Source organism: Rana temporaria, chromosome 4, assembly GCF_905171775.1.
Source record: "Rana temporaria chromosome 4, aRanTem1.1, whole genome shotgun sequence".
Classification (NCBI taxonomy): domain Eukaryota; kingdom Metazoa; phylum Chordata; class Amphibia; order Anura; family Ranidae; genus Rana; species Rana temporaria.
This window is the reverse complement of record NC_053492.1, coordinates 142,754,533-142,826,621: the sequence shown is the minus strand read 5'-3', so window position 1 is coordinate 142,826,621 and position 72,089 is coordinate 142,754,533.

The following is a 72,089-nucleotide window of genomic DNA, read 5'->3' as shown; positions in this document are numbered from 1 at the left end:
GCCACATGCCCTCAACATGGGGAGGATGCGTTGAGGTCCAAAGCACCATGTCCCCATGTTGATGGGGACAAGGGCCTCATCCCCACAACCCTTGCCCGATGGTTGTGGGGGTCTGCAGGCGGGGGGGCTTATCGGAATTTGGAAGCCCCCTTTAACAAAGGGGACCCCCAGATCCCGGCCCCCCCCATGTGAATTGCTAACGGGGTACATTTTACCCCTACCATTTGACAAAAAAAGTGTAAAAAATTGTAAAAAACACAGGAGACAGCTTGGGACAAGTCCTTTATTAAAAAAATAAAATAAATTCCAGCAATGTATATCCATCTTGAGCACTGTTCCGAGGAAAAAAAAAACACTGTCACAATCCGATTTCGCCTCCATGGGAGGTGGCCGCCGAATGACGATACACCTGCCGTGACAGCTCTTAAATAGCGGAGGACGAAATTTAAAGGAATATTTCACTTTTTATTGTTTCACTTTTAGCATTATTAAAATCACCGCTCCTGAAAAAACGGCTGGTTTTAAAACATTTTTTTCCATTGATACATGTCCCCTGGGGCACCCAGGTTGCCAAACACTTTTTATGACAATACCTTGCATATAAGCCTTTAAAATGATCACTTTTGATTTCTCCCATAGACTTATAAAGGGTATTTTGCGGCTTTCGAATTTGCAGCAAACACCCCAAATTGTACGCTATTTGGCGAACAAGGAAAGAAAGTTACCGCTCCAGGTGGATTGTGTTAGGATGATCAGTATGGTCTCAGGAAATCAAGGGTGCTGGCAATGCACAAGGCAACATAGCTGTGATTAAGCACTAATTTATAGTGCGAAACGCGTCAGCTGTTTTACTCCCGTATAGTGTGCTGTGACTTGTAGTGCATTTTTCCTTTTTTAAATAAAGTAAACCATCAAGGTTTTTTGAAGTGCGGCTGTCCATATTTTCTTTTTCCATTTATTTGGCGAACAGATGAACACCCAATGTCCGAGTTGATTTACGTTTGACTCGAACATCGGGCTCATCCCTACTCTTTATTAGCACATTTTCTTTTTTTACTGATAGGTGTTTTTAACCACTTGCCCCCAGGCCAGTGCACATTTGTGGCCAGGCAGGTGCTCTCCAGTTCCAGTTCTCCTGCTCAGGTGCAACGGCGTGATCATGTAACTGCTGTGTCACACAAACACAGCAAATTACAGTGCGCGGTATTGGACCGCTTCGATCGGCCCAGGTATCCACATGATAACATGTAAGCGCACAACTGTCATGAATGGCTTTCATTCATGACAGCTTGCTTACTATTGTGATCTCTGCTATCCACTTACAATAGTAAGCAAGCTGTCATGAATGAAAGCCATTCAGGACCATTAAAACAATTGCTTGTACAGTGATCATCACTGTAAAACAATGATAAATATTTCATTCATGTACAGTGAAAACTTGAAAATGACCTGGGCACTAGGGGGTGAAAGTGTCCAGTATTGAGGTGGTTAAAGTGCATCCATTGCACAGAGGTGATTTTGGACTTTTTTTTAAAATATGTTTTCACATATAGACATTTAAAAAATAAGGACGATTACCATATTGGCGTATACCGCACACTTTTTTCCCCTTAAAATCAGGGGAAAATCGTGGGTGCGCGATATACGCCGATACCCTGCTGTCTCCGACATCTCCGAGCCGAGTGTACTGCGCACTCGGCTAGGCTCGGCCACGCCCGTCTCGCCCGCAGCCACGCGAGAGGAGCCGAGTGCACAGGAAATCCGGCTCTGCACAGCGCGCCAAATTCGAACACACAACGCTGCAACCCCTCGACGGACCCCGCCGCAGACGGACACCCACAAGGCTTGACAGACCCCACGTAAGGCCGCAGACAGACGCCGGACAAGGCCGCCGATGGATGCCGGGCAAGACATCCAAAATGTAAGTTTTTCCCTAAACTTTCCTCCTCAGCTCCTCAGCTTGGGGTGCGCGCTATACGCCGGCGCGTGGTATATGCCGATAAATACGGTATATATAGATTTTAATCTCCTGTTTATTTTATTTGTAAAAGCTACAACTAATAGTTATATTCTACACTTTGTTACATTTGTACAAGCACTTATAAAATAATTTATAGATTGCACTTCACTATTATACATTATAAATGTTTATTTGATGTGTGAAGCACATATCAGTGATAACAGCAATAACTAGGCATATAGCGTTTGTCAAATAGGGATTGTTATTGGTTTGGGCAGAGATTTTTCACATTTTTTGGCGCTTACCTTTAATTTTATGTTCTTAGTTTATATCGTACACTTAGAACATAGATGTGTATGATCATACACTTAGATCATACACTCCAATTCTTGTGGGACAAGGATTAACTCCATATGGGTAACAGGAGAAGCCGTCGGAAAGAAAGAAGTGCTGTGATCCACTTAGCAGCCAAGTACAAGCAGAGTGAAAGTTGGCTGCCCCTTTCTGAAATGTTTTAGCGAAGTAAGTTGAGCACATAAATATTCTTACCCAGTCATTTGATATAATGTTGACTTGGTCAGAATGTGTTATTGTCTAGTCAGCATATATTTGTGTGTTACTGCAGACACTTCTAATTAAAAAATCTGCTAACAGTAGACTAGAAGTATAGAACTAAGATTTATATGAGTGTTGAAGGGAACATTTAAACCATTGCCTAACAGCAGACACAAAAATATGCCTTTTTATTAGCAGGGATATTGCTAGGAGAGTAAAAGACCTGGTGCACACTTGAACACCCGAAAGAGAGCAATGATGTAGTGCAGTTATAGTGGAGTGACCAAATTGTTCTCACAGAGGGAGGGGCATAACGTGGCATGGTCAAATAAAACATAAGACTACTTGCTGTATACATGGCACACATATGCCACAGTCCCTGTGCCCACAACATATGCTTTAAATATTGTGCCACAAGGGAGAACCCCACAGATACTTTTTATTAAACTGAAATTCTTTAATCCCATAGGCTTTTCCACACACAGAAAATAGGGAGCAAACACTTCATCTGAGCCTACCTTAGACTAAAGAACTTCATTAATGTAGAATTATAGCCTCCCAATAAAAAATGTAATGCATAGAGTGCATGGGGCTGGGAGTGTGTAATGCACAGAGTGCAGGGGTCGGAGTATCCTAAGCACAGAATGTCGAAGTCAGGCATATGTGATGCACAGAGTGTAGGGGTAACAAGTATGTAACGCACAGAGTGAAAGGTTTGGGAACACATAATTCATGGAATACAAGGGTTAGAAAACCCACTTCTGATTTAGTTTTACTTTGTTACTAAGGCCTGACATTTTGGCCAAACCTTTCCAACTGACATGATACTATCCAGTGGACAGTAGACATGCCATGAAGACAGATCTCAGCAACAAAGTGAACATTTATTTAGAGAGGTCACAAAAGAAGACTTTCTTACATTCTAAAAGCCAGATTCACGTAGACTTACGACGGCGTAAGTCTACGTGAGTCTATCAGTAGATACGCCGTCTACAATAGTCGTACGGCCGTCGGGAAATGGTTAAGCTAGTGCTTGGTTCATTTACCTTTTCCTTCGATATCCCTTCTAAATGAACCAACAATGCACTAGCTTAAAGGAACCTATTTAGAAAATAAAAAACAAACCTTTACAACCCCTTTAACTGTGTCTTCCAGTTTGTAGACTGATTTATGGAGACCTGAAAAAGCTAAGGGACACAATGGCCAGCCACTTCTAATTTTGAGTGATAGTGTGTATTTAACTGCTGCATTTAGTATTTTCAGTGATGTGTAACTCTCTCAGAGGTGCAACTAGAAAATAACTATTGCAATACAGGTGACACGCCTATGAAATCCCTAGGTAACAATGAAAACAACGAAATAGATCCTATATTAGACAACATGTATTTATCTGTTCCACCGGATGCAGATAGAATAAATGCCAAGAATCTGATGTTCAGCAGTAATTCTCCTAATCTATGTTGCTGTCAAATACTTGCACTGGGGCAATGTTATAAACCGCAGTGTGAGTCCCAATGAATATTCATTTGTCTTAAATAGGGTTGAGCGAACCCGAACTGTAAAGTTCCGGACTTTTGGATTTTTGGTACCCGGACCCGAACCCGGACAATTTACTGTAAGTTCGGGTTCGGGTCTGGTGTTCGGCAATGTAATGGCGCGCTGCAGGGCAGCCAATCACCATTTGTTTTACTTGTGTGACCTAGAAGCCATCACAGCCATGCCTACTAATGGCATGGCTGTGATTGGCCAGCGCGGCTTGTGACCCAGCCTCTATATTAGCTATAGGCACATAGCACAGCTTGACACTCTGCTTTAGATAGGGTAGGGAAAGGCTGCTGCTGCTCTGAGGGAGAGATTTTGATAGGAGTCAGACTGACCTGCTTCATAAATCAAATTACTCAGCGATCTACATAGCACGGCAAGTCACTCTGCATTAGATACTTTAGGGAATAGTTCCTGATTTTTCTTGTAGGGAGAGAAATATATAGGAGTCAGTCCTGCTTCAGAAATCAAATTAAACCAGCACTGCATATGTTACTGTGAGGCCCCGTACACACGACCGAGTTTCTCGGCAGAATTCAGCCAGAAACTCGGTCGGAGCTGGATTCTGGCGAGAAACTCGGTCGTGTGTACACTTTTCAGCGAGGAACCCGTCGAGGAACTCGTCGGGCCGAAAAGAGAACATGTTCTCTATTTCCTCGTTGTTCAATGAGGAAAGTCGGCCCGCCGAGCTCCTCGGCGGCTTCCACACTGAACTCGACAAGGAACTCGGTCGTGTGTACGGGGCCTGAGATACTCTGCATTAGATACTTTAGGGAAAGGTTCATGCTTTTGCTTGTAGGGAGAGAAATATATAGGAGTCAGTCCTGCTTCAGAAATCAAATTACACCAGCACTGCATATGTTACTGTGAGATACACCCTTTAGATACTTTTATGGGAAAGTAGAACAGCAGCGGGACTATAACGGTGCATGCAGAGACCAATAAAGAAAAATAGAACCAATACTATAAATTTTAATGATTTATTAAAAAGACACAAAGTAGCGTCAGGTTGTAAGGCATTTCATAGGTTATACAAAAGCCTACTACACAGATCAACAACCTGATCACTAATACAAGATTAAAAAGTTCCCGTAACAGACATTGGTACTCTAACAGAGATCGCAACCTGGTTGGTAAACCCTATATATTTCGCCCGGTTAGGCTTCTTCAGGGGTGGTTGGGATCAGAGTTTAGGATTCTGATAATGACATATGGAAAAAGAAAATTAGTAATTTATACATACATACATTAAATATACATAGACAATAAATGAAGTCGCTCAGCCAGTGTATAACACATAGTGCCCACCTGCTAGTCCGTAGTGGGAATAGAAAAATTACAGGGTGCGTATATACCCTGATTCCATCACATGCCTGGCAGATCAGGCCGGATGAGCACAAGTTGACAGCCACAAGGATACCCTAGGCAGGAGAAAGTGAGAGGCCGCCGCGGATGGAATTCACAGCGTCCCAAACCATCGGAGGGGTAAGGGGGGCACCCAAATAGCAGGGTGACCAACTGTGGAGAAGAATAACAACATCAGTGTCTAATACAATAAAAATGTTTAATAAGAATATTTATAGAAAATAATCAGAAAAAGTGTACACTCACAGTGCTTAAATGAACGGGTATAGCATCTGTGGAGGCATGCGCCCAGCTTGAGACCGAATGCTTGTCAAATCTGTAACAAGCTAAGTCAAATAATGTGTCACAAACTAAGCAGAAAAATAGTTGTTGGAAATCAGACAGAAAAAAGGGGGAATGAAAGAACAGTAAGAAAATGAAGCAAGAAAAAAGGATAGAATGAAGTAAACAATAGTTTACTTCTGTATTCCAAATATCAATATAATAATTATAATGGTCTTCAGCAAAAAGCTATTCCATAATAGGATCAAAGAATAAAAGTATAAAGAAGTATATTGAAGTAAAAAATCCGCTCATAAGAAAAAGTTTAATTAGAAAAGTAAGCCAGGAAGGGCTTGGTAGGAACACAGTTGGTGAGAGACATAATAGTTAGTTTAAGCAGGGAATGCGTTTTGTATAAACAGCAGCTATTAGGCATGATAGAGAAAATACCTGGTCAATCGCGCTGCAGCAGCACGAGTTGTCTCCACAGGAGTGTACAACACACTGACGCTCCAGCACAGGACATAGTCCTGATATACCCCTAGGCCCCTCCCACACGTCCGTGCGTCAGAGGAGGCGCGGTCGGGCGTGAGTGGACACATAGTGTCAGTGCGCAGACGCCCCACACTGATGCTTAGCGTGAGGCCTACAATCCCCAGCAGCCCCTGGGTTGGAAGGCGTGGACGGCCGAATGATCGGCCAATCACAATGCGCCGGGGGAGGGGCACCGTCAGAGAGCGGCGCGGCCAATAGGCAGGGAAAAGAACCCCATGTCTAAGAGCCGGGAGTGGCCAGAACGCCGGTGGATGGGGCGGGGGAGCCAGCAATCAGGGGGGTGAAGGAAAACCACTGACAGAAACGGGCTCACAAAGTGAAGCCCTTGGGTGTCCAAATGGAGGGAGACATACAGTGAAAAAGCAAACGCGGCAGCAACACAAATCCAGCAGTGTAAACAAAGGGGGGATGATCCAACGGGCAAAGAAAAAGCAACTTGGTATGATAAAAGGATATGTCATGGCCCAGAACTTAAAAAGGGCAGGGCCATTGAAAAGCCCAGTATGGAAATAGGCAGGGTGACACAAGCATATATAAAATGGCAGAGCGATTGACAACAGAGTTCATATATATCAATAGTGATTGTAAAACAAAATAGTAATTGAAATCAAACAGCATCTATAGCATTTGTATACACAAATAATATTTCATACATGTACATCAATTAGCAAAATGCCAGAATAGCCAAGAGAAGAAAAACAGACAAAGGAAGAGAAAAGGAAAAAGAAAAACAGGCAGAAAGATCAGGGGAGAAAGTGAGGCATATAGAGGGAGAGAAGGACAAGAAGGGGTGGAAAAAGAGGAAGGGGAATCAAAAGATAAAGGGAAGGGAAGTGGGAGAAAGTGGGACGGGGGAGGGGGAAAAAAAAAGAGGAAAGGAAAATAGAAAACAAGACAAAACAAACAAATGATGCAGAGTGACAGGCATCATATATTTCATGCTGGAACAACCCAGACGGTCGCCCGATGAGAGCATGGCAAGTCAAACAGTAGGGCGCAGGGGCAGCAGGATTAAGACACCTCAAATAGATAGCCCTTACAGGAAAGATTTAAAGCTGATATATTCATTCAGTCCTGGATAATGGGTGGCGTTTAAAGTTTGTATCCATTTGGTTTCGAGTTGCAGAAGACTGCGATCAATACCCCCACCCCTAACATGTGTAGGCACATGTTCCAGGGCAGTGAATTTCACCATAGTCGGCTCGAAATTATGTTCATGTCCAACATGCCGACTGATGGCAGTGGTGGACAATTTTTTCCGAATGGGTCCAATGTGGTCTGATATACGTTTGTGGAAAGGTCTTTTCGTCTTGCCTACGTAGAAGCACCCACATAGGCATTTGGCCAGGTACACCACGCCAACAGTCTGGCATGTGACCCGATGCCGGATAGTGTGGGTACGTCCACCAGGCAGGACGACTGTCGATCCACTTAAAATAAAAGGACACATATGGCATCCTTTACATGAAAAGGTGCCGTTGATTGTATGTGAGGAATGTTCTAGGGGATTATGATGACTCTGAACGAGTTTGTCCCGTAGAGATGGTGCTCTTCGGTAAGTAACTTCTGGTCGATCCTTAATAAATTTATTGACAGTATTGTCAGCCAGTAATAATGGCCAATACCTATCCAAAATTTCCCTAAACTGTGCATGGCAAGCAGAATACTGAGTAAGCAGACGTATTGGTTGCAGGGAGTTAACCCTTTTGGGGGGAAAAATCAGGTCTCTGCGGTCAATACTCGCAGCTCGATTGTAGGCCTTCTTCAGGATATTGTGACTATACCCTCTATCTTTCAAACGAAAATATAGACTTTTGGCAGCTATTTCATAATCTTTCTTAAGGACACAATTCCTTTTTAATCTAATGTATTGGCTGTAGGGTATGCTTTTTACAAGCGACTGCGGATGGCCGCTAGAGGCATGTAGAATGGTGTTACCTGCAGAAGGCTTACGAAAGAGAGAAGAGTAGACAGTTCCATCCGATCCAATGAAAATGGTAAGATCTAGAAAATTAATCGATTTTTGACTGCATTCCATGGTAAACTTAAGATTAAAGGTATTTTTGGCCAATCTGTTCATGAATAACTCAAGTTCCGTTCTGCCACCAGACCACAGTAGCAGAACGTCATCGATGTATCTGTACCACGAAATAACGTGGCACAGATACATCGAGGATTCATCATCGGAAAAGAGCTCCTTCTCCCACCCCCCCAGGTACAGGTTGGCATACGATGGGGCACATTTAGTCCCCATCGCAACCCCCTGCACCTGGAGGAAGTGGGAGAGTCCAAACATGAACACATTTCTGGTGAGGATGAACTTAAGTAGACCCAGGATAAACATATTATAGGGTTCTGCCTGGTCGCCTCTATCCTTTAGAATTTTGCCCACAACTTCAATACCCCTATCATGGGGGATTGCGTTATAGAGACTTTCAATATCGATAGCAACCAGCCAGGTATTGGGTGGGACTGATATGCCGTCGATAGTTTGCAAAAGATCAATCGTGTCCTTGATGTACGAGGACAGGGCGGTAACATGCGGGCGAAGATAATTATCAACCAGAGAGCTGGCATTTTCTGTTAATCCCGCACAGCCCGATACTATGGGTCTACCTGGTGGGCATTTAAGAGATTTATGAATCTTAGGTAGGGCGTACATTGTAGGAACCCTGGGTTCCTGAGTATTCAAAAAGTTCCACGTATCCTTGTCAATCAGGCCCTGTCGATAGGCCTGAGTGATAAGGGCGTAGTATTCATTATTAAAGTTTAGAATTACTGACTGAGATATGGGGCGGTACCAATCCTTATTTTCAAGGATCTTGTAACACATATGTTCGTAGTCTTTTACGTTCATGACTACTACATTGCCCCCTTTGTCTGAGGGTTTGATTACTATGGAGCGATTATCCTGAAGACTTTTAAGAGCTTGTCGTTGGTTGAAAGTAAGGTTTGGGGAATTGTTAGAAAGGTCAATGTTCTCCACTTCTTTTATGGTCTGCTGAACAAATGACCATATACTGGCATTTTTGTTCAGGAGTGGAAAATTTAACGATTTAGGTTTAAAGGACATAGGTGGGGGAAAGGTGACCTGTGGGGCACATAATCCCAAAGTGGGTGGTACCAGGGGGGAGTCATCATCCACATGACCCTCCTCCCATAGTTCCATCAAAGTCTCGATGGCCTGTATCTCATCGGCATCATTTTTAAGTTGCTCAAAATTGCTATTGTCTGACTCGATAGATGGTTTATTGTAGATGACCTTGAACATTAATTTCCGGGCAAAGAGATGAATGTCTTTAATCATTTGAAATTTATCGCCTCCCATGGATGGACAAAATGTCAGTCCAAGCTTGAGGACATCAATCTCATGTCCACTTAATAAAGTGGATGATAGATTGATGACCTCAAGATCCAGAGAGGGCGTACTCACTTCATCGTGGGTATCGGGGTGGATGACAATTCCATCTGTTTGCCTAAAAAAATTGGTGCAATCTTAGGATCTATACTTGCCGAACTCTGGGGAAAGAGTGAAGATACATGTGAGGATACATTGGGTTCGCTTACCCGTCTCGTCGGGGTGGTGTTGGGTGTCATTAACAGAGGCGACGTAAGTGCCGGAGCTCGCGGAGGGTGCGCTAATAGGGCATTCGTCACCTGTGGGGTATCAGGATGCAAAATTCGTGATAAGGAAGATGGACGAAAGTTGTCTAAAATAGAAGAGTTAGTAGGTAGACGCTTAGTGATATTGAGACCGGTTTGTGATAGAGATTCTGAGGACGTGGATTTTCGGTCATTTTTACGTTTCCGTGGGAAACGATCGTGAGACATCTCTCGGTATACAGTTGACTGACTTGATGCTGTGGAGGAAACAGAGGTAACATTTGGTATATTAGTCAAGTTAGCAGGCATGTTACGTGTAGGCGGGTGAGCTGTAGCTTTATTGAAAGTTGGTTGGTTCAATTTATAAGCATACTTATTGTCATAGGCAGCCTTGTCTCTAAGATATTTGCCCTCCTTAAAATTGATTAGGTCAGTGGTATACTCTTCCAGATGTTCTTTTAGGGATTTCTCCCTCTCAATGAACAGCGGATTGGATACTGATAATACAAGTTCAATGTACCAGGCGTTAACCTGAACATCCAGATCTTCGATTTCTGCCTCGTATTGGTTGCATAAGATGTTCATCATTTCAAATGAACAGGACTGTAAGTTCTGTTCCCATCTAAGTTTGAGGGCGTCATCTACCTTTTTGAGATTGGGGAATATTTGTATCCTTAGACCCCATGGGGTGATCTGATTTTCAACGTATTTAATAAAATATTGTTTATGCCAAAATATTCTGACCTTCTTTTCCAAAAGTCGTTGTAATCTAGAAAATGCTCGATCAAGCTCGGGAATAGTTATGTCAGCATTATTTGTATTAGACTGAATTTTAAACATAAAACCTTCCCATGCAGCACCACGAAAGTCTGCCATGCTGACAGCAAAAGACAACCTGAGAGGAAAGTCAGCAGAAAGACCGAACAGGTAATAACAGGCCAAAACAATAACAAAAACAAAAACACATATACCGGGTGCCCTGTAACTGGTGAAGTGGGAAACTGCACCGGCCAAGGCAACCAAGTAGGGGTGACAATGATGCACACTCAAAGTGCTAGAAACACTGTCGGTAGAAGAGAGCTAGGGGAAGGGAACAGAAGAGGATCCAAAAGGAGGATCAGAGAGAGCGTGGACTAAATGGCAAAGTGATGAAGACTAAGTCTTATGAAAATATTTACAATTTAACAATAAATGTATCACAATCCCAATATCATGGGTTCATAAATACAGCCCAACGAGCATTGCATTTAATCATACGTTGCTAGGTCAGTCAGGTCCAAATATGATGTACTAAAACATCCAAGAGAATATTTGGAGAAAAAGGGATAGGATCTGACTGGTCTAGACTCAGTAATAATGTTTTTAACAATAGCACCTCATCCCAAAATTATATATGGGAAAGTAGAACAGCAGCGGGACTATAACGGTGCATGCAGAGACCAATAAAGAAAAATAGAACCAATACTATAAATTTTAATGATTTATTAAAAAGACACAAAGTAGCGTCAGGTTGTAAGGCATTTCATAGGTTATACAAAAGCCTACTACACAGATCAACAACCTGATCACTAATACAAGATTAAAAAGTTCCCGTAACAGACATTGGTACTCTAACAGAGATCGCAACCTGGTTGGTAAACCCTATATATTTCGCCCGGTTAGGCTTCTTCAGGGGTGGTTGGGATCAGAGTTTAGGATTCTGATAATGACATATGGAAAAAGAAAATTAGTAATTTATACATACATACATTAAATATACATAGACAATAAATGAAGTCGCTCAGCCAGTGTATAACACATAGTGCCCACCTGCTAGTCCGTAGTGGGAATAGAAAAATTACAGGGTGCGTATATACCCTGATTCCATCACATGCCTGGCAGATCAGGCCGGATGAGCACAAGTTGACAGCCACAAGGATACCCTAGGCAGGAGAAAGTGAGAGGCCGCCGCGGATGGAATTCACAGCGTCCCAAACCATCGGAGGGGTAAGGGGGGCACCCAAATAGCAGGGTGACCAACTGTGGAGAAGAATAACAACATCAGTGTCTAATACAATAAAAATGTTTAATAAGAATATTTATAGAAAATAATCAGAAAAAGTGTACACTCACAGTGCTTAAATGAACGGGTATAGCATCTGTGGAGGCATGCGCCCAGCTTGAGACCGAATGCTTGTCAAATCTGTAACAAGCTAAGTCAAATAATGTGTCACAAACTAAGCAGAAAAATAGTTGTTGGAAATCAGACAGAAAAAAGGGGGAATGAAAGAACAGTAAGAAAATGAAGCAAGAAAAAAGGATAGAATGAAGTAAACAATAGTTTACTTCTGTATTCCAAATATCAATATAATAATTATAATGGTCTTCAGCAAAAAGCTATTCCATAATAGGATCAAAGAATAAAAGTATAAAGAAGTATATTGAAGTAAAAAATCCGCTCATAAGAAAAAGTTTAATTAGAAAAGTAAGCCAGGAAGGGCTTGGTAGGAACACAGTTGGTGAGAGACATAATAGTTAGTTTAAGCAGGGAATGCGTTTTGTATAAACAGCAGCTATTAGGCATGATAGAGAAAATACCTGGTCAATCGCGCTGCAGCAGCACGAGTTGTCTCCACAGGAGTGTACAACACACTGACGCTCCAGCACAGGACATAGTCCTGATATACCCCTAGGCCCCTCCCACACGTCCGTGCGTCAGAGGAGGCGCGGTCGGGCGTGAGTGGACACATAGTGTCAGTGCGCAGACGCCCCACACTGATGCTTAGCGTGAGGCCTACAATCCCCAGCAGCCCCTGGGTTGGAAGGCGTGGACGGCCGAATGATCGGCCAATCACAATGCGCCGGGGGAGGGGCACCGTCAAAGAGCGGCGCGGCCAATAGGCAGGGAAAAGAACCCCATGTCTAAGAGCCGGGAGTGGCCAGAACGCCGGTGGATGGGGCGGGGGAGCCAGCAATCAGGGGGGTGAAGGAAAACCACTGACAGAAACGGGCTCACAAAGTGAAGCCCTTGGGTGTCCAAATGGAGGGAGACATACAGTGAAAAAGCAAACGCGGCAGCAACACAAATCCAGCAGTGTAAACAAAGGGGGGATGATCCAACGGGCAAAGAAAAAGCAACTTGGTATGATAAAAGGATATGTCATGGCCCAGAACTTAAAAAGGGCAGGGCCATTGAAAAGCCCAGTATGGAAATAGGCAGGGTGACACAAGCATATATAAAATGGCAGAGCGATTGACAACAGAGTTCATATATATCAATAGTGATTGTAAAACAAAATAGTAATTGAAATCAAACAGCATCTATAGCATTTGTATACACAAATAATATTTCATACATGTACATCAATTAGCAAAATGCCAGAATAGCCAAGAGAAGAAAAACAGACAAAGGAAGAGAAAAGGAAAAAGAAAAACAGGCAGAAAGATCAGGGGAGAAAGTGAGGCATATAGAGGGAGAGAAGGACAAGAAGGGGTGGAAAAAGAGGAAGGGGAATCAAAAGATAAAGGGAAGGGAAGTGGGAGAAAGTGGGACGGGGGAGGGGGAAAAAAAAAAAGAGGAAAGGAAAATAGAAAACAAGACAAAACAAACAAATGATGCAGAGTGACAGGCATCATATATTTCATGCTGGAACAACCCAGACGGTCGCCCGATGAGAGCATGGCAAGTCAAACAGTAGGGCGCAGGGGCAGCAGGATTAAGACACCTCAAATAGATAGCCCTTACAGGAAAGATTTAAAGCTGATATATTCATTCAGTCCTGGATAATGGGTGGCGTTTAAAGTTTGTATCCATTTGGTTTCGAGTTGCAGAAGACTGCGATCAATACCCCCACCCCTAACATGTGTAGGCACATGTTCCAGGGCAGTGAATTTCACCATAGTCGGCTCGAAATTATGTTCATGTCCAACATGCCGACTGATGGCAGTGGTGGACAATTTTTTCCGAATGGGTCCAATGTGGTCTGATATACGTTTGTGGAAAGGTCTTTTCGTCTTGCCTACGTAGAAGCACCCACATAGGCATTTGGCCAGGTACACCACGCCAACAGTCTGGCATGTGACCCGATGCCGGATAGTGTGGGTACGTCCACCAGGCAGGACGACTGTCGATCCACTTAAAATAAAAGGACACATATGGCATCCTTTACATGAAAAGGTGCCGTTGATTGTATGTGAGGAATGTTCTAGGGGATTATGATGACTCTGAACGAGTTTGTCCCGTAGAGATGGTGCTCTTCGGTAAGTAACTTCTGGTCGATCCTTAATAAATTTATTGACAGTATTGTCAGCCAGTAATAATGGCCAATACCTATCCAAAATTTCCCTAAACTGTGCATGGCAAGCAGAATACTGAGTAAGCAGACGTATTGGTTGCAGGGAGTTAACCCTTTTGGGGGGAAAAATCAGGTCTCTGCGGTCAATACTCGCAGCTCGATTGTAGGCCTTCTTCAGGATATTGTGACTATACCCTCTATCTTTCAAACGAAAATATAGACTTTTGGCAGCTATTTCATAATCTTTCTTAAGGACACAATTCCTTTTTAATCTAATGTATTGGCTGTAGGGTATGCTTTTTACAAGCGACTGCGGATGGCCGCTAGAGGCATGTAGAATGGTGTTACCTGCAGAAGGCTTACGAAAGAGAGAAGAGTAGACAGTTCCATCCGATCCAATGAAAATGGTAAGATCTAGAAAATTAATCGATTTTTGACTGCATTCCATGGTAAACTTAAGATTAAAGGTATTTTTGGCCAATCTGTTCATGAATAACTCAAGTTCCGTTCTGCCACCAGACCACAGTAGCAGAACGTCATCGATGTATCTGTACCACGAAATAACGTGGCACAGATACATCGAGGATTCATCATCGGAAAAGAGCTCCTTCTCCCACCCCCCCAGGTACAGGTTGGCATACGATGGGGCACATTTAGTCCCCATCGCAACCCCCTGCACCTGGAGGAAGTGGGAGAGTCCAAACATGAACACATTTCTGGTGAGGATGAACTTAAGTAGACCCAGGATAAACATATTATAGGGTTCTGCCTGGTCGCCTCTATCCTTTAGAATTTTGCCCACAACTTCAATACCCCTATCATGGGGGATTGCGTTATAGAGACTTTCAATATCGATAGCAACCAGCCAGGTATTGGGTGGGACTGATATGCCGTCGATAGTTTGCAAAAGATCAATCGTGTCCTTGATGTACGAGGACAGGGCGGTAACATGCGGGCGAAGATAATTATCAACCAGAGAGCTGGCATTTTCTGTTAATCCCGCACAGCCCGATACTATGGGTCTACCTGGTGGGCATTTAAGAGATTTATGAATCTTAGGTAGGGCGTACATTGTAGGAACCCTGGGTTCCTGAGTATTCAAAAAGTTCCACGTATCCTTGTCAATCAGGCCCTGTCGATAGGCCTGAGTGATAAGGGCGTAGTATTCATTATTAAAGTTTAGAATTACTGACTGAGATATGGGGCGGTACCAATCCTTATTTTCAAGGATCTTGTAACACATATGTTCGTAGTCTTTTACGTTCATGACTACTACATTGCCCCCTTTGTCTGAGGGTTTGATTACTATGGAGCGATTATCCTGAAGACTTTTAAGAGCTTGTCGTTGGTTGAAAGTAAGGTTTGGGGAATTGTTAGAAAGGTCAATGTTCTCCACTTCTTTTATGGTCTGCTGAACAAATGACCATATACTGGCATTTTTGTTCAGGAGTGGAAAATTTAACGATTTAGGTTTAAAGGACATAGGTGGGGGAAAGGTGACCTGTGGGGCACATAATCCCAAAGTGGGTGGTACCAGGGGGGAGTCATCATCCACATGACCCTCCTCCCATAGTTCCATCAAAGTCTCGATGGCCTGTATCTCATCGGCATCATTTTTAAGTTGCTCAAAATTGCTATTGTCTGACTCGATAGATGGTTTATTGTAGATGACCTTGAACATTAATTTCCGGGCAAAGAGATGAATGTCTTTAATCATTTGAAATTTATCGCCTCCCATGGATGGACAAAATGTCAGTCCAAGCTTGAGGACATCAATCTCATGTCCACTTAATAAAGTGGATGATAGATTGATGACCTCAAGATCCAGAGAGGGCGTACTCACTTCATCGTGGGTATCGGGGTGGATGACAATTCCATCTGTTTGCCTAAAAAAATTGGTGCAATCTTAGGATCTATACTTGCCGAACTCTGGGGAAAGAGTGAAGATACATGTGAGGATACATTGGGTTCGCTTACCCGTCTCGTCGGGGTGGTGTTGGGTGTCATTAACAGAGGCGACGTAAGTGCCGGAGCTCGCGGAGGGTGCGCTAATAGGGCATTCGTCACCTGTGGGGTATCAGGATGCAAAATTCGTGATAAGGAAGATGGACGAAAGTTGTCTAAAATAGAAGAGTTAGTAGGTAGACGCTTAGTGATATTGAGACCGGTTTGTGATAGAGATTCTGAGGACGTGGATTTTCGGTCATTTTTACGTTTCCGTGGGAAACGATCGTGAGACATCTCTCGGTATACAGTTGACTGACTTGATGCTGTGGAGGAAACAGAGGTAACATTTGGTATATTAGTCAAGTTAGCAGGCATGTTACGTGTAGGCGGGTGAGCTGTAGCTTTATTGAAAGTTGGTTGGTTCCATTTATAAGCATACTTATTGTCATAGGCAGCCTTGTCTCTAAGATATTTGCCCTCCTTAAAATTGATTAGGTCAGTGGTATACTCTTCCAGATGTTCTTTTAGGGATTTCTCCCTCTCAATGAACAGCGGATTGGATACTGATAATACAAGTTCAATGTACCAGGCGTTAACCTGAAAAGGGTTAACTCCCTGCAACCAATACGTCTGCTTACTCAGTATTCTGCTTGCCATGCACAGTTTAGGGAAATTTTGGATAGGTATTGGCCATTATTACTGGCTGACAATACTGTCAATAAATTTATTAAGGATCGACCAGAAGTTACTTACCGAAGAGCACCATCTCTACGGGACAAACTCGTTCAGAGTCATCATAATCCCCTAGAACATTCCTCACATACAATCAACGGCACCTTTTCATGTAAAGGATGCCATATGTGTCCTTTTATTTTAAGTGGATCGACAGTCGTCCTGCCTGGTGGACGTACCCACACTATCCGGCATCGGGTCACATGCCAGACTGTTGGCGTGGTGTACCTGGCCAAATGCCTATGTGGGTGCTTCTACGTAGGCAAGACGAAAAGACCTTTCCACAAACGTATATCAGACCACATTGGACCCATTCGGAAAAAATTGTCCACCACTGCCATCAGTCGGCATGTTGGACATGAACATAATTTCGAGCCGACTATGGTGAAATTCACTGCCCTGGAACATGTGCCTACACATGTTAGGGGTGGGGGTATTGATCGCAGTCTTCTGCAACTCGAAACCAAATGGATACAAACTTTAAACGCCACCCATTATCCAGGACTGAATGAATATATCAGCTTTAAATCTTTCCTGTAAGGGCTATCTATTTGAGGTGTCTTAATCCTGCTGCCCCTGCGCCCTACTGTTTGACTTGCCATGCTCTCATCGGGCGACCGTCTGGGTTGTTCCAGCATGAAATATATGATGCCTGTCACTCTGCATCATTTGTTTGTTTTGTCTTGTTTTCTATTTTCCTTTCCTCTTTTTTTTTCCCCCTCCCCCGTCCCACTTTCTCCCACTTCCCTTCCCTTTATCTTTTGATTCCCCTTCCTCTTTTTCCACCCCTTCTTGTCCTTCTCTCCCTCTATATGCCTCACTTTCTCCCCTGATCTTTCTGCCTGTTTTTCTTTTTCCTTTTCTCTTCCTTTGTCTGTTTTTCTTCTCTTGGCTATTCTGGCATTTTGCTAATTGATGTACATGTATGAAATATTATTTGTGTATACAAATGCTATAGATGCTGTTTGATTTCAATTACTATTTTGTTTTACAATCACTATTGATATATATGAACTCTGTTGTCAATCGCTCTGCCATTTTATATATGCTTGTGTCACCCTGCCTATTTCCATACTGGGCTTTTCAATGGCCCTGCCCTTTTTAAGTTCTGGGCCATGACATATCCTTTTATCATACCAAGTTGCTTTTTCTTTGCCCGTTGGATCATCCCCCCTTTGTTTACACTGCTGGATTTGTGTTGCTGCCGCGTTTGCTTTTTCACTGTATGTCTCCCTCCATTTGGACACCCAAGGGCTTCACTTTGTGAGCCCGTTTCTGTCAGTGGTTTTCCTTCACCCCCCTGATTGCTGGCTCCCCCGCCCCATCCACCGGCGTTCTGGCCACTCCCGGCTCTTAGACATGGGGTTCTTTTCCCTGCCTATTGGCCGCGCCGCTCTTTGACGGTGCCCCTCCCCCGGCGCATTGTGATTGGCCGATCATTCGGCCGTCCACGCCTTCCAACCCAGGGGCTGCTGGGGATTGTAGGCCTCACGCTAAGCATCAGTGTGGGGCGTCTGCGCACTGACACTATGTGTCCACTCACGCCCGACCGCGCCTCCTCTGACGCACGGACGTGTGGGAGGGGCCTAGGGGTATATCAGGACTATGTCCTGTGCTGGAGCGTCAGTGTGTTGTACACTCCTGTGGAGACAACTCGTGCTGCTGCAGCGCGATTGACCAGGTATTTTCTCTATCATGCCTAATAGCTGCTGTTTATACAAAACGCATTCCCTGCTTAAACTAACTATTATGTCTCTCACCAACTGTGTTCCTACCAAGCCCTTCCTGGCTTACTTTTCTAATTAAACTTTTTCTTATGAGCGGATTTTTTACTTCAATATACTTCTTTATACTTTTATTCTTTGATCCTATTATGGAATAGCTTTTTGCTGAAGACCATTATAATTATTATATTGATATTTGGAATACAGAAGTAAACTATTGTTTACTTCATTCTATCCTTTTTTCTTGCTTCATTTTCTTACTGTTCTTTCATTCCCCCTTTTTTCTGTCTGATTTCCAACAACTATTTTTCTGCTTAGTTTGTGACACATTATTTGACTTAGCTTGTTACAGATTTGACAAGCATTCGGTCTCAAGCTGGGCGCATGCCTCCACAGATGCTATACCCGTTCATTTAAGCACTGTGAGTGTACACTTTTTCTGATTATTTTCTATAAATATTCTTATTAAACATTTTTATTGTATTAGACACTGATGTTGTTATTCTTCTCCACAGTTGGTCACCCTGCTATTTGGGTGCCCCCCTTACCCCTCCGATGGTTTGGGACGCTGTGAATTCCATCCGCGGCGGCCTCTCACTTTCTCCTGCCTAGGGTATCCTTGTGGCTGTCAACTTGTGCTCATCCGGCCTGATCTGCCAGGCATGTGATGGAATCAGGGTATATACGCACCCTGTAATTTTTCTATTCCCACTACGGACTAGCAGGTGGGCACTATGTGTTATACACTGGCTGAGCGACTTCATTTATTGTCTATGTATATTTAATGTATGTATGTATAAATTACTAATTTTCTTTTTCCATATGTCATTATCAGAATCCTAAACTCTGATCCCAACCACCCCTGAAGAAGCCTAACCGGGCGAAATATATAGGGTTTACCAACCAGGTTGCGATCTCTGTTAGAGTACCAATGTCTGTTACGGGAACTTTTTAATCTTGTATTAGTGATCAGGTTGTTGATCTGTGTAGTAGGCTTTTGTATAACCTATGAAATGCCTTACAACCTGACGCTACTTTGTGTCTTTTTAATAAATCATTAAAATTTATAGTATTGGTTCTATTTTTCTTTATTGGTCTCTGCATGCACCGTTATAGTCCCGCTGCTGTTCTACTTTCCCATATATAATTTTGGGATGAGGTGCTATTGTTAAAAACATTATTACTGAGTCTAGACCAGTCAGATCCTATCCCTTTTTCTCCAAATATTCTCTTGGATGTTTTAGTACATCATATTTGGACCTGACTGACCTAGCAACGTATGATTAAATGCAATGCTCGTTGGGCTGTATTTATGAACCCATGATATTGGGATTGTGATACATTTATTGTTAAATTGTAAATATTTTCATAAGACTTAGTCTTCATCACTTTGCCATTTAGTCCACGCTCTCTCTGATCCTCCTTTTGGATCCTCTTCTGTTCCCTTCCCCTAGCTCTCTTCTACCGACAGTGTTTCTAGCACTTTGAGTGTGCATCATTGTCACCCCTACTTGGTTGCCTTGGCCGGTGCAGTTTCCCACTTCACCAGTTACAGGGCACCCGGTATATGTGTTTTTGTTTTTGTTATTGTTTTGGCCTGTTATTACCTGTTCGGTCTTTCTGCTGACTTTCCTCTCAGGTTGTCTTTTGCTGTCAGCATGGCAGACTTTCGTGGTGCTGCATGGGAAGGTTTTATGTTTAAAATTCAGTCTAATACAAATAATGCTGACATAACTATTCCCGAGCTTGATCGAGCATTTTCTAGATTACAACGACTTTTGGAAAAGAAGGTCAGAATATTTTGGCATAAACAATATTTTATTAAATACGTTGAAAATCAGATCACCCCATGGGGTCTAAGGATACAAATATTCCCCAATCTCAAAAAGGTAGATGACGCCCTCAAACTTAGATGGGAACAGAACTTACAGTCCTGTTCATTTGAAATGATGAACATCTTATGCAACCAATACGAGGCAGAAATCGAAGATCTGGATGTTCAGGTTAACGCCTGGTACATTGAACTTGTATTATCAGTATCCAATCCGCTGTTCATTGAGAGGGAGAAATCCCTAAAAGAACATCTGGAAGAGTATACCACTGACCTAATCAATTTTAAGGAGGGCAAATATCTTAGAGACAAGGCTGCCTATGACAATAAGTATGCTTATAAATGGAACCAACCAACTTTCAATAAAGCTACAGCTCACCCGCCTACACGTAACATGCCTGCTAACTTGACTAATATACCAAATGTTACCTCTGTTTCCTCCACAGCATCAAGTCAGTCAACTGTATACCGAGAGATGTCTCACGATCGTTTCCCACGGAAACGTAAAAATGACCGAAAATCCACGTCCTCAGAATCTCTATCACAAACCGGTCTCAATATCACTAAGCGTCTACCTACTAACTCTTCTATTTTAGACAACTTTCGTCCATCTTCCTTATCACGAATTTTGCATCCTGATACCCCACAGGTGACGAATGCCCTATTAGCGCACCCTCCGCGAGCTCCGGCACTTACGTCGCCTCTGTTAATGACACCCAACACCACCCCGACGAGACGGGTAAGCGAACCCAATGTATCCTCACATGTATCTTCACTCTTTCCCCAGAGTTCGGCAAGTATAGATCCTAAGATTGCACCAATTTTTTTAGGCAAACAGATGGAATTGTCATCCACCCCGATACCCACGATGAAGTGAGTACGCCCTCTCTGGATCTTGAGGTCATCAATCTATCATCCACTTTATTAAGTGGACATGAGATTGATGTCCTCAAGCTTGGACTGACATTTTGTCCATCCATGGGAGGCGATAAATTTCAAATGATTAAAGACATTCATCTCTTTGCCCGGAAATTAATGTTCAAGGTCATCTACAATAAACCATCTATCGAGTCAGACAATAGCAATTTTGAGCAACTTAAAAATGATGCCGATGAGATACAGGCCATCGAGACTTTGATGGAACTATGGGAGGAGGGTCATGTGGATGATGACTCCCCCCTGGTACCACCCACTTTGGGATTATGTGCCCCACAGGTCACCTTTCCCCCACCTATGTCCTTTAAACCTAAATCGTTAAATTTTCCACTCCTGAACAAAAATGCCAGTATATGGTCATTTGTTCAGCAGACCATAAAAGAAGTGGAGAACATTGACCTTTCTAACAATTCCCCAAACCTTACTTTCAACCAACGACAAGCTCTTAAAAGTCTTCAGGATAATCGCTCCATAGTAATCAAACCCTCAGACAAAGGGGGCAATGTAGTAGTCATGAACGTAAAAGACTACGAACATATGTGTTACAAGATCCTTGAAAATAAGGATTGGTACCGCCCCATATCTCAGTCAGTAATTCTAAACTTTAATAATGAATACTACGCCCTTATCACTCAGGCCTATCGACAGGGCCTGATTGACAAGGATACGTGGAACTTTTTGAATACTCAGGAACCCAGGGTTCCTACAATGTACGCCCTACCTAAGATTCATAAATCTCTTAAATGCCCACCAGGTAGACCCATAGTATCGGGCTGTGCGGGATTAACAGAAAATGCCAGCTCTCTGGTTGATAATTATCTTCGCCCGCATGTTACCGCCCTGTCCTCGTACATCAAGGACACGATTGATCTTTTGCAAACTATCGACGGCATATCAGTCCCACCCAATACCTGGCTGGTTGCTATCGATATTGAAAGTCTCTATAACGCAATCCCCCATGATAGGGGTATTGAAGTTGTGGGCAAAATTCTAAAGGATAGAGGCGACCAGGCAGAACCCTATAATATGTTTATCCTGGGTCTACTTAAGTTCATCCTCACCAGAAATGTGTTCATGTTTGGACTCTCCCACTTCCTCCAGGTGCAGGGGGTTGCGATGGGGACTAAATGTGCCCCATCGTATGCCAACCTGTACCTGGGGGGGTGGGAGAAGGAGCTCTTTTCCGATGATGAATCCTCGATGTATCTGTGCCACGTTATTTCGTGGTACAGATACATCGATGACGTTCTGCTACTGTGGTCTGGTGGCAGAACGGAACTTGAGTTATTCATGAACAGATTGGCCAAAAATACCTTTAATCTTAAGTTTACCATGGAATGCAGTCAAAAATCGATTAATTTTCTAGATCTTACCATTTTCATTGGATCGGATGGAACTGTCTACTCTTCTCTCTTTCGTAAGCCTTCTGCAGGTAACACCATTCTACATGCCTCTAGCGGCCATCCGCAGTCGCTTGTAAAAAGCATACCCTACAGCCAATACATTAGATTAAAAAGGAATTGTGTCCTTAAGAAAGATTATGAAATAGCTGCCAAAAGTCTATATTTTCGTTTGAAAGATAGAGGGTATAGTCACAATATCCTGAAGAAGGCCTACAATCGAGCTGCGAGTATTGACCGCAGAGACCTGATTTTTCCCCCCAAAAGGGTTAACTCCCTGCAACCAATACGTCTGCTTACTCAGTATTCTGCTTGCCATGCACAGTTTAGGGAAATTTTGGATAGGTATTGGCCATTATTACTGGCTGACAATACTGTCAATAAATTTATTAAGGATCGACCAGAAGTTACTTACCGAAGAGCACCATCTCTACGGGACAAACTCGTTCAGAGTCATCATAATCCCCTAGAACATTCCTCACATACAATCAACGGCACCTTTTCATGTAAAGGATGCCATATGTGTCCTTTTATTTTAAGTGGATCGACAGTCGTCCTGCCTGGTGGACGTACCCACACTATCCGGCATCGGGTCACATGCCAGACTGTTGGCGTGGTGTACCTGGCCAAATGCCTATGTGGGTGCTTCTACGTAGGCAAGACGAAAAGACCTTTCCACAAACGTATATCAGACCACATTGGACCCATTCGGAAAAAATTGTCCACCACTGCCATCAGTCGGCATGTTGGACATGAACATAATTTCGAGCCGACTATGGTGAAATTCACTGCCCTGGAACATGTGCCTACACATGTTAGGGGTGGGGGTATTGATCGCAGTCTTCTGCAACTCGAAACCAAATGGATACAAACTTTAAACGCCACCCATTATCCAGGACTGAATGAATATATCAGCTTTAAATCTTTCCTGTAAGGGCTATCTATTTGAGGTGTCTTAATCCTGCTGCCCCTGCGCCCTACTGTTTGACTTGCCATGCTCTCATCGGGCGACCGTCTGGGTTGTTCCAGCATGAAATATATGATGCCTGTCACTCTGCATCATTTGTTTGTTTTGTCTTGTTTTCTATTTTCCTTTCCTCTTTTTTTTTCCCCCTCCCCCGTCCCACTTTCTCCCACTTCCCTTCCCTTTATCTTTTGATTCCCCTTCCTCTTTTTCCACCCCTTCTTGTCCTTCTCTCCCTCTATATGCCTCACTTTCTCCCCTGATCTTTCTGCCTGTTTTTCTTTTTCCTTTTCTCTTCCTTTGTCTGTTTTTCTTCTCTTGGCTATTCTGGCATTTTGCTAATTGATGTACATGTATGAAATATTATTTGTGTATACAAATGCTATAGATGCTGTTTGATTTCAATTACTATTTTGTTTTACAATCACTATTGATATATATGAACTCTGTTGTCAATCGCTCTGCCATTTTATATATGCTTGTGTCACCCTGCCTATTTCCATACTGGGCTTTTCAATGGCCCTGCCCTTTTTAAGTTCTGGGCCATGACATATCCTTTTATCATACCAAGTTGCTTTTTCTTTGCCCGTTGGATCATCCCCCCTTTGTTTACACTGCTGGATTTGTGTTGCTGCCGCGTTTGCTTTTTCACTGTATGTCTCCCTCCATTTGGACACCCAAGGGCTTCACTTTGTGAGCCCGTTTCTGTCAGTGGTTTTCCTTCACCCCCCTGATTGCTGGCTCCCCCGCCCCATCCACCGGCGTTCTGGCCACTCCCGGCTCTTAGACATGGGGTTCTTTTCCCTGCCTATTGGCCGCGCCGCTCTTTGACGGTGCCCCTCCCCCGGCGCATTGTGATTGGCCGATCATTCGGCCGTCCACGCCTTCCAACCCAGGGGCTGCTGGGGATTGTAGGCCTCACGCTAAGCATCAGTGTGGGGCGTCTGCGCACTGACACTATGTGTCCACTCACGCCCGACCGCGCCTCCTCTGACGCACGGACGTGTGGGAGGGGCCTAGGGGTATATCAGGACTATGTCCTGTGCTGGAGCGTCAGTGTGTTGTACACTCCTGTGGAGACAACTCGTGCTGCTGCAGCGCGATTGACCAGGTATTTTCTCTATCATGCCTAATAGCTGCTGTTTATACAAAACGCATTCCCTGCTTAAACTAACTATTATGTCTCTCACCAACTGTGTTCCTACCAAGCCCTTCCTGGCTTACTTTTCTAATTAAACTTTTTCTTATGAGCGGATTTTTTACTTCAATATACTTCTTTATACTTTTATTCTTTGATCCTATTATGGAATAGCTTTTTGCTGAAGACCATTATAATTATTATATTGATATTTGGAATACAGAAGTAAACTATTGTTTACTTCATTCTATCCTTTTTTCTTGCTTCATTTTCTTACTGTTTTTTCATTCCCCCTTTTTTCTGTCTGATTTCCAACAACTATTTCTCTGCTTAGTTTGTGACACATTATTTGACTTAGCTTGTTACAGATTTGACAAGCATTCGGTCTCAAGCTGGGCGCATGCCTCCACAGATGCTATACCCGTTCATTTAAGCACTGTGAGTGTACACTTTTTCTGATTATTTTCTATAAATATTCTTATTAAACATTTTTATTGTATTAGACACTGATGTTGTTATTCTTCTCCACAGTTGGTCACCCTGCTATTTGGGTGCCCCCCTTACCCCTCCGATGGTTTGGGACGCTGTGAATTCCATCCGCGGCGGCCTCTCACTTTCTCCTGCCTAGGGTATCCTTGTGGCTGTCAACTTGTGCTCATCCGGCCTGATCTGCCAGGCATGTGATGGAATCAGGGTATATACGCACCCTGTAATTTTTCTATTCCCACTACGGACTAGCAGGTGGGCACTATGTGTTATACACTGGCTGAGCGACTTCATTTATTGTCTATGTATATTTAATGTATGTATGTATAAATTACTAATTTTCTTTTTCCATATGTCATTATCAGAATCCTAAACTCTGATCCCAACCACCCCTGAAGAAGCCTAACCGGGCGAAATATATAGGGTTTACCAACCAGGTTGCGATCTCTGTTAGAGTACCAATGTCTGTTACGGGAACTTTTTAATCTTGTATTAGTGATCAGGTTGTTGATCTGTGTAGTAGGCTTTTGTATAACCTATGAAATGCCTTACAACCTGACGCTACTTTGTGTCTTTTTAATAAATCATTAAAATTTATAGTATTGGTTCTATTTTTCTTTATTGGTCTCTGCATGCACCGTTATAGTCCCGCTGCTGTTCTACTTTCCCATATATAATTTTGGGATGAGGTGCTATTGTTAAAAACATTATTACTGAGTCTAGACCAGTCAGATCCTATCCCTTTTTCTCCTTTAGATACTTTTCTTCTATTGTGCTATTCAAAAAACATCCATTTAGGGAAAAAAAATTTTTTTTGCAGTTTCCTCCTGTGTTTGCAGTTTTTCTCCATATCTGTACGTGTGAGATAAACACTTTAGCTAGTGTTCTTCTATTGTTCTATTCAAAAAACACCCACTCAGGGCAAAAAAATATATATTGCAGTGTTTCCTCCAGTGTTTGCAGTGTTTCCTCCATATCAGAGTACTTGCCATGCTCCTACCAACATTTTTCTGCCATTTGCAGCCTTCTAGCCCTTAACATTCGTTTTTTCGAGACATTTTAGTACTGAAAAGTTCGGGTCCCCATTGACTTCAATCGGGTTCGGGGTCAAGTTCGGGTCCTGAACCCGGACTTTTTTCCGAAGTTCGGCCGAACCCGTCCATCTAGGTGTCCGCTCAACTCTAGTCTTAAAGGGTGCACAAGGCCTGTAGGAATCAAGGTGCAATTTTTAGTGCATTATTGTTTTTTTTCATTAGTAAATTATTTTTCATATCTAAACACGTGTTTAGATGCGCTCAGAATATTAATTTATTATGGCCATTGGAATTAATTAATGCTCAATTGCTAAACACATCTAGCTTAAAGGTAGAAAAAATAAGTAAAATGCCTGCAAAAGCTACATTTTTTAAGCCCAGTCTGCATGAACCCTAATTGTGTGACTGTATTTATTGCTGACTACTATAATGTACAGTATATGCAGGGTATTAATAAACTTTCATATTTTTTTAAGCCTTTCCACTTATTTCTTTTACAGGCTGGGGGTACCTCTGTACCAATTGAATCTTTTTTTATTAAGTATTAGGGATGAGCCGAACACCCCCCTGTTCGGTTCGCACCAGAACCTGGGAACACACCAAATGTTTGTGTGAACTTTAGAATCCTATTAAAGTCTATGGGACTCGAACATTTAAAATCTAAAGTGCTAATTTTAAAATCTAATACAGTGGGGATTGAAAGTATGGGCACCCCAGGTAAAAATTTGTATTAATGTGCATAACGAAGCCAAGGAAAGATGGAAAAAATCTCCAAAAGGCATCAAATTACAGATTAGACATTCTTATAATATGTCAAAAAAAGTTAGCTTTTATCTCCATCATTTACACTTTCAGAATTACAGAAAACAAAAAAATGGCATCTGCAAAAGTTTGGGCACCCTGCAGAGTTAATATCTTGTACTGCCCCCTTTGGCAAGTATCACAGCTTGTAAACGCTTTTTGTAGCCAGCCAAGAGTCTTTCAATTCTTGTTTGAGGTATCTTTGCCCATTCTTCCTTACAAAAGTCTTTCAGTTCTTTGAGATTTCTGGGCTGTCTGTCACGCACTGCTCTTTTAAGATCTATCCATAGATTTTCAATTATGTTGAGGTCAGGAGATTGTAAAGACCATGGCAAAACCTTCAGTTTACGCCTCTTGATGTAATCCCCCGTGGATTTTGAGGTGTGTTTAGGATCATTATCCATTTGTAGAAGCCATCCTCTCTTTAACTTCAGCTTTTTCACAGAGGGCATCAAGTTACCATCCAAAATTTGCTGAAATTTTATTGAATCCATTTTTCCTTCTACCCGTGAAATGTTCCCTGTGCCACTGGCTGCAATACAACCCCAAAGCATGATTGATCCACCCCCATGCTTAACAGTTGGACAGAGGTTCTTTTCATTAAATTCTGTGCCCTTTCATCTCCAAACGTACCTTTGCTCATTCTGGCCAAAAAGTTCAATTTTAACCTCATCGGTCCACAGAACTTGTTGTTTCCAAAATGCATCAGGCTTGTCTATATGTTCATTTGCAAAGTTCAAACGCTGATTTTTGTGGTGAGGACGTAGAAGAGGTTTTCTTCTGATGACTCTTCCATGAAGACCATATTTGTACAAGTATCTCTTTATAGTGGAATAGTGTACCACAACTCCAGTGTCTACCCGATCTTTCTGGAGGGATCGTGCAGTCAAACGTGGGTTTTGAATTGCTTTTCTCACAATCCTGCGAGCTGTTCTGTCTGATATTTTTCTTGGTCTTCCAGATCTTGCTTTAACTTCCACTGTTCCTGATGACTGCCATTTCTTAATTACATTCCGAACAGAGGATATTGGCATCTGAAAACGCTTTGCTATCTTCTTATAGCCTTCTCCAGCTTTGTGAGCGTCAACTATTTTCAGTTTCAGTTTTCTAGACCACTGCTTAGAAGAACCCATGGTGCTGATTGTTGGGGCAAGGTCAGATGAGTCTGGGCATTTAAAACCTTTGAGATTGACATCACCTGGTCTTCCCAGACGATGATTGAGAACAATCCATGACACTGGCAGGTCTCAACTTTGCAAAGGAGGCAGTGCATGCTATAAATTCTGCAGGGTGCCCAAACTTTTGCAGACGCCATTTTTTTGTTTTCTGTCATTTTGATAAATAAAATCTAACTTTTTTTGACATTATATAAGAATGTCTAATCTGTAATTTGATGTCTTTTGGAGATTTTTCCATCTAATACAAATTTTTACCTGGGGTGCCTAAACTTTCGATCCCCACTGTATGCAAGTTATTGTCCTAAAAAGTGTTTGGGGACCTGGGTCCTGTCCCAGGGGACATGTATCAATGCAAAAAAAAGTTTTAAAAACGGAAGTTTTTTCGGGAGCAATGAATTTAATAATGCTAAAAGTGAAACAATAAAAGTGAAATATTACTTTAAATTTCGTACCTGGGGGGGGGGGGTGTAAAGTTAGCATGTGAAATAGCGCATGTTTCCAGTACATAGAACTGTCCCTAAACAAAGTGTCATTTCTGAAAGGAAAAAAAGTCTTTTAAAACCGGACTTGTCGGCTCTGGCAATTCAGAGAGAATTCATTCACAAAAAAAACTGCGTGGGGGTCCCCCCAAATTCCATTACCAGGCCCTTCAGGTCTGGAATGGATATTAAGGGGAACCCCGCCGTCAATTAAAAAAAAAAAATGACGTGGGGTTTCCCCCCAAATATACATTCCAGACCATTCAGGTCTGGTGTGGATTTTAAGGGGAACTCCACCCCAAATAAAAAAAAATGGCATGGAGTTCCCCCAAAAATTCACACCAGACCCCTTATCCGAGCACGTTAACCTGGCCGGCCGCAGAAAAGAGGGGGGGACACAGTGCGGCCCCCCCCCCCTCTCCTGAACCATACCAGGCCACATGCCCTCAACATGGGGAGGATGTCCCCATGTTGATGGGGACAAGGGCCTCATCCCCACAACCCTTGCCCGGTGGTTGTGGGGGTCTGCGGGTGGGGGGCTTATCAGAATCTGGAAGACCCCTTTAACAAAGGGGACCTCCAGATCCTGCCCCCCCCCCTATGTGAATTGGTAATGGGGTACATTGTACCCCTACCATTTCACGAAGGAAGTGTAAATAGTTGAAAAAAAAACACACTCACCGTAAAAAAAAGTCCTTTATTAATAAAAAAATCCAGCGGTGGTAATCTACTCGGTCCCAGCTCCCTGCTCCAACGTTGTCTGTATCCAGCGACGGGTGATCTCCGGTCCAGCGATGAGAAGGTTCATCCATCCAGAGCGCAGCCACGCCGACCTCCTCTCCCTGCTGGACACATCCCAGCGAATGACGCGGATGAAGCTGTGACATTTCTTATATAGGGGAGGCGGGACCACCCGTCACGTGACCCCGCCCCCTCTGACGCACACTCTGCTACGTCACTGGGGAAGCCCAGCAAGGGGGAAGACTGGGCTTCCCCAGTGACGTAGCCTCCCCTATATAAGAAATGTCACAGCTTTAGCCGCGTCATTCGCTGGGCTGTGTCCAGCGGAGAGAGGAGGTCGGCAAGGCTGCGCTCTGGATGGATGGATCTTCTCATCGCTGGACCAGAGATCACCCATCGCTGGATACAGACAACGTTGGAGCAGGAAGTCGGGACCGAGTAGAATACCACCGCTGGATTTTTTTTATTTTTTTTATTAATAAAGGACTTTTTTCTACGGTGTGTGTGTGTTTTTTCCAACTATTTACACTTCCTTCATGAAATGGTAGGGGTACAATGTACCCCATTACCAATTCACATAGGAGGGGGCAGGATCTGGGGGTCCCCTTTGTTAAAGGAGTTTTCCAGATTCTGATAAGCCCCCCGCCCGCAGACCCCCACAACCACCGGGCAAGGGTTGTGGGGATGAGACCCTTGTCCCCATCAACATTGGGACATCCTCCCCATGTTTAGGGCATGTGGCCTGGTACGGTTCAGGAGAGGGGGGGCGCACTCTGTCCCCCCCTCTTTTCTGCGGCCAGCCAGGTTAACGTACTCGGATAAGGGGTCTGGTGTGAATTTTTGGGGGAACTCCACGCCATTTTTTTTAACTTGGGGTTGAGTTCCCCTTAAAATCCACACCAGACCTGAAGGGCCTGGTAATGGAATTTGGGGGGACCCCCACGCTATTTTTTTTATTTTTTATGAATGAATTCTCTCTGAATTGCCAGAGCCGACAATTCATTATAGTACAAAGAAAAATATTGCGCTTGTTTTGCAAAAATATGTGAAGCTGCGATCAAAAAGTGTTATACTACACAAAGACAAATTGTAAAGGGAAGGAGATCGCGCTAAAATTATAATGACAGTGAATGGTGAAAAAAGTTCAAATCAATGTAGATAGTCCCGCCACACAGGCAAATTCATAAAAATAATCTCCCAGGTGCACCAACGAAATCCACAAGAAGAGTGCTTTAAAGGAAAGATCCTCCACCAAGATTACAAAGGGCCTCTTACCGGATGGAATTGATCTCCAGATTATAAGAGATCTCACACAGCATGATAAGAGGTATTGGAATGATATCACATAGGCAGCCACAGCATTGGAATCCTTATCAGAGTAAGTCCTCATTAAGCCAGAAGCTCGGATGAATACTTTATCCCGGACAAAGCTCCCAAATGAAAGGAATTATACACTGACAAATTCACGCTGGTTAAGTAGGCCACCACTACAACACACCGAATTCAGGGGAGAGCAAGTGAAACAGGCTTGTGTGATCATGAGTTCTCCAGCATTATGGACCCAGTCTGTCCAAACCGAATTGTCAACAGGCAGCTAAGAAGTTGAATCCAACATCATTTCAGTGCAGTACAGATGATCTTTCCAATCTTCTGCAAGGACTAACACTTTGGATTTCGTTGGTGCACCTGGGAGATTATTTTTATGAATTTGCCTGTGTGGCGGGACTATCTACATTGATTTGAACTTTTTTCACCATTCACTGTCATTATAATTTTAGCGCGATCTCCTTCCCTTGACAATTCATTATAGCCGCAAGTCCGGTTTTAAAATACTTTTTTTCCTTTCAGAAATGACACTTTGTGCAGGGACAGTTATATGTACTGGAAACATGCGCTATTTCACATGCTAACTTTACACCCTCCCTAGGTACGAAATTTAAAGTAATATTTCACTTTTATTGTTTCACTTTTAGCATTATTAAATTCACTGCTCCCGAAAAAACGTCAGTTTTTAAAACTTTTTTTTGCATTGATGCATGTCCCCTGGGACAGGACCCAGGTCCCCAAACACTTTTTAGAACGATAAATTGCATATTAGCCTTTAAAATTAGCACTTTAGATTTCTCCCATAGACTTTAACAGGGTGCTCCGCGGCTTTTCGAATTTGCCGCGAACACCCCTAATTGTTCGTTGTTCGCCGAACAGGCAATGTTCGAGTCGAACATGAGTTAGACTCGAACTCGAAGCTCATCCCTATTAAGTATTTCTGTTACTGAAAACATTTAACAGTAGCAATGCTACTATTTTTCATCATTGCTGTCCATTCTAAAAGGGCCCATAGGCCACATTTGCATTTACAGGTTGAGTGGATGGCTGCATCGAAATCAGCTAATTTTTATTTAATTTCTATTTATCTATTTCTAATTCAAAAGCATCAGATGACAACAACCACATGTATCATAAAAATAATAACAAATAATAAAACAAAGGATATACAGTAAATTTAACAGGAATAACTGTTGGATGGCTGCATCTAAATCAACTAATTTTAATACAATTTCCAATTCAAAAACATCAGGTGACAAGCACAGGTATCATAATAAAAAAACAAAAGATATACATTTAACAGGGATAACCTCCTTTTAGGTAGCTTTATCTGGAGGGGCCCCATTCACTCCTACGTACTGCTTCACCCTCTCACACCAGCCTATATGGAAGCAATACCCTGCCACAGACACAGCTGTGCAAGGGTTTCTAAGCAGTGACAATCAGCTTGGGAGAGGCAGTTATAATAATCCTCAGCATTGGTGTCAGTGACAGCAATAATAAACTTACCCATCATTGGTGTCAGTGACACCAATAAGAAACCTCACCCTCATTTTGTCACTTCCAGTTTCGCCAGTATGTGAAAGCATCCGATCAAACAGATCTCTGTTTGATCAGATGCTTTTAAGGGCAGATGATGAATCTAGGGTCTAATGGACATGTCCATCACTTGTGATAGCAATGAAAGTGGTACAAATAAAATAAAGAGATTGTAAAAAAATAAAATAAAAACAGTTTCAAGCACCCCCACCCCCATGCTCACGTGTAAAGGTGAATGCATACATAAGTCCCACACGCATATGTAAATGGTCTCTGCACCACACATCTGAGCTACAGTATTGCCGCAAACATCAGAGTGAGAGCAATAATTCTAGTGCCAGACCTCCCATGTAACTCTAAACTGGTAACCTGTAAAGGCTTTTAAGGTGTTACCTATGGAGATTTTCAGATAGTTTGGGGTCATGCCACAGGCGTACGCATGTTTAGCTATCTATTTAATCTGTCTAACATCATCTTTTATATTTTACAAACTGTAAAATATATACAGTAAATTTATAAATATATATATTTGTACTTACAAAATGTGTTTAAAAAAACGCTGCATAAATATCATGTGACAACACAATATTTTTCTCTAGGGCCTCTGCTTAAAAACAATATATAATGTTTGGGAGTTCTAAGTAATTTTCTAGCAAAAAAAATGATGATTTTCACATGTAGGAGAGAAATGTCAGAATTGGACAGGTAGGGAAATAGTTAAATGCTCATTTAAGTCTACAGTGGGGGATGTGGAAAAGCAGTAATACTGTGTTTCTGTGGGTCCCTTCATGCTGTAAGATCGGGCCTTTCAGCCTATTCTCCCCTACTTCTCCCCCATCTCTGACTGCTGCATCTTTTGCAATCTATTTTACATTTACTCAGGCAGCAGTTTCCTGTCAGCATCAGATGTCAGGTGCTGAGACTTGTAGTTATGGCTACAGTACAGATATCACAAAAGGTTGCTTTCTCTACACATCCTCAATTCGTTGAAAAGAATGCAAATTGTTCTGTGATTGGAGGAGGTGTGGATAAATAACACAATCACCACTTCTCCAGTCTTAAGCCACGTACGCAAGGAGAGCTTTTGGCCGGGAATCCCGGCCGTATGTATGCTCCTTGCAGTTTTTCAGACGGGAAAACTGCCCAAAAACCGCCGGACAATAAAAGAGAACCAGCTCTCTTTTTTCCGGCCGGGAAAACCGGCAGACTTTTGCCCGGCGGTTTTTGGCAGTTTTCCTATGGGTAAAAACTGCGATGGAGCATACACACAGCTGGAATTCCTGACCAAAGCTCCATCACAGTTTTCCTGTCGCAAAAACCTCTTGTGTGTACAGGGAGAAAGACTGACCGAGCAGGTTCTCTGCTTTCCCCTCGGGATTTCCGACTTTTCCTGTCGGAAATCCTGCACGTGTGTATTGTGCATCACAACCTTTTGCCCATGCATCAGTTTTAGGTGGGTTTTGCATTCCTATAGGCTTCTATGGAATTTCAAATCCCGTTTGATGTGTGCAAAAGCCTGTTGACTCAAGCCAAAATCGTCTCCATCTAAAATCTATCAGTATACATACAATATACAATCTTATCAGACCATATAAGAAACTATTTTAGCATCTATATACTGCATTTACATTTCATTATTTTTTTAATCTGTAATGTCAAATTAGCTAGTTACATTTTCATAAGGGCGCGTACAAACCATGTTGTTGCAGTAACATCTGTATTACTGCAACACCTGGCAGAGCATGTTACCTTCACTGTGCAGTGTAATGCCATTCATTCCAAATGGCACCTCAACTCACCTTTTGGAAGCTAATGTGCACTGCACTTCCAAACAGTAGTGCATGCACCCTATTGTCAGCTGTGTTGGGGTTTTATTTGGAATAAATGGCATCAGGTCACATGAAAACATGTAACGTGCATTGCTGCGTGTTGCGGTAACACGCCACCATAACATGGTTTGAGCGGGTCCTAAGGCTTTGCTTTGAATTCCTAACAGGTGTTTTTATGTAGAGAGAATTAGTTACTCAATTACTTCCAACTTATCTTCATTTAAAAATCATTTACTTTCCAGGAGAGCCTAATAACTCACACAATATTAATATGTCAAATGAGCTATAATCACACTCAGTTCAATCCATATTTAGATATATCATGTATGTTTAATAGCCTTTTCACCACAGTAACTGAGACTTGTTCCGTAATGATTTCCTGTAAATCATGCATTTCTTGCAGTAAAATAGTCTTTTACTTTTACTACAACAAGAACAAGTGAGTACCGAAAAACCGTTATTGCAGTTTTAAACAGGGTGAATGTTTCCCTAATGTTTACTGATATCTAACATTTTGAGTAGGGCATGTGTACATAAATTACATGTACTTTTTGCTGCAACTTATTGTGTAAACTACAAGGTAAAGATGCAATGATGGTTACTGCTGTTCTGTGGTTTCATACATTTGAGGTATAACACATTATTTGCATATATACTTCATAATAATGTCATTAAAGAGACGCTCCAGTCTCCCCTCCAAAAATTCAAAGTTAGCAGTTACAAATACTGTTGCAGCTGTCTTTTAATATAAGGACACTATCCTGTCCAAGGATCCAGAGTTGTCTTCACATGAGCTGATTGTAAGGCCCCTTTCACACTGGGGCGTTATTCGAGCGATTTTTGAGCGTTATTCGAGCGTTATTCAAGCGACTCCTCATCTGCAATCCCAATGTGCTGGTAAAGCACCGCTAAGACCCTAACGTTTTAGGGCGTTTTTGCAGTGCCTCAGTGTGAAAGGGTAAGGTGTTTTTACAGCGCTTTCAATTCATTTCAATGGAGAGGGGCGTTTTTGGAGCGTTTTTTTCAGCGCCCAAAAGCTGCTCCAAAGATACTGCTTGCAGGACTTTTCTCAACGCCCCGCCAGTGCAACGCCTCAGTGTGAAAGGGTAAGGCGTTTTTACAGCGCTTTCAATTCATTTCAATGGAAAGGGGTGTTTTTGGAGAGTTTTTTTCAGCGCCCAAAAGCTGCTCTAAAGATGCTGCTTGCAGGACTCAGTGTGAAAGGGTCCATTGAGATGCACGGAGAGCGTTTTATGAGTGCTTTTTTTAATGCTAAAGCGCTGTAAAAACACTTCAGTGTGAAAGGGGTCTAAAGGATGTTTTGCACAGAGTGGCCCCGAACACCATCTTCTGGGGTCCCTCGGCAGCTCTCCTAGGGGGTTACCTTGCGGGCGCACTCCTGAGTCATTAATTTGGCGTCCATAGCCGCCAAATGTATGATTCGGTCCACCCCGGCATCATTGCATTTGATTGAAAGCAGCAGGAGCCAATCGCTGCGCTGCTATCAATCTATCCAATAAAGAGATTGGATAGATTGTGGAAAGAGGGACGGCGCGTCCCTGCTGAGGAAAATTTGTGGCTCGGGTAAGTAAAACGGGGGGGCTAGGAGGTCATTAACTGCAAGGTGTTTTTTCACCTTAATGCATAGGATGCATTAAGGTGAAAAAACACAAGGTTTTACAACCCTTTTAAGTAAGGGAAACCGACAGTGAAGCCTTTTTTTTTTTAAAGGTAGATTTTTGGCAGTGAAGCCTTGCTGCTTCACAGCTGGTTCCCACTGTGCATGTGCAAGCTGTGCTGCACCTTGTGAATGGTTTGGCAGTCTTCTGGGACCTATGATGTGTCCCAGAAGGCTGTAGGGAAAAGAGGGGGGGGGGGAAACCAGGTAACCACTTACCCCCTCTAAAAAACTTTCAATAATTAAAGAGGAGGAGGGGAGGGTGCAAAGAAGCGTGAAGTTCTGCTGTAAGTATATAAAAATTCTAGTTGGATGACATTTAGAGATCCAAAGTAGTATATGCTTTTGATGGTTGGAAGGACATCTGGCCTTAGGAGGGTTTTTTAATGTGACTTTTTGCTTTTGTTTTTTCTTTTATATATAGCAAGTTTGATATCTACAGTGTTTCCCCAAAAATAAGACGTATTATTTTGGCTACAAAAACAAAAACTAGGGCTTATTTTCAGGTGATGTCTTATTTATTTACGTTATGTACAAAAAAGTTTCTGTGTCCTGTCTTCTCTCCCCCTGTCAGCTCAGGAGTCATCATTATAAAATTCTGTAATACCAAAAATAAACCTGAGTTAAAGTCCTTGTAAAATCTAGTAATCCTGTAAAAGGATTATATGATGTGCTGTGTGTCTCCTTTTGTAACTTTGTTGTGGAAATGACCTTATTTACAATACCGCTGGGCACTCACGTGACCCCTCATCTTTCCCTCTTCCAATACTGCAGATGGAGGTTCCCAGATCCCACTGACATCAGCCCACTCCCAGCACTGCAGAGGAAGTGGATGCTGACGTCAGACGGGAGGAGAAGAGTGCTCCGGCGGGTCAAGTGAGCGCCCAGTCGCACTGTAAATAAGGTATTTTCCACAATAAAGTTACGGATTACATGATTTTACAAGGTCTTTAACTAGTGCTTATTTTCAGGGTAGGGCTAATATTGCAGCCATCCCAGAAACTCATGCTAGGTCTTATCTTCGGGGTAGTGCTTATTTCGGGGGGAAACAGTATATGTCATAAGCCAATAAGCATGTTTGGACAATTACATTGGCACTGTATTTAGCTTAAAGACATTGATAAAGATAAAGACATTGGATCATAACTGAATATACTCTATAAATATTTGTACTTCATAGAATGTCTGAATGTCATCCAAGCAAAGTCTAATTTGAAAATGTATAATGTGTGTCCATTGTCTATGGGTAAATTTAAAGTGGAATAAAACAATTACTGACTTGTTCTTCCTGAAGGTGACATCATGTCTTATTTCGATGCAGAGACTTAATTTACAACACATTTATCACAAATGTAAATTCCTTAGACTACCTTGGGCAAGATGATTTATGTCCACAAAACAATTTATCGATCCCTACAATTCTGTTTGTGTTTCGATTTTTGTCATGTGCTTCCTTTCATCTTCATTTTGGCTGTACATAGAGGGAACAGCATTATCACAACGTTGTAAATTAGTTCGAAAACAGACTTTGAATTGCATTGCATTATATTTATCAGATAATACCGGTATACTGTATACTATTTAACCAATTTGTAGACAGTCTGTTTTCTGCCCTTGGAATCCAGAAAATTAACTGGTAGCCAATGTTCAATAAACTATTGTTTTTGTATATTAAATAATAGTTGGATAAACTGAAAAGTGTTGCGTCAGCGGTATGTACTTAGAAGTAATTTTTGTACTTTATATTGAAAAATGTTGACAAGTATGAACTGCAGGCACCATACCTGCAGCAGTTTTTAGGATCCACAGCTTCATTTCAACGTTAGGCTAGTCTTCTGATGCAAAGCTTCAGAACTTCCCATAGTACTGTAAATTGACCACCCCCCCCCCCCCCCCCTTCTTCACCTTCTATAGTTTCCATTTTTTTCTAGTAGCTAGTGAAGCATCCAAGAAATGTGTGGGGGCTCAGCTTGAAAGCAAATTCTGAGGCACAAGTGTCAGAGCTTTGCTTAATCAAAATGACCTTACATTCAAATGAAGCTACTGCAGGAAAGTGTCTACTGTATTCGGTATTCCTAAAGTTAGTCTCCTAAAAAGAACTTCATTTAAGGAGTTGAAGAGTGGTAATTGGGCAAAGAAAGCACAGTTTAGTCAAATTATTTACCTCCATACTATCTTTTTACTAATACGTTTTAAAATGGCAATAAACCCAAAAGCAAATCTTGGAATCTTGGTGTTAAATTCTGGTTATTTTTTAGGGCTAATAGACTACTGTTGAAAAATATATAGGAAGCAGGGAAATGCCATGGGGGACACGTAACAATGCAACAAAATGTTTTAAGAAATGCATACGGCAGGCAGTTTCAATACACAGTCATGACATAACTTGCTTGGGGATGCCTCAATGCTGTAGGTGGTGTTATGGAACAGTACGATTTTAACTGTCTCAGGCCCCATACACACGAGAGGATTTATCCGCAGATACGGTCCAGCGGACCGTATCCGCGGATAAATCCTCTCGAGGATTTCAGAAGATTTCTATGCGATGGCGTGTACACACCATCGCATTGAAATCCCCGCTGAAATCCTCTGCCGATGACGTGTCGCGCCGTCGCCGCTATTATGACGCGGCGACGGGCGCGACGCTGTCATATAAGGAATTCCACGCATGCGTCAAATCATTACGACGCGTGCGGGGAATCCCTTTGGACGGATGGATCCGGTAAGTCTGTACAGACGAGCGGATCCATCCGTTGGGATGGATTCCAGCAGATGGATTTGTTGAGCATGTCAGCAAATATCCATCTGCTGGAAATCCATCCCAGGGGAGATTTATCTGCGGATAAATATCCCACGGAGTGTACACACCATAGAATCTATCCGCAGAAACCCATTTGATGGGATTTATCTGCGGATAGATTCTATGGTGTGTATGGGGCCTCAGAGATACCATACACTTGCAGCACATATTTGGCTATGGAATTGATTTTTTTTAAATTGGCTTGTAAAACAGCAGCAATGCATACTTTTTCATTAAATGGTAATAGACCTGTTTTCACTGGCAGATATAAATTGGCTAGATGTTTAGTGGGGCTGTCCCTGTTATTGTTCATGCAAAACTATCCAGCCTCTGGTTAAGTTCTATTGAGTTGTTATTAGTTATCAAGAGACCAATGATTAATGATACGGCAGTGTAATATTGGCCAACAGCAAAACAATATTAAATAGAAAGTCTAGGCCCAAATGTACTACAAAGACTGGGGCTTTACTACAAGAATTAACATACTGCAGAGGATACAACAGTGTAAAACTGGCCAGTGGCAAGACAGTTTTAATCAAGAATAATAGGCCAAAATGTACGAGTGGTGGCATTTTTCTACAAGAAGTAAGAAAGGGGTAAATTTGGCCAGCTACAAGACTATTTTAAATAGTAAGTAAAGTAAAGGCGCAAAGATAAAGGCTGGGTTTTAACTACAAGAAATAAGATACTGCAGAGGATGCACAAGTGTAGACTCGTACAGCAGTAGCACTGTTTTAATCAGAGATGATAGGCCTAACTGATATATGCCTAACTTTTTTGTCTATGGGGATAGATAGGTGCAGTGTATGAGTAACATAATGTGGGGTGGTTTAGGGGCAAACAATGCAACGGTGTGCTCCAAACAAAAGACCGCTCTAAAAACAGATAGCCAGTAACAAATAAATGCTCCTCTTTGGGCACACTTAACTTAAACATGCACTATCTTCACAAAAAAATATAGGAAATCCTCAAAAAAAGTGTAAAACCAAAAATACCACCTTCTGAATCAATTATTTTTAAGGAAGCCTCACAGCAAAAAAAAATGGTTGATATGGACAAATCAGCTGCTCAAAGTGACAGTTGACCTCAAATCAAGCACAATGTTAAATGAAAGACTGTCAGTCAGTCAGCCAATGAGGAGAGAAAGCGGCTTGCTGTGAAGCTACTCAACAGGAGGGAGGTGCCAGAAGCACCGAAGAGGGATCAGAGAAGAGGAGGATTGGTGATGCTTTGTGCAAAAGCACTACACAGAGCAGGTAAGTATAACATGTTTGTTATTTTTAACCCCAAAAAAATAGACTTTAGTATCACTTTCATTAACCCCTTCCTGCCGAGCGTACACATATATGTGGCCTTGGTTTAGGGGGTTATACTGAGATGATGCCCGCAGCTGCAGGCATCATCCTGGTACCGTTTTATAGAGGTCTGCTTTCCAGTAATAACAACCGATGGGGCCTCCCACCGCTCTTACCGGGCCTCCCGTCCCATCGGAAGACCCGATCTGCAATGCGCAACTTCTGGCGCCTAGAGACAGACAAGCACGAAACCGGAAACGGCTTTGTTCCAGTTTCTCTATGTAAACACGGAAGCGACGTCACTTAAGGTTTACTCGGCTGCCAATTTAAAAAAATATACAGTATTCAGAATCGCCATTTTTGGCGATCTGAATACTTTGAAGTGCAAAGGAGGGATTGGAGGTCTTTTAGACCCCTGATCTCTCCATAAAGAGTACCTGTCGCCACCTATTACTGTCACAAGGCATGTTTACATTCCTTGTGACAGCAATAAAAGTTTTTTTTTAAAACACAATGTAAAAATATAAAAATAAATAAGCGAAAGGCATACGGAAGTCTCGCCTACATAAGTAAACAGTGTTTAAATCACACATCTGAGGTATCGCCACGATCGTCATAGCGAGAGCAATAATTTGTTATCTGTACCAAAAAACTATACAAAAAAATTGTGCATACTTTACTGTTTTTTTTTTTTTTTAATTCATGAAAATGTCCTTTTCTCCAAAAAGTCTGCTGCACAAATACCGTGTGACATAAAATAATGCAAGTATAAAATAAATGTTATCCTGCACTTAGGAAAAAGGATGAACAAAGGCTGCTGCTCCCCCTAATATCGTCCCCCATAGGCGATACTACAATAGTGATGAAGAATGGGGACGGGGGTGATGGCGCTGCCTACCCCTGTAAGGAGAGAAAGAGGGGACCCTCACAGGACCCTCCTGAGGTGAAAACTAAGTGAAATATCGAATGTGCAACATATAGTGGTAAGTAAGAGTTCTAAACAATATCAGCCCTAGTGGTGAGGGCTTAATGTGCAACAATATGTGAAATCCTATAGTGCTGAAGATCTAAATACAAAATATAAATAGTGGTCTCCCTTGAGGTATGATCGCTAATAAGTAACTCGCATATAAAACACAACCATAAATTGACAAAGAAAGAACAAAATGCAAATATGTGATCCCAAATAAGTGGTAGTAGAACAAAGTCTATCACCTTTGTGATTAATGTCCGCATCAATATTAACGTTCCATTGGTCAAAGGCTTTGAAATAGTGCAGGCTCTTGCAGTGACAGGTGTTTCTATGACACAGCAAGAGCTGTGGTTCCGGTGCTCCCCCACAAGGATCCCCACTCACCAGCTCCAACAACCCCTCCAGGGGTTTACAACAAAATAAAAAGTAAATAAAAAGTGAACAAGAGGCTTGAGGACTCGCTAAGTGAAAACCTATGTCCAGTAAAATCAGCTGGGTACTAAACAAACGCCTATGCTGGAGACTGCAGCGTGCGCCCCGACTGCGTTCCAGCTGGCGGTACCCGGAAGTAACGTAAGTGCGTGACTCCGCCTATGGCTTTGACTTAGCGAGACCCCAAGCCTCTTGTATACATTTTATTTACTTTTTATTTTGTTATTAGCCATTTTTTAGTATTAATTCCTGCACTATCCTGTTATCAATTGATGGTGTCAGCCGCAATAAACCTTTTTGTACCGCACTATGTTTTTTTCTCTCTGAGGAATCTGACCATATGCTGGTGCCATTTTGCTGGAAGCTCTCTTTCTAAACTAGGTACTCATCAGAAATTCTTGCAGCTTTAAATTTTTTTTAAATAAAATGCAAGATGGCAAAGAAGACAAAAGCTCATTATTGCAATTCTGTGTTTAATAGTGAATTTTTTTCAATGCATACAGGGGACTCTTATCACTCTGAGAAACCTTGGATTTTGATCATTTTTAGAACCAGACCCGATAATGGCATTAAGTCCCAATGTCTTTTTTCCCTTTTTCTTGAAGAGACATTTACTTGTATCTTCCTCTGTCACAATCATATTCTTCTAATTCACTGAATATACATTTAAAGAAAACCTCCACTAGGCACAAATTGCATCTAAATTGACAATGGAACATAACCTCTGTGCAATTAAAAAAAATAAATGCAAATAAATGTTCTGTAAATAAAACCACTCCTTTAGAAAGTGGTTCCTGTAACAGCCTTCCTCATGAATAAAGTCAGCCATACATGGATCTAAAATTCAGCAGAGACTGGCTGAATTTTGATCTATGTATGGGCAGGAAGGTTGTACAGAAGTTAATCTACCACTGTCAGAATGCAGTAGCAGAGTGGGGAGAATTCTGGATGGGGAAATCAAAAAAATTTTTTTTTCATTCAACCCACTGGTTAAAAGGAAAAAAAAAAATGACCCATCTATGGGCTACCTAAGGAAAACTATTCACTGCTCCTCTTCAGCATATCAAAAGTATAAGTGGTGGGGAAATTAGAGACACAACACATCTCCCAAAGACTCCCAGTGATTATCTAGGTCATTAATTACTTAATTTTCTTAAAGCAAATAGGGAAAAGACAGCCATTGTCTGGTGTAGGAGATTAGGTCATTTCCATATTCCACAGCTTGAAAATGTAGGCATGACTGTTCTTAGACTAGAGTTCTTTACAATGAAAGAATAAGGCCCCTTTACACTGAGGAGTTTTTCAGGCGGTTTAGCGCTAAAAATAGCGCCTTAATACCACCTGAAAAACTCCTGCCCAGCATTCTCAATGTGAAAGCCAGAGGGCTTTAACACTGAGGCGATGCGCTGGCGGGAGAGAAAAAAATCTCCTGCAAGCAGCATCTTTGGAGCGGTGAGAGGAGCGGTGTGTATACCGCTCCTTCACCGCTCCTTCCCATTTAAAACAATGGGAAACCGCAGTAATACCGTCCGCAATGCGCCTCTGCAGATGCACATTAAGGGACGTATTAACCCATTTTCGGCCACTAGCGGGGGTTAATCCAGCACCGCTAGCGACCGAATCCCATGGCAATTCTGACGGTATAGCGCCGCTATACCGCCACCGCACCTCCCTCCCCAGTGTGAAAGGGGCCTAAATGTTTATTTTTTAGGTTTAATCTTTTCTTTGCCATCTGTTACACTGAGGCCTAGTACACACGAGAGGATTTATCCATGGATACGGTCCACCGGACCGTTTCCGCGGATAAATCCTCTCGAGGATTTCCGCGGATTTGGATCCGATGGAGTGTACTCACCATCGGATCGAAATCCGCGCCGAAATCCCATCGCGATGACGTGTCGCGCCTGTGCCGCGATGATGACGCGGCGACGTGCGCGACGCTGTCATATAAGGAATTCCACGCATGCGTCGAATCATTACGACGCATGCGGGGGATCCATTCGGACGGATTGATCCGGTGAGTCTGTACAGACCAGCGGATCAATCCGTTGGGATGGATTCAAGCGGATAGATTTTAAAGCATGTCTTCAAATTTTTATCCGCTTGAAATCCATCCCAGGGGATAAAAATCCGCGGAAACAGATCCGCTGGATTGTACACACCAGGGGATCTATCCGCTGGAGCCGGTCCGCGGATCAATTCCAGCGGATGGATCCTCTCGTGTGTACGGGGCCTGAGGATAACAGAAGGTCATTGTTTACGGTGACCTCACTTATTTACTTCACCTTCAGATCAGGTTAGCATAAAGGAGATGAAGTAATGTCCCAATGGAATTGCCACATCTTCACAAGAAGGTGAAAGACACACTTACCACTGAACTGGACTGAGCTCTGTAAAGCGGATTGCAACTTTTGCTGTCAAATCTGAGAAAAACACACTATATAATTGTTATGTGTTCCCATTCATACAGCATATCTGTGTAATTGAAAAAAAAAACCTACTCTGAACAATGTGAAATGAGAGGAAACTCAATTTGTCTCCAATGACATGGAGGGACTAAAGCGGCCATATATACAGTTTATAATTCAGCTGTATCAGCAGGAACCATCCGAATTGTGATCCAACTATAGGCAGGCTGGTTGTACTGAAGTTGATCTATCAATGGACTTGAGTACAACCAGCCTGTTGTGTTTTTTTCATATGATCACTGCACTGGCTCTAACGGGCAGCAATTATGATTGTATTCTGATGGTGGGGAAAAATCCTGCAGTCAAAATACAATAGTGCAGCAGGAAGGATTCCCCATCAATACTGGCTGTGAACCAAGACTGTGAACCAACCTTTGGTTAAAAGAAAATTGTGTAATATATTGCCAGCCATAGTTTCTCTTCATTAACATTCAATAGATGGGCAGCTTCTTCTTTAATCCTTTGTTTGGACAGACAGGCCCAGATTCACGTAGACGCGCCTATCTTTAGGCGGGCGTAGCGTATCTCAGATACACTACGCCGCTGTAACTTAGTGAGGCAGGTCCCGTATTCACAAAGAACTTGCGCCCTAAGTTACGGCGGCGTAGTGTAACTGTGCTGGTGTAAGCCCGCGTAATTCAAAGTAGGCTGGTGTGGGCTTGTTGTATGCTAATGAATCGTGACCCAACGTAATTGACGCTTTTAACGAACGGCGCATGCGCTGTCCGTGAACGTATCCCAGTGCGCATGCTCAAAATTACGCCGCAAATAGTCAATGCTTTCGACGTGAACGTAACTTACATCCAGCCCCATTCACGGACGACTTACGCAAACGACGTAAAATACGACGCTGTTCGTACGTTTCCGACATCCATACCTAACATGGCTTACCCCTGCTTTATGAGGGGTAACTTTACGCTGGCATATGTCTTACGTAAACGACGTATCTTGATACGTGAATCGGCGTATCTAGCTAATTAGCATATTCGATGCGGAAATATACGGAAGCGCCACCTAGCGGCCAGCGTAAATATGCACCCTAAGATACGACAGCGTAGGAGAATTACGTCGCTCGTATCTAGGCAACTGTGAGGCGTATCTGATTCTATGAATCAGGCCCTGAGTTGCGACGGCCCGCACTCAGAGTTACGACTTGTGTTCAAAACTGGTTTATAACTGATAATGGGATTAGCCAGAACAGTGCAGATGGGTGAATTATGGTGAACATACTGCCCAGCCCAGGGCCATAAATATTTTTTTTCTGGGGGGGTTCAAGCATGCTTACCCAGGAGAGTATAATTAGGCATCACGCTCTTCAACATATTCTGGGTGTGGCAAAACTACACCAACAGTTGTTTCTCCAATGTTTGGTACCCATGTGTGGTCTGCCAACTCATCCTCACCATCCTCATCACTGGAGCCCACTTGGCTGTTAACTGCAGGTCCAGGAATATTACTGCCTCTTAATGATTCCTGCCTGATGTCAGGTCCTTCTATGTTCCTGACACTCTTCCTCATTCACAGTATCTGAAGTGAAGGAATTATTTTGCATCCGTATAGCACAGCCACTCTTTGAAAGAAAAGACAGATGTGCCTTGCTTCTCGGTGCAGCCCAATCCTCACTTTGTCCTGCAAGACTTGCTTATCCCCTGCTACTTCTATATGTAGACCCTCTGCCTTTCAATTTCAGCCTGACTGACATTTGAATACATTAGGATTGCCTAATTTTAAGGATATCTATGGCAATAGGAGAAATAATGGTGTGGTGCTTTGATGCAACGTTGCCTTTGTCAGTAGCTGATCAGTAGTTAATGCTGCTGACCCAAAAATATTAAACAAAAAAAAGAAAAGGAAAATGACTGGAACCCTGCCTTTTATTTTGAGGGGACCGATACAAAAAACATACAGGTTATTGAGCATTCTAAGGCCCCGTACACACGATAGAATCCATCCGCTGAAAAATCTCAGCGGATCGGTTTCAGCGGATAGATTCTATGGTGTGTACAATCCAGCGGATCTGTTTCCGCGGATTTTTATCCCCTGGGATGGATTTCAAGCGGATATAAATTTGAGGACATGCTTTCAAATCTATCCGCTTGAATCCATCCCAACGGATTGATCCGCTGGTCTGTACAGACTCACCGGATCAATCCGTCCGAAGGGATCCCCCGCATGCGTCGTAATGATTCGACGCATGCGTGGAATTCCTTATATGACAGCGTCGCGCTCATCGCCGCGTCATCATCGCGGCGACGGCGCGACACGTCATCGCGAGGGGATTTCGGCGCGGATTTCGATCCTATGGTGAGTACACTCCATCGGATCCAAATCCGCTGAAATCCTCGAGAGGATTTATCCGCGGGAACGGTCCGCTGGACCGTATCCGCGGATAAATCCTCTCGTGTGTACTAGGCCTAAGCAATCTGGAAGTGCATTGTTGGTAGTTGGCCACCATTTTCCCAGACCAAGAATGATTTAGGTTTAACTCAAACCCATTCTTGACCCAAAACTAAAGCTCGCCCCTATTGGACACAATAGGAAAAATTTAAAACACTGATCTGTTAAAATATTAAGGAACCTTGGGTAGATACATTTAATTTTGTAGGAAAAGATTTGCACACACAGACATGAATGCATTTTAAGGACATAACGAACATTAAATAATAATTAGGCCTGGGAAACCTTTCATTGCTCATATCCTGTTTGAACTGTAAATGTTAGAATCTTTTCTAGATGCATTCAGAATGGATTCACAGATAAGACAGAGAAAGAACACATTGATTAAATCCAGTTTCAGATATTCACTAATATGTATCAATAAAAACTAATGTTCCAATTGTTTTACAATGGGTTCTAAAAGAGCAATGTACAGCATTTCAATGACATAGTGATTTATACAAAATGTGATAAGTTATTAGGTATAATATACAGATAAAGAACATGGGACTTATTTAATTGCATTGCAGTGATGATATGCAGAAAACGTGCATTGTATAGTAACAGATCTGAAATTAGATTTAATAAGTTTAAACAGACAAAAGACTTTAATATCATACACACCATCACCTGTTAAGAGCAGAGCTCCCAGCAAACTGCTAAGTGTGTAGTTGAAACAAATATACACTATGGGCTAGATTCAGATAGGTGAGCGGATCTTTTTCAGGCAAGTGCTTTATTCACAAAGCACTTGCCTGTAAAGTTGCGGCGGCGTATCGTAAATCCCCTGGCAGAATTCAAATTCGGCGGGTAGGGGGCGTGTATCATTTAAATGAAGCATTGCATTGCTCTAAATTACATCACAAGGACGTCATTGGTATCGACGGGAACGTAAATTACGTCCATCCGTATTCGCGAACGACTTACGCAAACAACGTAAAATTTCAAAACTCGGCGCGGGAACGACGGCCATACTTAACATTAGCTACGCCTCATATAGCAGGGGTAACTATACGTCGGAAAAAACCCGAACGCAAACGATGTAAAAAAAAAGCGCCGGGCGGTCGTTCGTTTCTGAATCGGCGTAACTCCTCATTTGCATATTCCTTGCGTAATAATACGGAAGCGCCACCTAGCGGCCGGCCTGGAATTGCAGCCTAAGATCCGACGGTGTAAGTCAGGGATATCTATGCGTAACCTGATTCTATGAATCAGGCGCATAGATACGACGGCCGGACTCAGAGATACGACGGCGTATCAGGAGATACGCCGTCGTATCTTTCTGAATCCGGGCCTATATTGGTAAACGAATTGGAATGCCTGCCTTGGGTGACAGAACTGAATGAAAATCCTTTTGACAGGCAAAATAGTTCACATACACATGAACATACACATGAAACAGATGGAATAGGTAATTAACCACATTTGTTTCTTTATATTGGAAACATATTGTTCAGCAACTAGTTATTTTAATGAATACTCTGCCTATTAATTGTATCTATGCTGTGCCCCAAGATTCCATTTTAGGTTCATTATTAATCCTCACTGGTGTTTTCAGTGAGAAGAATTATAATATTCCAAGCCAGGCCCTGATCTGAATGATATGCTGACTGAACATAATGCTGCTAGAAAATTAGCCATCAGATAAGATTTCTAATGAATGCTGGGAAGACGGAGGTCATTGTATGCAGGACAAAGCCTAAGCACACCCTGGCATGATGGATGGAGAACAATTATTCTTAATGGTACCATTATTGACATTATTGTGCCTTTGATTATCAGTGATCCTCACTTCCATTTCTCTTATACCTCATAGATGAGATATATAGAATAAAAAAAAACAGTTGCATTTGACAGATTTGACCTAAAGCTGAACTGCACAAACCCACATTTCTGGGAGGTGTTTTAGCTGCCAAATGATTTATAATTTTGTCCGTTCAGTCCTGAGATTTACAGAGCTGTGCTACACAGTGCAGACCTGGAGCTACAAAGGGGCCCTCATTTTTCTCTACTGCAATTCATTAACATACACGTGTCCTCCCCTCCCCCATCCCATCTTGTGACTGAACAGTGAAATAAAAAGCAGCAGACTCTGTTCTCTCCTCTTATCAGCATGACCCTTGCACTTCAGATCAACTGATTGGCTCCTTGTGCTGCTTCTTTCTTCCCTATTATGAGCTCTGCTGTATAGGGCTGTAAGAGGCTTATACCAAGACAAATTAAGTTACTTAAAGCCCCTTTCACACATGCGGACCGTATGTCCGTTTTTCATCCATCCTTTTATGGATAAAAAAGGGACATACATGTATCCCTATGAGATAGCAGTGTGCAGGGACCGCCCTGTCATCTGCCGGCTCAGCGGGGATCAAGCGGATATTTACTGAACGGGTCATCACCGGATCCGCCTGTGTGAAAGGGCCCTAACACTGCTTACATAAAAAATAAAAATAAGAAAGCTGTGTATTCACTAGTGCAATTAATCGGTGTCTTTTATATATGCATAGTTTTATCCAGATTTAAAATTATACTAGTGGTTTTGTAGATATGAGAGCGAATATATATATATATATATATATATATATATATATATATATATATATATATATATATATATATATATATATATATATATAAGGAAATGGAGACTGACACAGTTTTATCCAGCTGTTATTTTTTTAAACATTAATTTTTATTAAATAGTTTACAAGGTTACATTCAAACAGCCCATAGTCTGGATCGCCTTGATCCCATATATCCCCCTGATTGGTGTCCTGCCAACTACATATCAAGAAACTATTGCGTGTCAGCATTTCACATCCCTTGGATAAAGGCCTTGGCTGGGTTGTAAGCCGCAAGCACGACTAAGCTTGCTTCTGGTAAGCACGCATTTCATGTGGTGAAGGTTCACAAGCTTGAGTGGTATTTTGGGTGCTGTCTCAACCAGTCTCAATCTACAAGATATGCACATTCACCTGCATTTGAAGGACTGATATAATTTAAGTTATATTTGAATTTATATTTGAATCATTATTTGTGGTTTTGGTTCACTAGCTGTCATTTATATGTATGTTAGTATTAGCATGGCTTCATTGTTTTATTTTTTATTTGTTTAGTGTGTATCTCACTTTAAGCTGCTGGTATTTTTGCCTTTTCTTATAATTAATTTGTTTGTTTGATTCACCTAGCGTGGTAATTTATATATTTTTATTTATATTTCTGCCTGAGGGTTTAATCATGATCCTGAGATTTGCTTAGCCTTGCTAAACATTACAGACAGTCTGGTGACCTGACTTTACTCTGATTTATTTAAACAATACAACCTGGTCATTTACCAGCCACCAACCTGTGGCTGGACAAGACTGGTCAGGGGAACTCTGTGCTCTCTGTCCCTGTCGGCATGTTCTTTGTTGGCACATGCAGAACACATGAATGGCTCTAAGTACTGCTGCTCCCAATGTGAATATTGCTGTAAAGGGGATCACAAGACAAAATCAATTAACATTCCAGTATTTAAACTAGTTATTTTTAAATACATTTATTGATTATTGCTATATAAATACATAACTGAATTCACTGTTTGTTTTCCAATGTATCCCCATGTATAGGAAGAATATCTTGTGATTTATGTATTAGACTTATCTTTATTTTTCTTCTGCACTGTGGTATGTTTAAAGCCTAAATCTGAAAGTGAAGATTTAGATATAACTTAAGTTGCTTGTATCTCTATTATTGATAAAGGAACCTCTGCCTAGGCATTTTCATCATTAAATTACCCAGATTTGTGAGCGGTTCCTTTCATGGTAATTCCTTAGTAAATGATCAGGTGGAAGGAAAGAACTAACTATAATTAGTAATAGAAATATAAATGTAGTCAATGTTTTCAGCCCTTGAAGGCAATGATTGTAGGAATATAATTTATGATTCACACCAGAAGGAGCTTCAGAATTGTACATCATATGCTAAAACAAATGTAGATTGATGATATAGCTATGTACATTTTCTGCTGCATGAACACACATTACATCAACAATATGCAATGTCTCCTCTGTCTTCTTAGAGGACAGAAAAATGAAGACTCTCAAGAACTCTTACTCTGGTTTAGTCATAAATTATAATGTATTTATTATAAAGCACAGTGGAGCATTCCACCACTTTGCAGATGGCTATTGTTATTAAACAGGCATCACACAAAGGCTGATTTAATAACATCAAATACTTGCAAATGCTCAAGGATCTCTAGAACATTCTAACCAGTTGTGTCTTAATTACACAATGAAAAGAGCCCTTGTGAAGGTAAAACACTATATGAGATTCATCAGAAACTCGTATAGTAAACTGTAAAAAGTGACATCTACAGGCCAGAGGTATGGGCGTAGTACAAAAGAGTCTTTTTTTTTCTCTATAATGAAAAATAAAAACAACACAATGTAAAGAATAATATCAAAACAGTACTATGCATTTTAAATACATAGGGCCAGATTCACAAAGGAGATACGACGGAGTATCTCAGATACTCCGTCGTATCTCTCAGAGTATCTATGCGACTGATTCATAGAATCAGTTACGCATAGATAGCCCTAAGATCCGACAGGTGTAATTGTTTTACACTGTCGGATCTTAGGATACAGTACCGCAGCCGCCACTGGGGAGAGTTCGCGTCGTAAACCAGCGTCGGGTATGCAAATTAGGAGTTACGGCGATCCACGACGGTTTTTCGCATTCTCTACGTCGCTGCTAGTCTAGTTTCCCGTCGCAAAGTTAGTCGTCGTTTTTGCTGCCCTAACTTTACACAGCACACGTATGTGCTGTATAAAGTATGGCCGTCGTTCCCGCGTCGAAATTTGAAAATTTTTCCTTCTTGCGTAAGACGTCCGGGAATACGGAAGTACGCTACGCACGTCGCCATTCGAAAAAATGACGTCACTTCGCGCAAAGCACGGCGGGAATTTTGAAACGGAGCATGCGCAGTAGGTCCGGCGCGGGAGCGCGCCTAATTTAAATGGCACACGCCCATTTAAATTACGCGGGCTTACGCTGGAGGCCGCCAGCGTAGGTTTTCATTGCAAGTGCTTTGTGAATCAGGCACTTGCGATGAAAACTTGCGGCGGTGTAACGTATCTACGATATGTTACGCCGCCGCACTTGTACGTGAATCTGGCCCATAATCCCTGGTCCACAGGCCTTTTGATTCTTCAAAAATGTTCAACTGGTTCAGGATCCTGGTCTTCAATGTGGTTGCTATCAATAGAAATAAATAAATGTCCTTTGTCAAATTAAGCTTTTAAAAGTTTCTGCCTAACTGGTACAACATATAATGTATGTGTCCATTAGACTGTATGGTTCTCGCTGACTCTCCACTCTAAGTGGATTAGAGAACTTGGATTGTCAATGTTTCAGTAAGGGCAGCCATACATGAATGTATGTGGGAAGCCATACATGGATGGATGCAGGCAGCCACACATAGATGTATGTGGGCAGCCATACATAGAACTATTCATGTATGTGCAGGCTGGTTGTACAGAAGTCGATTTACGGATTGACTTCTGTACATCAACCCTATTGGATTATTCCCTAATGATCATTAGCTGGCAGCACTGATCAATGTATTCTGAAAGCTCCCTGCCACCAGAACACAATAGCACAGCAGGAGTGATTCCCTCATCCACATCAAATCTGTGGATGGGGGATTCAATTTATTTTTTCTTTTTTTCATTTAATGGCTGATTGAGCGAAAGAAAATTATTATTATTTTTTTTTCAGAAATATATTGATTATTTTTTCAAGAAAGGAAATTATTACAAAGTTTACATATATTGTATAAAAATGGTATCATTTTAAAATAAACAGATATAAAGTAACAGTTAAAAATGGAAGGAAATAATGGATTGAACAAAATTATTAACAGATGTACAAGAGTTTCTAAGGACATATCATAAGAGTAAAAGAGATCTATCAAAATGTTGAGGTAAGTAAGATGTAATCCAAGCAAACAAAACAACAGCAGCAGTTTTTCGTTAGACATAAACCAATTCATTTTGGTTTTAACCAAAGTGGAATTGGGAATAAAAGACCACCATTTTGCAGCAGGGAATAAAAATGTTAAAAGATGGAATTTGGTATAAGTAAAGCTCTTTGGTTTTAGGCCTCGTACACATGAAAGGTTAACCAGAGGACAACGGTCTGAAGTTTTAACGACCATTGGTTAAAAATCCACGCATGCTCAGAATCAAGTCGACGCATGCTTGGAAGCAATGAACTTCGTTTTTTTCAGCACGTTGTTGTGTTTTACATCACCGCGTTCTGACATGATCGGTTATTTAACCTATGGTGTGTAGGCGTGACGGACCATCAGTCAGCTTAATCGGTTAACCTATGACAACGGTCCTTCAGACCGTTGTCCTCTAGGTTAACCTATCGTGTGTACGAGGCCTTAGGCCGCGTACACATGATCAGTCTAAACCGATGAAAATTGACTGAAGGACTGTTTCATTGGTCCAAACCGACCGTGTGTGGGCCCCATCGGTCAGTTATCCTTCGGTCCAAAAATTTTGAACTTTTTTTAAAACTCAACCGATAGACGCCTAACCGATAGGTCAAAACCGATAGTTAGTACGCAAAATCATCAGTTAAAAACCCGCGCATGCTCAGAATTAAGTCGACGCATGCTTGGAAGCATTGAACTTCATTTTTCTCTGCACGTCGTTGTGTTTTACGTCACTGTGTTGGACTCGATATTTTTTTTAACTGATGGTGTGTAGGCACATCAGACCATCAGTCAGCTTCATCGGTTAACCGATGAGAATGGTCCTTCGGACCGTTCTCATCGGATGGACTGATCGTGTTCTTTAGAGTCAACAAGGCTTCAAGTGGATTTTTGGAAAGTTGCTTACCAAATATGGTAAAAATCATTAGGTATATATCAGACCAGACTTGTTTTATTTTAGGACATTCCCATCAAATATGTAAGAGGGTTCCAATATCAAAGCAGCCTCTAAAACATTTATTGGATATAGTTGGTTACATTTTAGCTAGACGTTGGGGAACCATGTACCATCTCCTGAGCAATTTATAGTTAGATTCAACAGCAGCTGTATTAATAGAACAGTGGGAAGTAGTATACCAGATTTGTTTCATTTGTTTCATCATTGTCTGTTATAGGTTTACCAAGATAATTTCCCATTTCAACATGTATGAATGAGGTTTATTTTTATCAAGTATAGATGAATATATCAATGAAAGGAGACCTTTAGTAGTAGGATCAAGTTTACAATTTTTTTTAAAAAGAGTGTTTAGATTGTAAGAAGATCCTATAGTTTGGATAACAAATGTTTTAATTAAAAGGTATCTAGAAAATGCTTGATGAGGTAATGTGTGAGTATGTTTCAAGGAGGAAAGACTTAAAACCCAAGAGGGAGTTATTAGATCATAAATAGTGTAAATATTTTTAGAAGTCCACCATTTAAATTGGAGGGGATTATGGAATCCCGGTAGAAACATTGGATTACATATAATTGATAATTGGGGAGTATAAGAGGACATTAAGTTAACTTTAATTTTGTATTCATCTCAAATTAACAAGGAATGATTGACAATGGGATTATCAATAGGCTTTCTAAAATTTTTAGGAATCCAGAGAATAGTATCGATGGATACAGGGTCTATCTGGGAGGCATCTAAGGAAATCCAGAGGGTCGGGTCGGAATAGTTATGATAACCTGTAAGTTGTGCTATTTGAGCAGCTGAATAATAAGTGGAAATATTAGAAACAGCTATGGTTTTGCCATATAAAGTAAAATAAACATTTTTGAATTGATCGTAGGATATGGGAAAGGGATATTAATAGGAAGTACTCTAAATAAATAAAGTAATTTAGGTAACAAAAAAAAACATTTTAATTGATGTAATGAGATTTGATATTTTTTCCATGTCTCAGGAAGAGATTTCAAGTAATGTATGATTTTATAGAAATTTGGAGTAAGTTGACAAATGTGAAAGATATATTTGATTATGAGAAAAAGAGAAAATTTAATAAAGAGATTTATAAAAAAAATGTATAATAGATGGATAATTGGCATTATAAAGGGATAATGCCTAAATAAGGTAAGAAAAAGTTTTCCTAGGGAAAGGGAAAATGCGTTTTAATATGAATAACATCAGCAGTTGACAAATTAATGTTTAGGGGTTTTTATTAACATAAAGGCCAGAGATCTTTTGATAGGCAACTAGTTCTAGATTTAAAAATTTTTACGGTGATTAAAGGTTGTGTTACAAATAAGATGACATCATATGAAAATTATTAATGTGTGGCCAGCTTAAGTCAGGATTCTTAACTCTAGCTTGACATCCTGTCTAAAAGTGTACAGTATTTCCTTTGTACTGTCCAATCAGTGTTTGACCTCCTTTTATCTTGGACTTTAAGGGAGTTAAATGTCTGCAATGTCTGGTTTATTGTGTCTTCCATGTAGTTTTGTTGTTGCATATCTAATAACTCTGTGCACATGTAAAAGATCTTTATTAAAACCCTTCAAAGATTTCCCTCAAGATTTGCAGTCTAAAAATCTTATTTTTTCCTTTTGAATCCTTCAATTTTTCCATTTGCTTTGTGGTTAAAAACTGGGAATTTCCAATGCACAACATTTCTATCTCTCCTAGGAAGCATTGAATCTTAGATTAAACAAATTGTGGCCCGCTGTCAGACAATACTTACTTTGGTTTACCTTCTTCACTGAAAACTGTATAAATAAATAAAATTGCAGTAGCAGATGTTATATTTGTGACAAATACAATTTCTGGCAATTTACTGTAATGATCCATTTCAGTTATATCAAGTTGGCAGTCCACATGCACCTCTATAATAGGACCTACAATATCAATAGCAAGTTTTTCCCAAGCAGAATCAGGAAAACGGCATGGTTGGAGTGGTTTAATACGTGTAACAGCAAATTTGTGAGATTGTGTTAGTACTTGGTTATCCATGCCTGACCACAAGCAGATTTCACATTTTTTGTTTTGTTCTCAAAATTCCTTGGTGACTCTTATGTGCATAACGGTCGCTTTCAAGGTCTCTGGTACTAATAAGTGATGAAATCACCAGACAATATAACTATTGAATAAGGAAAGTTCAGGTCTAATCCTGTCATATGATCACAAAACAGGAATCTTTGTTTTCTAGCTTTGGCCATTTGCTTTGTAGAATGTTCCATATTTGTACTCATACTGGACTTGCAAGACAAGCTTATACTAGTAATTTCTTATTGGAGATGGACAAGCATTTACATTTATGACATACTGGTTTCAAAGTCTTTGCACAGCTTAGTGAGGTGTCTCTGAGTGGTAAAACTTTGAATATAATAGCATAGGGGCAACCAGATTTAGTGCAGCAAAATATCCCTACTCAGTAAAGTGGTACATTTTTTTACAATGTAGAATTCAGCTTGCCCACTAGATGTCTGTAATTTTACAGTCATTAGTGGCCCAGATTCAGGTACGACTTGCGCGGGAGCAAGTGTGATTTGCGCCGCGCAAGTACAGATTTGCTCCCAGGCAAATTTGCGGGTGACCCAGAAAGCAAGCTAAGCCTGAAATGTGCCATTTTTGCACGGAGGCAGTTTCTCTGCCCCGGCGCAATTAAGGGGCAATTTTGCTCAGGGAGCAACTTGCGCTCTCATGGTTTTCCCTCAGCAAATATGCAAATGAGGAACTGCCACTGATTCATAAACTTGCGCGTGTGAGGAGCATTTTGCTCCCAAAGCGCGCAAGCTGTTTGGCCGGGGCAAATTTGCACTTTATAAAAGCAGGGGCAAGTTAGCAACAGATGGCCACAGGTCAGCTGGAGAGCAACTACAGCAGCACCAAGACGGACGAGCTGAACAAGCAGAGCACCCACACTTTCTGGATCTCACATCTGTGTGCCAACATGCCAGGGGCAGCTATGGTTCTTGCTATCTTATTGAGTGAACCGACTCGTAGGAGGGCACGGGAGAGGGTATACAGATTGCGCCACAACATCTTTGACATGAGTGATATTGAGGTGTATCACATGTTTCGATTCAGCCCTGAAGTAATCCTTGAATTGGCAAAAATCCTGCAGGATGACATCAGCAGCCAGACACATCGTGGCCAGGCAGTGCAGCCACTGGTGAAGGTCGTGGCAACCCTGCATTTTTTGGCAAATGGGTCATTTCAGCGCACAGGTGAAATGGTGACTGGGATGTCCCAATCCAGCATGAGCAGGTGTGTCCACCAAGTTATCCCTGCAATACTCAGGCGCATGGCCAACCAATTTATCAAACCAACCACGGATGACAGAAGGCAATCACCGATTTCTATTCAATAGACAGATTCCCACGCACTGTGGGTGCAATTGATTGTACCCATGTGGCACTACGCCCCCCCGTCACCTAGAGCATATCTACTGTAACAGGAAGCACTGGCATTCCATAAATGTCCAGGTGATCGTGGATGCCCATGGCCTCATATGGCATGTCCGTGCCAAACACCCCAGGTCCAGCCATGACAGTTTTATCTACCGTCAGAGCCCCATCCCAACCGAGTTTGACCAGAACATGTATGGAGACAGCTGGCTGATTGGTGAGTGACATGGGTGTCAGGTATGACTGTCCCCCCCCATGATGCAGACATCACGAGGGGCACATGCATGACTAACATCCTTCTGTCTTTTCCCTTCCAGGTGACTCTGCATATGCCTTGGGACCTCACATGATGACCCCATTCCGGAACCCCCAAACCCCAGGAGAGGAAAGATTTAATGAAGCTCACGCACGTACCCGTGCAGTGGTGGAATGCACATTTGGCATCCTTAAATCCCGTTTCAGATGTCTGGATAAATCTGGGGGGACCCTGTTGTATTCACCCAACTTTGTATGCCAGATCATCGGGGCATGTTGTATTCTGCATAACTTTGCCGAGAGAAGGGGCATGCAGATTGACATACGTGATGACCTGACCCCTGAACCAAGCAATCCCCCCTCCAAGAAACTCTACCCGGTCTACTGAGGGAAGAGCAATCAGGAGTGGTCTCGTGGAACGTCTCTTTTCACGTTAAACACACACATTAATCATGTCACAAGTAGAATGCACGCGTGCACACCACTGTGGTCCCTAGCACACACACCCCACATGCACCCAAAATTGGATTAGACCCAACGATACCACATGGTATTAGGGAGCAGCAACGCCGCGTCAAGGCTGCAATTATGTTGCTGTCCATTCATACACCTTTCACATGGCAGAGGGTGACACCCCTTTTCCAGCAGGAGTGACACCCCCCCCCATTCACACACCAGTCACACTGTAGTATACACTCCTCACCGTGTGTAGGGACTACAAAATAAAATAAAAACTCAAACTTTGAGCATATACCAAACCAACAAAAAATCATATTCTGAGCATATACAAAAGAATCAAAAACTCATAATCTCAGCCCAAGAAAAAAAAAATTATTATTTTTTGGACATCTTTGGGCCAAGGGTGCCCCGGCTCTGGCTCCTCAGTCTCCGTGGTTGAGCCTGTGGTGAGGATGAAGCATGGGGTGGGGATGGAGGGGGGGAGGAGCATCAACCCCTACTTCAACACTCCTGGCAGGTGGTGCCTGCATGCCCTCCATGGCGTTGGCCAGGCGGGTGAGGACGGTGTTGGTCTGGGCCAACATGCGCATTTGCCGGGTGGTGGTGTTCCGGTGGTGACGCCGGGTAAGTCTCCCCTCCTCACGCACAGCAGCAGTGTTGGCCTCCACCGCACCTGCCAACCTGATCACCTCCGCTGTCAGTAAAGCGGTGGCGCCCTGCTGGTCAACCATGCAGGTCACCATGGCTGAACAGTTCACACTGACTTCCTCCAGGCTCTCTGCAATTTTTTTCTCCCGGTCAGCATGCAGGGTGAGGGCCTGCTCAACAGAGGAGGAGGAGGATGCCAGGCTGTCCGCCACCCGCCTCAGATCTACCATCATGGCCCCTAGATGGCGGGTCTGCCGGGCCTGCTCCTCCTGCAGACCTTGACGGAGGCTGGAGGGTACACCCCTCGTTTTTAAAAGAGCCTTCCTGGGAGGAGGAGAGGCTGGGGCATGAACAGAGGGAGAAGAAGGGGAGGGGGCCACACTGGAGGGGGGGACACTGGAGGGGCTTGCCCTGGAGGGGGATGACGTGATGGTCGGGGGGGTGGTGGGTTGGTCAGGGATGGTGGGATCCTCCTGGAGGTAGCCAGAGTCCTCCAGGTTGAGGATAAATGACTCCTCCACCACTTCCTCCTCCATACTTGGCCTTGGTAAAATCTCCTCCTCAACAAACATGGCCAGTATGTCCATGGAGCCTGACTGGACCCCATGCTCATGTGGGGATGGCGTGGGTCGCCCCGCACCCGACGACGGCCCAGCTTCATCATCACCACCTGTGGATGACACAAAAAAACACATGTTGCTGGAGCAACACACTTCTCATATGTTCACTTCTACCCCCTCCCATGATACACAGCAAATATGAAAACAAAAAACTTGTTACATGTTCCCTTCTACCCCCTCATATGTTCACTTCTACCCCCTCCCATGATACACAGCAAATATGAAAACAAAAAACTTGTTACATGTTCCCTTCTACCCCCTCATATGTTCACTTCTACCCCCTCCCATGATACACAGCAAATATGAAAACAAAAAACGTGTTACATGTTCCCTTCTACCCCCTCATATGTTCACTTCTACCCCCTCCCATGATACACAGCAAATATGAAAACAAAAAACTTGTTACATGTTCCCTTCTACCCCCTCATATGTTCACTTCTACCCCCTCCCATGATACACAGCAAATATGAAAATAAAAAACTTACCAGTCCCCAACAGTGGAGTCGTAGCCTGGGACTCCCTCCACCTGCTCCAGCGCTAGACTTTGCGCGATCACCTCCTCATCAGGATTTAGACGGATCTTGCAGGGTGGTCCTCCTCCCGTGCCACTCGTATGCTTACGGATAAGCACAAGCTTATCCCGGACCCTACGCTTCATGTCATTCAACTTCTTTTGAATGTCCTCCCACGTCCTTTCTTCATTACCCAGGGCATTTATGTCCAGGGTAATGCCATCATAGATAGCCCATGATACACAGCAAATATGAAAACAAAAAACTTGTTACATGTTCCCTTCTACCCCCTCATATGTTCACTTCTACCCCCTCCCATGATACACAGCAAATATGAAAACAAAAAACTTGTTACATGTTCCCTTCTACCCCCTCATATGTTCACTTCTACCCCCTCCCATGATACACAGCAAATATGAAAAACAAAAAACTTGTTACATGTTCCCTTCTACCCCCTCATATGTTCACTTCTACCCCCTCCCATGATACACAGCAAATATGAAAAAAAAAAACTTACCAGTCCCCAACAGTGGAGTCGTAGCCTGGGACTCCCTCCACCTGCTCCAGTGCTAGACTTTGCGCGATCACCTCCTCATCAGGATTTAGACGGATCTTGCAGGGTGGTCCTCCTCCCGTGCCACTCGTATGCTTACGGATAAGCACAAGCTTATCGCGGACCCTACGCTTCATGTCATTCAACTTCTTTTGAATGTCCTCCCACGTCCTTTCTTCATTACCCAGGGCATTTATGTCCAGGGTAATGCCATCATAGATAGCCCTCCTTTGGGCTACAGTGGAGTGCTGCCGCTGGGCACCATACAGCACATCACTATGGCGCGTGAGTGCCGCAAGAAGTATCTCCATCTCTGAGGCTATAAAATTAGCTTTTCTTTTTTTTTTTCATGAGGAGGTGCCATATCAGCAAAAAGGGCAAAATTACCTTGTTGGGGGGGGGGGGGAAGCAGGATGTAATTTTGCACAGGACCTGCGCAGGTCTGCCCCTATTTATTTGCTCAGTGCAAGCAGCTGGGCAGAATTTGCCCTGAAAATAGGCGCAAACCACTGCTGAGTGGAAAAAAGATCCTTTGCATAGGGAACACCAACTTTAACTTGCGCTGCCTTAGGCCCTGATTTTTGCCTTACAAAGGAGCAAGTTAGTAGACAAAAGGAATCCTGAATCAGGTGGCAATCTTTCCAATTTGCCCCAGCGCAGAGCAAATCAGCTGCTCTTCACATGTGCAACTAATGGGCAAATCTACCTGAATCTGGGCCACTGGCAGTAAACTAAGCACATGAATAGGGTTCATATGCAAAATACTTCTGGTACTTATCCTCAGGCATCAGAGAAACAGCAGATCCTGTATCAAGCACCAGTAGAATGAAGTAGACACTGTTAGCAGAAACAGTGATAATAGTTACAATGCACAAATGTTTATCTGGAATTGAACTTATTGATCTACATTTAATATGGTAACCTCCAGGGAGGTAGATTTACAGACCTGTTTAGCAGTGGAAAAATTCAATAATTTTTTCAATGTCCCATTTGCTTGCATTGTTGGCACTGCACGTCATTTTCTTGCTTTCACTACACTGTGCATCTTGTGCCTCTGTAACCCCCTGACTGAGGGTTTTTGACTCAGCAACAACAGTTCAATTTGTTCAAGTTAAATTGTGTTCCAGGAGCAATTGTTCTCCAATGTGGGCTGCTATAGCTGCTAGTGATAATCACTGTCTTCTCCCATTGAAAATGGCTTGCCCCAGGAGGAATTTCTGCATCAATACTGTCTGTGTTGATGGGGGAATCGGACAAATTTCTTTCCTGCAACCCGTGGTGGCAGGAAAGAAATTGTATGCCGAACCTTAGATCACCAAACTTACAGGTAACAACCAACTCTCAAAACTGCCATACATTTTACTGTGAAGTTGCCATATGTTGTCCATGTTGCAAAAATGTATATAATTCTGCAGCCACGTTTTTTTTAGATGCAACAAATCAAAGCAGTAAAAGTCATTGCATGATCACCAGGGTATGGAAGAACTGGTGCAGGCTGCTGTAAAAATAGAAGAGCCACCTTCACCAATCCCATTGCTTACTGTAGTCTGGGAGGCAGAGTTGTTCAACAAGTTCAGGTGTCCATAATATACGTGCAGACTTCTGAGTATCCCAAAACAGGAACAGAAACTGGAACTAACTTGTATAGAGTATAGTTAGTATTATACATGTAAGAACTGTGAAAAATTATTATATATTATATTTTTAGCATTTGTGCAATACTGTTTTTATCAGTAGTGTCACTAAGCACATAGCTCTGGTCTACTGTTTGGTTCCCTGGATGTTAGGGCTAGAAATTTCAATAGTTAGCTCATCCTATTCTTTCCACTTCCAGTTTCTCATGTAAAAAGTTGTGGCAAGTCCAGGGAAAGCGTGATATGGAAATGCAATATTACCCAACTGTCCTCAGCACCGCCACACACTATAAAAAAATGGTCTTTAACTTATTAAAATGTTTTTCTCTGCCTTCTTTGCAAGGAGGCTCAACTGTCTCTGTGGAAGAAACTTTACTCAGGGAGGCCGAGCCTGCATTCTCATCAGACAGGCAGGGAGCCCAGTAATGTTGAGCCTGTGGTTTTATCAGGCTCTGTGTTACTGAACTGCACTGAAGACGGAGTGTCTCATGCACACTCCTGCCTCAATGCTGTACCACACAGTGCCTCCCTGAGTGATGCCTAGGGCAGTTGTCTCAGCTAGCCTCATGGAAGGCATGGCCCTGGTTGCCACTTTTCATAGAAAACATATACCAATTTTCCTTCTTATGGGTGTAGCTGTGGTGTTGTGTTATAGGATCACAATGAGAACTTTAGGGAAAAGGCAATTTTTAGGATGTTGACGGGAGTCCGTAGTCTCTTTTTACTAAGTGCCATTTCTGTCTGCTGCTTCATTCCTCTGTTATCTGCATAAGTCACTTTACACAAGTTTTCCTAAAACCAAGTTAAAAATGTTGACAGAGAAGAACCACCAGCTGATTGACAGCCCCAGCTCTGTTCCTGGTACTGTGTTAAGGGGGGGGGTGTCTTTTCCCTCCTATCAGCTCTCAGACCTCTCCTCACTGAACTCTGCAGAGTGTAACTTCAACTCTCCACCCCCTTTTTTCTGAATTCTCAGGCAAGCTTTATAATTCAGCACTTTGAACAGATGTACAGTAGAGAAGACTGCAGATAGAGAGGTACAACTTATGTAAGAGGATTTTTTTCATCTCTGTATATCACATGCGACCAGTCACTTTACCGGGTAGATGTAAGGGTTTACAACCACTTTAAGTTAATCAAAATCATTGCTCTTTGCAGACATTGGACCATATTATTATTTGTCTATCCTTTTTAGCCTATGGTTTAGGAGGAAACTGCTTTTTCTTCTATAGAAAAATGTTCACCAAGTCAAAAGGTCAATAATATCAACCAGACAAGGAAAGGCATGTAAAATCATTGCCTGTCTAGCTAAAAAAACGAAAAAAAAAAACAAAACAGTAGTTTATGATCACAACAAATAGTATAGCTTCTTTGTAAAGGGCACTGAGGTCCATAATATGGGATCTTTACATTGTCATTAAATGAAAACATTTGGATCGATTATTGAAGTAATCGCTAGTTTTCTGATTAATGTTTTGTTGCCTTAAAGTGATAATAAAGGTATTTTTTTTATTAACAAACATGTTATATTTACCTGCTTCTTTTCACTGGATTTGTACAGAGCAGCCCTGATTCTCCTCTTCTCAGGTTCCTTTCCAGCAGTCCTAGCCTCCCCCTTCTCTTGATGTGCCACCATGGGAAGCCACTTTCTATAGTGACACACCTACAGACTTGACACAGACAGTGTGGCTCGTCCGCTCCCTTGTCACTGGATTCGATTGACAGCAGCAGAAGCCAATGGCTCCCGCTACTATCTGAACAGAAAAATGAATGGCGCAGAGAATGTTACAAAACACACCAGGATCATCAGGTGACAATAAACAATAAAATTAGGAAGTACTTAGTAATGCATCTAGTTTAATATAGTCATATAGTCCATGAGATACGAGAACACTTGTGGCAGCTCCCTTTAGAGTAAAGCAATTCTCTGGAAGACAAGTAAGGGAACAACAAGGTGCTCCAGACTAAGTGTAACAGTAGGTTAAAAAGGGAATTTATTAAGCAAAAGCCAAGAGGTTACTCACATAAAAAATAAGATCAACAGGAACATAAAATAATGTGTCTGGAGTCACTGGGGATGCCCTGGGATGTGCTACAGCGGGTTTGCTGTTCTCCTGGTCTTGGCTCTGAGTGCATTTCACACTGGTTACAAAACCGCAAGGCAGGGTCTCAGCTAGATGATACACTGACCCTGCCAGGAGACCAGCTAACCTGCTGTAGCTCATCCCGGGGCACCCCCGGTGACTTCAGACACTTTCTTTTGTATGCCTGTTGATCTTCATTTTTATGTGAATAGCCTTTTGGCTGTTGCTTAATAAATTCCCTTTTGAACCTACTGCTACACTTAAGACTGGTACACACTGCAGTTTTTACAGTACTGACAGCTCCGGTTGGGAGCCACTGTACTAACCATGCAAGGTTAATCCAGCAATAACCCCCACTGAGCTGTTGTGTTCTGATAAGGGGATGGCCATTGGGTAAGAGCGCTGATCAGAAATCGGTCGCCTGCTGGTTTTCCAGCATGCATGTCCTACAGAAGCTGGCTAAAAGGACAGACCAACATACACACGAGCAGCATGTCGGCTGGCATTTTTTGTACCGGCAAATGTTTGCCGATGTTCTGCCAGGGTGTACAGGGCTTTAGTCCGGTGCACCTTGTTGTTCGATTGTTTTTACCGCTGCTATCTGTCTGCCCTGTGAGGAAAGAGACAGCGGACAGAGACACTACTCTCGAGCACAGTTATAGATTGAGAATGGGCTCAGGTAAAGTATAAGGGGGGTTGAGGGGGGAGCTGCACACAGAAGGTTTTTTACGTTGATGCACACAACGCATTAAGGAAGAAGAAAAAGCTTCTGCCTGTTCAAACACTTTACATTTCAGGTAATTTACAATAAAATAGGAAGGATGAAGAGAGGCTTTGCACTATTTTGTTCCTTATTGTTAAAGTCATGTTAAAGGGTCTGTATCCAGTGTTTCACAGCTAGAGACTGACCAATTAAATTGAAAGCAGTCTCAAATAAGAAAATCCCTTTGTTAAGAATGTATTGTCCTTGAATTATAGCAGGACAGCTAACTAAGGTAGAAAGGAAAAAGATAAGGGATCACCTGCCTGTCTCCCAAGTCTCTGTAGTTCTCATCCTCTCTGGGTATTTAAGAACATATCTTTTTCCATCAATGTAGAAGCATGGAAACTCTGGACTCAAAAGTAATAGCATTCATTTTCTTAAAGCCTACCACAGTCACTTGCACTGACAGTTCATTGTCTGGGCTCTTAACTAAAAGTACATATCTACTTAAAAAAAGTTACACCTGTGATCGAGTTCAGAAAGGACCAATTGTCCAATCCATCATGATTCTGAAAGGCCTCACCAGAAGATAGGCACAAGAAGTTTGTTGTTTGGTATATTCCAAAGCTAGCATTCTACATCACCTAATAACAAGTAGCTAAAATGACAGTGGGCCATATTCTCGTAGATCGGCGCATATTTACTCAGGTGTAGCGCATCATAGTTGCGCTACGCCGGCTTAACTTGGAGAGAGCTCTCCCATATTCCCGTACCACATGCGTCCTACGTTGCGCTCGCGGAGCTGAAATGTGTCGGCGTAAGTAGGCGCAAGTGACGGTAGGAGGGATGTGGGCGTGAAGAATGCTAATGAACCGTGACCCCATGCAAATGATGTCCAGACCGAACGGAGCATGCGCCGGACGTGCCCCGCCCTTTGCGCATGCGCAAAACAACAGTAGTCGTAAATCCCTGCTGAGTTGGGCCGGCCCAGTGCATAAAAGCGTCACCACATGCGCCCAACGAGTGCAAAGTGACTCCATTTATTCTGTTGGTGGTGTCCGTGAGATTTTTCTCTTTAGCTTTGCAATGCCTGGACCCAGGAAGGAAAGGAGAAAAAAAAATTTCAGCCAAGATGAGAGGGCCATCATAGTCTCTGCCATGGAGAGATACGATTCAAGACTCCATGGTGCTGACAGTGGCAGCACAAGTAAAACCAAAAAGGAGGAGATCCTTAGGAAAGTGACTGCCCAGGTCAATGCCTTAGGCCATGAGGCAAGGACCCCCCAGGAAATTCTTAAAAAAATGAATGACCTGCGTGGTGTGGTCAGGAACAAGATGGCCATCATTGCAAAGCATGCCAGGGGCACAGGAGGGGGGGCCACCCTGTTCTACCCGGCTCACTCAAGAGGAGGAAGTGATTGCCCACTGCCTTCGGAGGGAGCAGGTGGAGGGCCATGACTCAAGTGAGCCACCCATGAGGACAGGTAAGTGTGTTTTATCTTCTATCTGGTGTGTTGCATGTGTGGTGGGGGTGGTGGGTTATGTGACAAATGTGTGGGTCCACCAACATGTGAATGTTTTGTGTCATCCACAGGTGAGCAGGATGAAGCGGGGCCATCCAATGCTGCCAGTGGCCGTCACAGACCATCATCCACTGAGCAGTCTGCTTCTGTGACTGACCTCCTGGGAAGCCAACAGGCCTTGGTGGAGGGGAGTGGTCAGTCCTCCGCGCAGGAGGTTGTTGAGGAGGAGGTCCAGGAAGAGGTGGTCCAGGAAGAGGTGGTCCAGGAAGAGGTGGTCCAGGAAGAGGTGGTCCACAGCGAGCAGGAGGTCTTCCTTTTTTTGGAGGAGTCGCATGTGGTGGCAGGACCATCACAAAGCCCCCGCATCTCCAGCCCCTCAGGGTCCTCCAACACCCTCTCCAGTCCCTCCCGTCCCATCCCCCTCATCTCCAGCCCCTCAAGGTCCTCACTCTATGCAAGGGGCCCAGCCACTCCTGTCCCCAGGAGGGCTACCCACAGGACAAGGGGTGCGGCAGAAATGCTGCATGAGAATCTGGCCAGGCAGCAGGACCAGCAAAGCCGTCATATGGGGAAAATGGTGGTGGAGTTGAGGCGCCTGTCCGACAGCTTGGCCTCCTCGGGAGCAGTACCAGATGCTCTCCAAGATGTGGCTGGAAACAGCGCAGCCACAATCACCAGCCTGGGTGAGCTGCAGACTACAACTGCCGAACTTGTGGGGGAGGTCAGGTGCCTGCGAAGGGCTGTTCAGGCCCAGACAGCTACCCAGGAGTCATTGCTCACCCGCATAGCACTAGCTTTGGAGGGCAGACAGGCAGGCAGGGAGGCACCTGGGGATGTTCCTCCACCTGATGCCCCAGCTCCCCCCAGGCAAGTGAGGGCCAGGAACCTGGGCACCGCGCCGGGGCAAGTGATTATTTATTCTTCATTTGCTCTGGTTAAGAGCTTATTTTATTATTTGCTCTGGTTAGGAGCTTATTTTATTATTTGCTCTGGTTAGGAGCTTATTTTATTATTTGCTCTGGTTAGGAGCTTATTTTATAATTTGCTCTGGTTAAGAGCTTTTTTTTTAATTTTGGGTGCTGCACACAGGCAGTGTTGCAGAGTACAGTGTGAATGGTGTGTGAATGTGGGGTGGTGACATTCCTGCCAGTAAGGGGGGTCACCCTCGGGCGCTGGTGATAAGTTCTCCCCAGGTCCGTATGAATGACGTATGAATGGACAGCAACATCATTGGGGCCTTGACGCGGCGTTGCTGCTCCTTAGTACCGTGCGGTGTACTTCGGTCTAATCCAATGTTCTGTGCATGTGGGGTGTGTGTTAGGGACCACAGTGGTGTGCATGCGTGCATTTTCTGTGTGCCATGTTTAATGTTTGTGTTTAACGTTCAAAGATTCGCTCCACGAGACATCTCCTGACTGCTGTACCATCAGCAGACGGGGTAGCCTCGGTTAGGGGGGGACATGGTGGTTGGGGGGTCAGGTCATCACGTAGGTCAATCTGCAGGCCCTTTCTCACTGCGAAGTTGTGCAGCACGCAACATGCAGCTATGATTTGGCACACGAAGTTGGGGGAATACAGCAGGGTACCCCCAGTCTTATCCAGGCATCGAAAGCGTGACTTAAGGAGGCCAAATGTTCGCTCAACCACTGCACGGGTGCGTGCGTGTGCTTCGTTATATCTTCTCTCTCCTGGTGTTTGCGGATTGCGGAATGGAGTCATGAGATGAGGTCCCAGGGCATATGCAGAGTCACCTGGAAGGGAAAAGACAGGAGGATGTTAGTAATGCATGTGCCCCTCGTGATGTCTGCATCATGGGGGGAGAGTCATACCTGACACCCATGTCACTCACCAACCAGCCAACTGTCCCCATACACATTCTGCTCAAATTGTCTTGGGATGTCACTTTGCCTGAATATAAAGCTGTCATGGCTGGATCCGGGGTGTTTTGCACGGACGTGCCATATGAGGCCATGTGCATCCACAATCACTTGGACATTGATGGAATGCCAATGTTTTCTGTTGCGGTATATGTGCTCGGTCTCGTGGGGGGGCTGTATTGCCACATGGGTACAATCAATTGCACCCACAGTGCGTGGGAAACCATCAATTAGGCAGAAATCTGTCATTGCCTTCAGCCGCATGTCCTCCTGGGTGGGTCTGATTATGTGGTGCGACATGCGTCGGAGTATTGCGGGGACAACTTGGTGCACGCATCTACTCATGCTGGTTTGGGATATCCCAACCACGTCTCCACTGGTTCTTTGAAAAGAGCCTGTGGCAAGAAAATGCAATGTTGCCAGGACCTTCACCAGTGGCTGCACTGCATGGGATCGTTGTGTTGGGCTGCTGATGTCATTCTTCAGGGCTCTGGTAATTTCAAGGATGGCAGCAGGGCTGAATCTATAACGGTGATACACATCCAAATCAGCCATGCCAAAGAGGCTAATGCGCTGTGGGTAGATCCTCTCACGTGCCCTCCTCCGTGCCCTCCTCCTTCTAAGTGCCTCTTCCTCCTCACACACTAGCAGTGCTAAGACCAGGCCTGCCCCTGGCATGTTGGCATACGAATGTGTTGTCCGAAAAATTTGGTTGCTCAGCTCGTCCGGGATGGTGCTGCTGTATTTGCTTTTTTCAAGCTAACTTACTCAGGTCTGGAGCAAAGTTAACCGAGCTTTATAAGGGGTAACTTTCAGCCGGACAATCGTCTTACGCGCACAGCGCGTAGCCTAAGCCGATCGCGCGTAGGTTCGGGAATCAGCGCATCTACATCATTTGCATATTTGAATACTAATTCTATGGCAGCCTAGGATGCCATCAGCTGAAATATACGCCTACGCTGCGTAAACTTAAACTAGTTAAGACGGACAGGAGTAGCCTGATTTCTGGCGGATCTGGTTCTGTGACTACGGCGCATAGATAGGACGGCGCATCTTTACACTTACGCCGCGCATCTCCATATACGCCGGTGTAACTTGTTTGAGAATATGGCCCAGAGTTTTTTTCAGAGAAAATGCGCTGATAAAAAAAAAATATATACAGTTGTGAAGAAGCCTCTATAAGAAATTATTAAAAAAATGATAAAATCATTGTAATTTGTTTCTGAGTTTAGTCATTTTCAGTTCATCAGCATAAACATTCATTAGCATGTGAAAATGTGACCTTTATTGTGCCATTTCAGCATCTAATTAGTGTTCTTTCTAGAGTTTAGATAAAGTAACTGGAGGATAAAAGGAATACAAATGCAAAATGCATCTTATTGCTACAAGTAATTACTAGACGGGGTGATGTGAAGCATTGAAAGACAATTATATGCCTTGAAAGCAGCAACAATTTTCTCTAATTTATCAGGGATTTGGGTCGCTGATTTTCCAAACTTGTTAAAATGGGAAATATTGAATGTAAATATTTGATGACATTTAACTCACTAAGTATTAGTCATGAATACAAAAAACAAAAAAACTAATATGTAGTATCAAACTGACAGGCTGACATGTGAACACACACAGATGATGTTATATTTCAGAGTGGATATTGAAATTAAAAAATTATTTGTGTTTCATTAAACTGAGGATTTCCAACATTTTTTAAAGATGAATTTGATTTTATATTTGAAGTCGGGAATAGAAGCCAATGATGATATGAATTGCATGTCTTAAAAATAAGTAATGTACTGTAATGCAAAAAATAAGCTAGCGAAAAGTTTAAATTAGAATAACAAACAGAAATCACTTGATAGGTTTTATTAAATAACATTCATATAACGTTTAGAGCCTCGTAAAATCATTGTTTCTTCTCCTCTTTTTCTTATTTCATTGCAGAAAATTCAGCTTTTAAGTCATAGCACAATACATATCCTTGAGTTATTGATATATAACTATTTGTTATAGTTTTCTCATCCTATGGATTCCCCCTAAACCCCAGCTTCTGTCACTTAAACAGTTTGAGGCACATCCTGCAGAGAGGATCCAAACATTTTAGAGTGATTATATCTCCTAAGGAAGTGTTCATCTAGTAAAGGGAAGTCTGGCCTGGCTAACACTGATAAACCTGTGACCTCTTTAGGCAAAGTAGATAAATACTAATATGAGATACTATTGTTGTCAAATTGTAGTATCAGCGGGAGGGGTTTAAAATGATATGGTTTAAAAAAAAAAAACAGAGCCTCTGGTATGGGTCAGCACTGTGTAAAGCACAGAGTGCAAAGGTCGGGAGTGTGTAATGTACGGAATGTAGGGGTCAGGAAAATGTAATACACAGAATTCAGGGGTCAGAAATATGTAATGCACAGAGTGCAGGTGTCAGGACGATATAACATACAGAATACAAAAGCCAAGAGCACGTAATGAACAGAAAGCAGAGGTCAGTAGTAACAGAGGTCAATAGTAAATAAACCATGTTTAGAAATGTACCCCAGATAGCAAGGATACATTTCCACAAATGTGTGGCAGTTTTGAATTGTAAGTCTTGTTTACTTGCTGCAAATTTTGACTGGCAACTTGTACACTTGCAGAGCACCTGAAGCACAAGTTCTAGTTGACACTTTTCCAATTTGTAGCAAATTTGCATGGCAAGTCTCTAGCAAGAGCAGCAAAGTTGCAGTAGTGAGCCTACAGCAAGACCTAATCAAATCTATAGCATGGAAATTCAGTCACAATGACCCATGTGGTGGGATGACCATTGCATGATATAACTGAACCACAACTTTCAGCAGACTTGCAGAATGTTTGCAAAGAAAGTTGATCTGGAGTCATGCAATGCAGACTTGCTGCAATTGTGCAACAAACGTGTGAAGCCTGGTAAGTCCAGCAATAGCTTTTCAAACTTGCAGCACACTTGCTTGCTATCTGGGTAAATGCAGAGTATTCAAGGATTGGGGATGTGAAACTTACACAGAGTAAAGAGGCCAGGAGTAAGTAATACACAGAGTAAAAAGGCCAGAAATGTATCAAGTGCATAGTGCAGGGGTCAGGAGTGTTAAATGCACAGAGTGGAGAGGTCAAGAGTAAGAAACATATGGAGAGCAGGTGTCAGGAATCCATAACAATAAAAAAAGAACAATTGCAACTCTTCTGTGTAATACAAGGTAACAGTAGGGTTATAATTCCAAAAGTGGCCCTAAAGATCACTGGTTATGCAGCCCCTCAAATCAGCTTGACAGGGGAAGAGAACATAAAAATATTGTAAATATGTGCAAAGCTACCGTTAAAATTGTAAACAAGTATTTCTGTGCATAAGCAATTGGCTGTAAATATGCAATTGGCTACAGAGTCCAGCAGCACCATTTTGTTGTACAGGTAATGTTCACACAGCACTGCCTCACAGTTGGGAATATGCCGGGGACGAATGGTAACTGTAATCTAAATCTAACAACAAAAAATGAATATTTCAGTTTATCAGTCCTTAGATGTCGCCAATGCCTTCATTTTCATTTATCAGGCTAAGAACATTTGTAAAATCTTTGTCACTTATTGTGAGCTAAAAAGAAAGCACACACTTTTCCTGAATAAACTACATGTCCTATCAATCTACTATGCAATAAAGAGCAGACATGTTTGAAGTTCAACCTTTGAGACAACCATATACGTCAATGCATAGATACCATGAAGGGACATGAAATGTGTTATTTGCTGTTGAAAATAAAGGCAAAAAGTCCTAAAAAATTTGGGATCGAGGAGATTCAGAACTAGTTCAACATTTGTCTGGTCCATACAAGTAACCTACACAATAAAGAATCTAGCATCTAAGAATTGTCTTGAAAAATGAACTTTAAAGTGGTTGTAAACATTTACATTGACCCAGTGAAGTGAATGGCCTCAGGTGATACACAGAGTTTAAACAAATCTTTCTACATAAGTTGTACCTTTTTATTTGCAGCCATTTGTCCTGCACATCCACATAATACTCAGGCCCCGTACACACGTCCGAGGAACTCGACGGGCAAAACTCATCGTTTTGCTCGTCGAGTTCTGTGTGAGGCCGCCGAGCATCTCGGCGAGCCAACTTTCCTCATTGAACAACGAGGAAATAGAGAACATGTTCTCTATTTGGCTTGACGAGGAACTCGTCGGCTTCCTCGGCCGAAAGTGTACACACGCCGGGTTTCTCGGCAGAATTCAGCTCCGATCGAGTTTCTGGCTGAATTCTACCGAGAAACTCGGTCGTGTGTACGGGGCCTTAGAGATGAAAAGGATATTTCACAGACTCACAAAGCAGATTCTATTCTTAAGGAAAGTTTAGGTTATGCCATTTCTCTCATCGCAGCAAGCCTATGACCACCATGAGTTTCCAGGTATCGTTTGGCTCAGATCTGGACTTTTATTTTTGTTTACAACTGGGCTCATGCCTGAGATCCCTACCTATGAGATATGACGCCATTAGAGCCCTAACTCTATTTGAAAACATCTGCCTCGAGGCGATACCGATTAGACATGCCCTGTCCCAAT